Source organism: Phyllostomus discolor, chromosome 8, assembly GCF_004126475.2.
Source record: "Phyllostomus discolor isolate MPI-MPIP mPhyDis1 chromosome 8, mPhyDis1.pri.v3, whole genome shotgun sequence".
NCBI classification, from domain to species: domain Eukaryota; kingdom Metazoa; phylum Chordata; class Mammalia; order Chiroptera; family Phyllostomidae; genus Phyllostomus; species Phyllostomus discolor.
The window spans coordinates 56,710,270-56,781,843 of record NC_040910.2 but is presented as its reverse complement, the minus strand read 5'-3'; the positions used below and the strand labels follow the sequence as shown (position 1 = coordinate 56,781,843).

Genomic DNA, 71,574 nt, shown 5'->3' with positions numbered 1-71,574 from the left:
CCATGCCCGTCACAGCTGCTCCCTTTGCAGGATCACCCGCCTCTCCATCATCTCCTCATTTATCTTTAAGAAGGCCACCAGGGCAAAAGGTTGCTCTTGTTCTCAGTGCCCACACACCATTGGTATAAACTTTTATCCCTGCATGAATCATTCTGACTGTATTTTTCCTCCCACATCAATGGTGAGAGCCTTGAGGGCCAGGGCTACATCACTGTCACCTAAGGATTGCCAAGCAAACCCAGGATACCTAGTAAACTATAGGTGTATCATGCAGACACACACAGTAGCAGAGGGGGTACAGACACTGGGTCTCAAACTCATTCAAGACTCATGTGTCATGGCTGGCTGCTGTGGCTCAGTGGATTGAGCATCAGCCTACAAACCCAAAGGTCATTGGTTCAATTCCTGGTCAGGGCACATGCCTGGGTTGTGGGCTAGGTCCCTAGTTGGTGGCGTGCAAGAGGTAGCTAATTGATGTTTCTCTCTTTCTCCCTTCCTCCCCTCTCTCTAAAAATAAATAAATAAAATCTTAAAAAAAAAAAAAAGAATCATGTGTATTTGGTGCATTCTTTTAAGCTAAACAAGGACAACTGGAAATTGTCCTGACAGTTTATTAATAAACTCAGTATCTTTTTTAGGATCACCAATAAGTACTACCCCACTCCACAGAATCACTTAATTGCAGGGGTAAAAAGGGAAATTTTGAGCGTATCAAAATGACTCCTGCTGATTTAAAAGAGATTCCAGTAAATGGATGCATCATGGAGAAGACCTGTTTGGATGACCTTAGGGTTTTCAGCCCCATCGCACTATTTTAAACAATCCTGGTTGTCTGTAGGACATTGGTAATGTTCACATCAGTAGTGCAGTGCACCTACTGAAAGGTAAGGGAGATGTGTATAAAAATGACATAAAATTATACATAGGTGGTATATACATAAAGCAGCAAGACTGGTTTCCACTGCACACCCCTTAGAATCTGTCTCATTTTATTGTCACAGAGCAGACTTTTTAAACTACTTGAGCAAGAAAACTAGAACAATCAAATTTATCTTCAGGCTCAACCTTGACACTTCACACATATGTGGTGGGCTCAAGTATTCCAGATGTAAAAATCTGAGTTCTTCAGGGTAAAAGTCTTAGGAATGTAAGGTCTCTCAGGAAATACTCTGGTGCCAGAAAAAAGACTGAATATAGCAACTGACCCAATTATGACTGCTATGAGAGGTGAGGGCTCAAGTGGACAAAGTACATGCTTTCCTACTCACCCCTTCCCATAGCCTATGGAAAGGAAAGCCGTCTGCCTGGGGTGGCTCCAGCTAAGTTACAGCAATTCCACATCTGCCAAACTGAGACACCTGGGGAAGAAATGGATCAAGTGCAGCTCCAACCCTCAAGTTCAGACCATTACCAGGCCACCTCAGTACTACAAAAGCCTCTTGAGAGTCCTTCTCTCCTTGTCTCTTCCCTAGAAAAGCAATCTTCTAAGATCATCTCTCCCTTTTAAAAAAGATTTTATTTATTTTATTTTTTAGAGAGGAGACTGGGAGGGAGAAATGGAGGGAAACATCAATGTGTGGTTGCCTCTTGCATACCCCTGACCAGGGGCCTGGCCTTCAACCCAGGCATGTACCCTAGACTGGGAATCAAACTGGTGACCCCTTAATTTGCAGACTGGCACTCAACCACTGAGCCACACTAGCCAGGGCTAAGATCACCTCTTGATTGTGCCTAGAAACCCTTTATCACCAGCCCAGCATGATTTTCTAGATTTATCTCCAAGTTCACCTTCTGGCCCAAAGTGCTCCATGGGCCCAAAAAGATCTGATCAGCTCCACAGCACTGCTAAGAGTTCTAGCTTCTACTTGGCTGGTCAATCCCACTCCAGGGCTCTTAAACAGAACTACAAAGCAACATGGTAAAGCAGGAAAATCCCACAGGCTTTGAAGCCTGGCAGATCTGAACTCTGATACTAACATAATACTAATCAGCTGCACTATTGTGGGCCCATCACTTCCTTTCCCAGAGCTCAGTTTCCATATCTACAAAATGAAGATGTTACTACCTGCTTTGCAGCACCCATCAGTTCTGGGTAAACACCCACTTCACCACCTGCCTCCAGGTCCACAAAAGAATACTTCAACCCTTTTCCTTTGGGACCCTAGAAACAATCCAACCTTTGATGCCATTTCTAATGGGCATGGGTTCCAGGGAAGCCAGTGTGGTTCCACCCGCCAGGACTCACCATCACAGCGTCCCATGAAAGCAAAAGATCTCATTCAGAGTTCCCTGCTCAGTCACACACATAACCTCAGACAAATCAGCTGGCCTCTTAATCTGTTCACCAGATATTCTTTCAGAAATTGCTGAAGTCCCGTCCCCTCACTCCTAATTTAGTAACAAAATCAAGGTGAATGTGTATGTCCCTGACCTACCCCCCTGTCTGCAGCTGCAAGCACCCTTATCTCCTCTCTTCTGGTCCTCGTCCCCTCTTCAAACTTCCTCCTCCCCTGAATTACTTCACTTGGTTGCACACACACGTCCTCTAAGCCACTTCTCTCCATCCCTGTACCTAAGCGAACTTAGCATCTCCAAACCCAACTTGGTCTTTTCCCTCCAAATCATTCCTCTCCCTCAGTCTCCCTGTTTCTGTTCATGGTGACATCAGTTTTGCCATTGGAGTTGTTCTGGACTATTCTCTTTCCTGTGACCCTTTCCTGTGGCATAAATGTCTATGACAGGCAGCTAGATCCACTCACTTCTGAGCTCCCTTCTAAGCCTTCCTTCACCCAGCACAGATGGGAGTGCCAACCACATGCCAGGTACAGAGCAAGGCACATGACACAGAAGATAAAGAAGCAGTCCCCGTTCCAACCCTCAAGTTCAGGCCATTACCAGACCACCTCTGTACTGCAAAAGCCTCTTGACCAGTCTGTCTACCCTTGTGCCTTCCCTAAAAAAGCAATCTTCCAAGGTCACCTCTTGATTGTGCCTAGAAACCTTCTATCACTAGACCCCAGCATGTTTTTCTAGATTTATCTCCAAGTCCACCTTATGGCCCTTGGCCTGCCCAAACTGGTCCACTCAGCCTTCTGGTCCTCCTTATGCCCTCCCTTTATATTCACTCAGGCCACTTTGATGCACCCAGAAACTCCTGCCAACACCTCTTTGATCACAATGACCAGTCTGGACACCAGTGCTGTCATCAAAACCAAACAATGAACAGCCATTTCTTTCCACACTCTCTCAGTGCTGTCACGAGCTCCAGCTTCGACCCTGTGTTGTTGGATTTTCACACACCTGCGTCTTTTCTCCCCAGCTCAGGTTGAAGTGCCTTCAGGAGGCAATTTCTTTCACTTCTCCCCTGTTCCCTGTGACAATGGACAAGTAGTTATGTTTCTTCTTTTCAGGCTATTAAAAGTGCCATCATGAACTCACCCCTATGCACATGGAGGCTCTTAGGTTGAGTGGGGGTGGACAATGATCATATAAGTGGTTGAGTACCCCCAACATGTAGGGACACAGACGCTGCTTTCTGCCACCTTCCCACTCACTGTCTGTATACCTACACACACACACTCTTTTTGAGTGATGCACTTTCCAGTTATACCCACATACCAAACTGCTCCTTTCTCTCAACGTTTCTGTTTTCCCTAGTGACCAACCAATGTTCACCTACCGGCCATGCAGGCAGAGACCCAGAATCATTCATCTCTTGTTCATGTCCCACATCTAAATACCACTGAGTCCTGTGTCTTTTAGCTCCTAACTGCATCTCAAACCCATCACCTTTTGTTCCCATCACTACTAGTCCACCATCATATTCCTGATTTATCTAAAGGAATCACCTCCCTAACTGGTTTACTAACCTTCTCCATTACCCTCCTCCAACTCTTCCTCCTGTGTACAGATCTGACCCCTTCACTTTGTGGGCTAAAATCTACTAATAGCACCCTGGTTTGGCCTATTTGACCATGCCCACACCCTCTGCACACCAGCTACATGAGTTCTTTAGCCACTACTCACTTCATCTTTCTTGCCCCTGAATTACCAGACCCCATGTTGTTCCCACAAACAAATCTAAATGTTTTCACCTCTGTATCTTTGCAGTGCTGTTCCTGCATTCTGCAAAGACCCTCCCCAGGTCTTTAGCTGGATTAACTCCTCCAGCACACATGCTCACCTCCTTCAAGGAGCACTCTGTGATTTGTTAGTGTTATGATTTTCAGTGCTTTCACATCAATACCTACAACATCAATGACTCACCAGAGTGGGTCAAAATGATTTTATGCAGATGATATAATCACCGGTGCTTACCCAGGCCTCACTCAGGACCTAGGACACAGCAGTGAAACAGGAGATTGCTTAAAGGAGGGAAGCAAAACGGAATTCTCTTCCCAGGCTGGTTTCCTCTTCTTTCCCTGACAGAAAGCCTCAGGTCCACTGGCTGTTTCACCACTGCCACCCTAGAGGCGAAGAGAGGCACGGCACTTATCTCACCTTTCAGCATTTAATTTGATTCAACTAATTGAATTATTCTGGTGTGACAGTCAGAGGCTCAACTGGTGAACTCTGGTATGGGCCACAGAGGAGTAGGGGAGAGATCTCCAGGTGGAGGAGAACAGCAATCCAGGTAGTGGGGGACAACAGGCAGAGAGAGGGACTGGAGTTTGTACAGGTGAAATACAAAAGGAAGGGTTAGAACTGTGCAAGGTCCCAGCCAGTGTGGCTCAGTTGGTTGGAGCGTCATCCCGTAAGAGAAAGGTTGTGGGCTGGGTCCCTGGTCTGGGTGCATATAATCCCTGGTCTGGGCAAGTACAAGAGGCAACCAATTGATGGCTTCTCATTTGCATCGATGTTTCTCTCTCCCTTCTTCTATCTCTAAAGGCAATGGAAAAAAAATGTGTAAGACCTGGCCCAAACTTTAGCTTTTAAGCCACCTGAAGAGATTTTTAAAATTAAGTTGTTTTTTGCTACCCAGAGACTTTTAATCAGAAGTGACAGACAGATTTGTGTTTATGACAATTCTTGCTGGAAGAGTGGAGAAAGGATAAAAATGGGAGGTAGGGAATGAGAGAAGCAACCAAGCAAGCATCAGGAAGACGCTATTTTCATTATTCTCCTCTTGCTGCCCTATGACTTCGGATTCAACACATCCAAACTGAAAACTCTGCCCCCTCAAAAACCCAGTGTTTCAATATAAACACTATTTATGTCCACATTTTGAGATGTTCATGTATTTTGGCCTCTTTGTGGATGTTGAAGTTGCAGAGTTTTATAATAGATCCCAGCACAGAGCTCTGTACACCGAGATGCTCAATGACAACTGAATGGAATTCCTGTGTGGGTCTCCTGGACCCTTGTGATTATAAGAGCAGTAAAACTCTGTGATTAAGAGTAATAAGGACTCTGAGCCAGAGGACCTGAGTTCAAATCCTACCTTGGCCACTTTACAGTGTGAGGCTGGTTATATCAAATGATCCATCCATGCCTCAAGTTTGTTTTTGGTTTTTTTGTCCCTAAAACAAACACTGTAACAGCACCTCCCTCAAGGGCTGAGATGAATGTCTGTGAAGTGTCAAACATAAAATAAATTCTCACTAATAAACTGCCAATGCTTTATAATATCATTTATTCAGTGCCTGCTACTCACAGGCCATGCACAATGCTAGGGGCTTCCTTAGCCCCCTTAAATCTTCACACCCTTAAATCTTCACAGCAATGTTCTTGTCAATCCTATTTTACAGATAAGAAAACTAAGGCCCCCACAGATGAGTTTGTTGAAGGTCTTGGGAGCCTTAGATCTTAAGGTGTCAGAGATGGGGCTGGAGGAAACTTTAGTGGAAGATTATTTAGTCCAGTGGTCGTTCTTGCACGTGAGTGAGTGCAAGAGTGTGTGTGTCTGTGACAGAGACAGATTTTTGGCAATGTGAAGACTTTTCTGATCTTCACAAGGAATGGGGGAGGCAGGGACACTGCTGGCATCTAGTGGGTAGAATTCAGGAATGTTATTCAACATTTGACAATGCCCAGGGCAGCTGAAACCAAGAATGATCAGACCCAAAATGTCAGCAGTGCCAAGGTGTGAACCTCTTCTCCAGAGTAATCATCCTCTCCATCTTCCCACTTCTGGAGCACTGGCCATCTGGATTCCACACAGACACTTTGGGTAAGGGGGCTCTATCCCTCCAGCGGCAGCGCAAGCAAAGCTCTTCCCCACCTGCTGGGCACCCAGTAGGTTTTAAACCCTGCACTTTTTAATGAGTCTAGCAGCAGAGGTCTCTAGAAGGGAAGAAAGAGTATCCATCCTCCATTGTTCAACTGCCTGCAGTTTGTCTTTTCAGCACGCGCGCGCGCGCGCACACACACACACACACACACACACACAATTTTATAAATCCAAATGTTCCCCGCCCCCAAAACAGCTTTGTGAGAGATGGCGTTAAAAAATTATATATTCTTCTAGGGCTCGCATACGTACTGAAGGGTTTGCACACTTCTCAAAGGACCTCAGATCAACCGCGGTCTCTGACAACGACCACAAAAGAATCTGCAGGATTTCCAGCGGACGGAGGCCCTGGGCTGTGACCTCTGCGCTTAAGGTGCTCACCCCACTACCTCGTCTCTGGCTTCGCTCTCCTGCCTCCGGATTCTCGGCTTCCTAGGACTACACAGGCTCGGATCGTGGAGCTCGGTCGGCAGGCGCGTGCCCACGCCGTGTCCCCCTCGCCCGCTCCTCGCGGCGGCTGAGGAATCCGGCCCGGGGCCTGTCGCTGGCGCCCTCACCGGCCAGCTCCCGCCCTCCCGCCCTGGCCGAGCGCGTCCCCTCCAGGCCAGGCGCAGCCTGGGCCCCAGCCGGTGCAGGCCTGCGGACGCCCGCGGCCCGGGCAGGCGAGCTCTGGCCTGCCTGCGGCCTACCCAGTCCAGCACCACCAAAGGCCTGTGCCTCACCTGGACGCGGGCGGGCGGGCCCGGGGCTGCTCCGAGGCGGGCGAGCGGCGGCGGCGCGGTGCTAACGGCTCCGCTCGGCCTCGGTAGCCGTGGCGGCGGCAGCAGCTACTGCGACGGAGGCGGTGGCGGTGGCGGTGGCGGCGGCGGCAGCTCCTCCTCGGCGCGCACGACCCGCTCCGGCCCCCGGCCCGGTCACGCCCACCTGGGCACGTGCACCCATTGGCCAGCAATTGTCAAGATGCGCTTCTCATTGGCTGATGTGGCTGTCGCGGCGCCTTGCGCGCGGTGGAGGCGGGACTTCCGTTCGGCGCTGCCTAGGAAGGGCTCGAAGGCCGGCGAGATCCGAGCGGCCGGCGATGGCTGCGGAGGGGTCCGGGACGGGTTCGGCTGACGGGGGCCGACTGAACTCGGTGATGTAAGAGCCACGCACGTTGTCGAGAGCGCGCTATGTGCCCGCCCAAGCCTGTCCTGCTGCCGCGGTCACCGCCGTGCAAGGTAGGAGCCGTCGGCGCACCTGGACTATGGGAGCGGAACCTAGGTTCGAATCCCGGCCCCAACTTTTCTGCACTACAGGGGGTTTGACAGGGGCTGACCACCTCGTTCGGCCTCGGTATCCTTATCTGATGTGGCGAGGAGGCAAGATATAGGACGTGCTCAGCGTTCCAGCAGTGCTGACTCTTAGAGCTCTTGGGTTCCCAGAAGCTCAACCTAACATTCATTCATTAAAATGTTATTAAGCATCTGCCTGGTTGGCGTGGCTCAGTGAATTGCGTGCTGACCTGCGAACCAAAAGGTCACAGGTTCGATTCCCAGTTAGGGCACATGCGTGGGTTGTGGCCCAAGTCCCCAATAAGGGGACAAGTGAAAGGCAACCACAGAGTGATATTTCTTTTCCCTCTCTTTCTTTGCCCCATCCCCTCTCTCTAAAAATAAATAAAACTTTTCAAAAATGTTATTAAGCATCTACTTTGTGCCAGACACTGCATGTTCAGTGAACAGACAAAAATAGCTGCCCTTATTACCGAACTCACGTTCTAGACCATTGCTGTCCAGTAAAAATAAATGTAAGTGAGCCACACAATGTTGGCCACATGCATAATTTAAAATTTCAAGTAGGCACATTAAGGAAAAAGGAAAAAGAAAGAGAAGGCTTTAATTTTAACAATGGGTCTTATTTAAACAATGCATGTTCAAAACGTTATTTTAACAAGTAATCAATATACAAGGTTATGAGATCCTTCACATTAGTTTTTTTCTTCACCCGTCTTTGAACACTCACAGCCCATCTGAAGTTGGATTGGCTACTGCACTGGATTGTGCAGTGCTAGATAGGGAGGCATAAAAAGCAATCAAAGGGATCCACATCAGGTGATGGAAAGTGGTAAAAAGAAAAGTAAATTGAGGAGAAGGCAGGGGGAATGGTAGGAGTAGCAACTTGAAACACACTGGTCCGCAAGGTTGAAAAGATGGCATCTGCAGAGGGCTGGAAGGAGTTTGAGAAGACTGAACAAGAATTATGCCATTCATTGTTGAGTGCAGTGTTGGTTCAATAGAACTTTCTGTGATGATGGGCATGTGTTTTATCTGCGTTAATTTAGTAGCTACTAGCTCCATGTAGCTTTGGGGCACTTGACCTGTGACTATTGCCACTAAAGAACTGAATTTTCAATATATTTATTTTTTACTTAATTGAAATTTAAATAGTCACAATAGGGCCAGTGGCTTCTATAACAGATGACATAGATTTAGGAGAATGGTAGCAAGTGCTCTGAATTGAGCCTGTACCACGTGCTTAATGCTTGACGCAGGTTCTGCTGTGTAATTTTTGAAATATTTTATGAGAAGGCAGCAATGATCATTGTCACCATGAAGAATGAAGTCCTTCATTCACTGATGTATACTTTATTGTTATCATTAATAGGCTATTTTTAGGACAATTTTAGATTTACAAAAATATTGCAAAGAAGGTGCAGAGTTATCATTTTCCTCATATCAGTTTCCCTTATTATTGCATCTTTATTAGTATGATACATTTTTAAAAGATTTTATTTATTTTTAGAGAGAGGGGAAGGAAGGGAGAAAGAAACAGAAACACCAGTGTGTGGCTGCCTCTCACATGCCCTCTGCTGGGAATCTGGCCTGCAACCCAGGCATGTGCCCCGATGGGAATCAAACCAGCAACCCTTTGGTTCACAGACTGGCACTCAATCCACTGAGCCACACAAGCCAAGGCTAGTATGATACATTTGTTATAATTAATGAACCAATATTGATACGTTATTATTAAGCAAAGTTCATATTTAATTTAATTTCCCTAATATACTTTTTCTCTTCCAGAATCCCATCCAAGATACCATATTACATTTGGTTGTCTGCACCACCTCCCATCTTTGTCTTTTTTTAAAAATATAATTGAAATATAACATTGGATTAGTTTTAGTTGTGCAACATAATAATTTTATATATGTATATATTGCAAGATAATCACCACAAAACGTTTAACTAACATCAATCACCACAACTAGTTACAAAGTTTTTGTTCTTGTAATGAGAACTTTTAAGGTTTATTCCCTGACTTGTCCTATCTCTTTAGGCCATTCTTGGCTGTGGCAAATTCTCAGACTTTCTGTGTTTTTGATGACCTTGGCAGGATTTTTCTTGAAGATTTTATTTATTCATTTTTAGAGAGAGGAAAATGGAGGGAGAAAAAGAGAGAGAGAGACTTCTGGTCAAGATGGAGGCATAGGTAAACATGGCTCACCTCCTTGCACAACCACAGCAAAAATTACAACTAGACCATAAAACAAATATGACCTAGAATCATCAGAAAATTGAACTGTATGGAAGTCTGACAACCAAGGAATTGAAGAACTCACATTCATGTACACAGGTAGGAGGGGCAGAGATGCAGAACAAGAGGTCCCACACCCACATGTGCTGAATAAAAATTGGAAGGGATACATTAGGAGCAAAGGATCCCAACCCCACACCAGCCCACCCAGCCCAGGGTTACAGTGCCAGGAAGATAAGTCCCTGTAACTTGTGGTTGTAAAATTGTGAGGGTTGGGGCAGTGGAAGAAACTACAGGATTCTCAGGAGTCTCCTCTTAAAAGCAGCGGTCCCTAACCTTTTTGGAACCACGGATCGGTTTTGTGGAACACAATTTTTCCATAGACTGGGGTAGGGGTGATATTTCAGGATGATTCAAGCATATTACATTCAAGCTGGCCCCCTTCTGTGAGGCTGGTTCCTAACAGGCACTGACAGGTACCAGGTGGTAGCCTAGGGGCTGGGGACCCCTGTCTTAAAGCAACTACAGTGGACTTAAGACTTATGCAGACTCACTCCCTCTGGGCTCCAGGATTGGAGCAGCAGCTGGAAGGGCACCAGTGGCATATGGGGAGAAATTGAAGTGTCCGGCATCAGGGTGAATGCTGGGAGACAACTTCCCAGAGGCCAGGCAGTGGCATTGTCTCCTTTCTGAGCCCTCCCCCACAGAGCCTAGAAGAGCCACACCATACCAAGACTCCATCAGCCTGGTTCACATGGGTTGCCCTGCTCTGGAATTACCTATGGCTCCACCCCACCCCACTCATCTTACCCGTGCTATTTCTACAATATGCCACACTACTAAGACAGGGAGTCAAAGTAACTCTACCTAATACACAGAAACAAACATAGGATGGGTGCCAAATTGAGGACACAAAGATATATAGCCTAAATGAAAGTACGGAACAAAACTCCACAAAAAAAAAATAAACAAAATTAAGATAAACAACCTATTTGAACTATGCAGAGTTCAAAACACTAGTTATTAGGATGCCTAAGGAACTCAATGGGTACTTCAACAGCATAGAAAAGACCCAGGCAAAAATGAAGTTTACACTAAGTGAAATAAAAAAAATGTACAGGAAACCAACAATGGTGTGGATGAAGCCTCAAATCAAATCAATGATTTGGAACATAAGAAAGAAATATTAAATCTCAACAACAAGAAGAAAAAAGAATTTAAAAAAAAAAACAAGGATAGGCAAAGGAGCCTCTGGGACAACTTCAAATGTACCAATATTTGATAGGAGTGCCAGAAGGAGAAAAGAAAGAACAAATTGAAAACTTATTTGAAAAAATAATGAAGGAAAACTTCCCTAATTTGGAGAAGGAAATAGACATACAAATCCAAGAAGCAGAGTCCCAAACAAGATGGACCAAAGAGGACCACACCAAGATACATAATTAAAGGCCAAACATTAAAGATAAAGAGAATATTAAAAGCAGCAAGAGAAAAGCAGGAGTTCCCATAGGACTGTCAGCTGATTTCTCAAAAGAAACCTTGCAGGCTAGAAGGGACTGAAAGAAGTATTCAAAATGATGAAGAGCAAGGATCTACAACTTAGATTATTCTATCCAGCAAAGCCATCATTGAGAATGGAAGGGCATATAATGTTCTTCCCAGACAAGGTAAAGCTAAAGGAGTTCATCATCACCAAACCATTATTACATGAAATGTTAAAGGAACTTATTTTTTAAAAAAGGGTCAAAACTTTGAACATTAAAATGGCAATAAATTCACAACTATCAACACTTGAATCTAGCCCCGACTGCTGGTCTCTCCTTGTGGCCGTGGTGTGAGAACAGAGAATTGCGGTGGCCGGAGTCATGGCAGGACAGGCATTTAAAGTTTCTGCCCTCTTTGACTGTATACTGGTTGAAAGGTGTGCTGCAGAAACTGTAACCAAAGGAGGCATTATGCTTTCAGAAAAATCTCAAGGAAGAGTATCTCAAGCAACTGTAGTAGCTGTTGGATTGGGCTCCAAAGGAAAGGGTGGAGAGATTCAACCAGTTCACTTGAAAATTGGAGATAAAGTTCTTCTCCCAGAATAAGGAGGAGCCAGAGTAGTTCTAGATGACAAGGATTATTTCTTATTTAGAGATGGTGACATTCTTGGAAAGTATGTAGACTGAAATAAATCACTATTGAAATGGCATCATGTGCTGCAGTGCATTCCTTTGAAGTACTGAAATCTTCCATCATGTAAATAATTTCCATGTCTCTTTTATAATAAACTAATGATATCCAAAGTAATGACATCCAGTGTCTTTTTCTAAATAAAAATATATAAATAAATGGTAAAAAAAAAACCACAATTGAATCTGAAAAACAAACTAAGCAAACAAGCGGAGCAGAAACAGAATTATAGATATGGAGATCATTTGGAGGGCTATCAGCTGGGAGAGGGAAGGAGGGGAATGGGGAAAAAGGTGCAGGGTTGGTAGGTACTGAATAGGCAAGGAGATATTAAGAACAGTATAGGAAATAGAGTAGCCAAAGACCTTATACACATGACCCATGGACATGGACTAAAGTGGGGGAATGTGGGTGGGAGGGGGTTGCAGGGTGGAGGGGAGTGAAGGGGGAAATGGGACAACTGTAATACCATAATCAATAAAATATATATTTTAAAAATATTTATTTACTTTTAGAGAGAGGGGAAGGGAGAGAGAAAGAAAGGGAAGGAGAGAGAAACATCAGTATGTGAGAGTTACATCAATTGATTGCCTCTCACACAACCCAAACTGGGGACCTGGCCCACAACCCAGACATGTGCCCTGACTGGGAATTGAACCAGTTATCATTCAGTTCTCAGGCCGGCACTCAATCCATTGAGCCACACCAGTGAGGGCAATAAAATATATTTTTTTAAAGAAGTAAAGAGAGGAAAAGAGACAATGATGTGGGACAAAAACACTGGTCAGTTGCCTCTCACATGCCCTTAACCAAGGACCTGGCCTGAGATCCAGGCATGTACCCAAACCCGGCATCAAACTGGGACCTTTTGGTCCACGGGATGATTGATGCCCATCCCATGAGCCAGCAAAACCAGTCAGGGCATGACCTTGGTTGTTCTGAGAACTGGTCAGACATTTTCTAGGACATCCCTCTTGGAATTTGTCTGATGTTTTACCCACAGTAAGACTGGGATGGTGTGTTTAGGAAGGAAGATCACAGAGGTGAAGTGGTCGTCAATCACATCCCATCAAGGGTGCTGGCCATCAACATTGTCTATACCTATTGAAGTTGGCCTGGATCTCTTGCCAGCAGAGTATCTGTCAGATGTCCCCCACTGTAGGCTCTCCCCACCCCCCAATTCCTTACTGTATACTTTGGAAGGAAGTTACTTTGTTCAGTCCACACTTGAAGAATGGAGAATCATATTCCCACTTTTTAAGGTTGGATACTTACGTAAATTATTTAGAATTATTCTGCGTGGGAGAAATCTCAGAAAAGTGGTGCTGACTTTTGGCCAAGATGGAGGTGTAGGTAGATATGCCTTGCTTCCTCACACAATGAAGGACAACAACCAATTTAAAAACAAAAAATAGCCCTGCCTGGTGTGGCTCAGTGGGTAAGTGCTGGCCTGTGAATCAAAGGATCACTGGTTCCATTCCCAGTCTAGGGCACATGCCTGTGTTGTGGACCAGGTCTCCAGTAGGGGGTGTGCAAGAGACAACCACACATTAATGCTTCTCTCCCTCTCTCCTTCCCCCTCTCTAAAAAATAAGTAAAATTTTTAAATATATATATTTTATTGATTATGTTATTACAGTTGTCCCATTTCCCCCTTCACTCCCCTCCACCCTGCAACCCCCTCCCACTTTATTCCCCCACTTTAGTTCATGTCCATGTGTCATAAGTTGTCTAGCTACTATATTTCCCATACTATTCTTACCCTCCCCCTGTCTATTTTCTATGTACCATCTATGCTTATTCTCTACCTTTTCCACCTCTCTCCTCCAATTGCCCTGTTTCTAACCCTCCCTGTGATCTTCATTTCTGTGGTCCTGTTCCTGTTCTAGTTGTTTGCTTAGCTTTCTGTTTTTGTTTTAGGTGTGGTTGTTAATGATTGTGAGTTTGCTGTCATTTCACTGTACATGTTTTTTATCTTCTTTTTCTTAGATAAGTCCCTTTAATGTTTCATAGAATAAGGATTTGGTGGTGATGAACTCCTTAACTTGACCTTATCTGAGAAGCACTGTATCTGCCCTTCCATTCTAAATGAAAGTTTTGCTGGATAAAGTAACCTTGGATATAGGTCCTGGCCTTTCAAGGCTTGGAATACTTCATTTCAGCCCCTTCTTGCCTGAAAGATCTCTTTTTGAGAAATCAGCTAACAGTCTTATGGGCACTCTTTGTAGGTAACTGTCTCCTTTTCTCTTGCTGCTTTTAAGATTGTCTCCTTATCTGTGATCTTGGGTAATGTAATTATGATGTGCCTTGGTGTGTTCCTCCTTAAGTCCAACTTCTTTGGGACTCTCTGAGCTTCCTGGACTTCCTGGAAGTCTATTTCCTTTGCCAGAATGGGGAAGTTCTCCTTTATTATTTGTTCAAATAACTTTCCACTTGTTGCTCCTCCTCTTCTCCTTCTGGTACCCCTACAATTTGGATGTTGGAATGTTTACTAAAGATGTCCTGGAGGTTTCTAAGCCTCTTCTCATTTTTTTTTTGAATTTTTGTTTCTTCATTCTTTTCTGATTGGATGTTTTTTTCTTCCTTCTGGTCCACTCCATAGATGTGAGTCCCAGTTTCCTTCCCATCACTATTGGTTCCCTGTACATTTTCCTTTATTTCACTTAGCATAGCCTTCATTTTTTCATCTAATTTGTGACCAAATTCAACCAATTCTGTGAGCACCCTGATCACCAGTGCTTTGAACTGTGCATCTGATAGGTTGGCTATCTGTTCGTCACTTAGTTGTATTTGTTTTGGAGCTTTGATCTGTTCTTTCATTTGGGCCATTTTTTTTTTTTTTTTTTTTGTCTTGAACCGCCTGTTATGTAGTGAGGGGTAGAGCCTTAGGTGTCTACCAGGGCAGGGCAACCCAGTTGTTGGGTTGTGATGCTGTATGTGGGGCCGGGGTCCGAGAGGGAACAATGGCACTTCCTCTACTCTCTGTTGGTTTCAGTCCCTTCTGCCACTTCCCCCAAGCAAACTGGGCCGTTCTGGTGCTGATTCCCATGTGGGTGGGTTTGTGTACATTCTAGGACCCTGTGGGTCTCTCCAATGAACTCTCCTGTGAGACTGGGAGTTTCTCCCAGCACTTCAACCCCACAGGTGTTTTCAATTGGTGTTTTGAGGCTTTAGTTCCCCACACTGGCACCTGAGTTGCACGGTCTGTGTTGCTCCCCAGTTTCACCTGGTTTATCTGTACATAAATGTGGGACCTTCCAGTCCGCCAGCCTCCTTGTGCGCCATGCCCCTCCACAATCTGCCACCTTGCTGGGCCCGCCAGCTGCTGCCTTGCGCACCTGGAGTCACCAGCCACCGCTTTACCTCGATCCTTCTATGTCCGGCTGCCCAACTCCTCCCCTCGTACTGGTCTGGATGAATATGTTTACTTTGACTGCTTGTTTGTCAGACTTCCATACAGTTCAATTTTCTGTCAGTACTGGTTGTTTTTTGTTTCTAAATTGTTGTTGTCCTTATTTTGGTTGTGTGTGGAGGTACAGTGTGTCTACCTATGCCTCCATCTTGGCTGGCAGTCCTAAGTAAAATCTTTAAAAAATGTAAAAACAAAAACAATCAGAACTGCCAGAAAATAGAAGTATACAGAAATCTGACAACCAAGGAATTAAAGAAGAAACATTCATTCAGACAGGTAGGAGGGGTGGAGATGGGTAGCCAGGGCAGAGAGGATGTGCAGCAAGGAAGTGGATCAGGCAGGTGAGGCAGTGGTGGGTGGAATGGGCAGTCACACATTCATGTGAAGATAAGCTGGGAGGAAAAACTGGGGAGCAAGATAGACCATGCCACTCAGGGTTCCAGTGAGGAAAAAACCCCCTCAGAACCTTTGGCTGTAAATACCTGTGGGGGTTGTGGCAGTGGAAGAAACCCCCAGCCTCACAGGAGTGTCTGTTGGAGAGACCTGCAGGGTCCTAGAACATACATTAACCCACCTACCTGAGAATCAGCACCTGAAGGGCCCAATTTGCTTGTGGGTAGGGGGAAGTGACTGAAGGCCTGTGGAGAGCCAAACAAGCAGCATTGTTCCCTCTCTGACCCCTCCCCCACATACAGCACCACAGTGCAGCAATGTGGGTTGCCCTACCCTGGCAAACACCTAAGACTCCATCCCTTACAATGTAACAGGTGCACTGAGACAAAGAAATATCGCCCAAATGAAAGAACAGACCAAAACTCAAAGAAAACTAAGCAATGAAAAGATAGCCAACCTATCAGATGCAGACTTCAAAATACTCGTAATCAGGATGCTCACAGAAATTATTTAATAAGGACACAAAATAGAGGAAGAAGCAAAGGCCATGCAAAGTGAAATAAAGAAAAATATACAGGGAACCAACAGGGAAGGGAAGGAAACCAGGACTCAAGTCAATGATTTGGAACAGAAGGAAGAAATAAACATTCAGCTGGAACAGAATGAAGAAATAAGAATTCAAAAAAATGAGGAGAGGCTTAGGAACCTCTGGGACAACTTTAAACGTTCCAACACTCAAATCATAGGGGTGCCAGAGCAGAAAAGAAGGAACAAGAATTTGAAAGCTTATTTGAAAACATAATGAAGGAAAACTTCCCCAACCTGGCAAAGGAAATAGACGTGCAAGTCCAGGAAGCTCAGAGAGTCCCAAAGAAGCTGGACTCTAGGAGGAGGACTCCAAGACACATTGTAATTAAATTATCTGAGATTAAAGACATGGAGAGAATCTTAAAAGCAGCAAGAGAAAAGGAGACAGTTACCTACAAAGAGTGCCCATCAGATTGTCAGCTGATTTCTCAAAAGAGACCTTACAGGCAAGAAGAGGCTGGAAAGAAGTATTCCAAGTCATGAAAGGCAAGGACCTACATCTAAGAACACTCTATCCAGCAAAGCTATCATTTAGAATAGAAGGGCAGAGACTTCCGGTCAAGATGGAGGCATAGGTGGATGCACCATACTTCTAAGCACAACCAAGATTGGAACAATAACAATTTAGAAACAGAATAACATCCAGGACTGACAGAAAATTGATCTGAATGAAAGTCGGACAACCAAGAAGTTGAAATAGACTCATTCATCCAGACCGGTAGGATGGGCAGAGACGAGCAGCCAGGTGAGGGTCTCAGAACAGAGAGCAAAGAGAGTTGGGCCCATAAGGCATCCGGGGGTGCATAAGGTATCCAAGGTGCACAAGACCGCAGTGGGTGGACCCTGGGTGCACAAGCGGCAGCTGGCAGACCCCAGCTGAGGGGTGGCAACCAGCAAATCCAGTGAGGCGGCAATTGTAAAGCAAGGCAGTGCGTGCAACCCAGTATCCCAGCTCTGGGAAATAGAGGCTTGGGACACTGATTGAGGACACCTGTGGGAGTTGAGGCAAATGGAGAGACACCCAGCCTCACAGGAGAGGTCCTTGGAAGGTCCCACGGCGTGCACAAGCCCACCCACATGGGAATTGGCACCAGAGGGGCCCAGTTTGCTTGGGGGAAGCAGCAGAGGGGACTGAGGTCCCATGGAGAATGGAGCAACCGCCATTGTTCCCTCTTGACCCCACCCCCACATACAACATCACAACCCAGCAACTGGGGAGCCAAGCCCTGGTGAACACCTAAGGCTCCACCCCTCACCATAACAGGCACGACCAGACCCCCCCCCCCCAAAAAAAAGGGAGAGAGATGGCTCAAACAGAACAAATCAAAGCCCCAGAATCCATCCTTTTAAGCGACCGAGAGATAGCCAACCTATCAGATGCACAGTTCAAAACACTGGTGATCAGGAAGCTCACAGAATTGGTTGATTTTGGTTGCAAATTAGATGAACAAATGCAGGCTACAATAAGAGAAATGAAGGAAAATGCACAGGGAACCAGTAGTGATGGGAAGGAAACTGGAACTCAAAACAATAAGAGTGGATCAGAAGGAAGAAAGAAACAACCAAACAAGAAAGAATGGAGAAATAAGAATTCAAAAAAATGAGGAGAGGTTTAGGAACCTCCAGGACATCTTTAAACGTTCCAACATCCGAATTATAGGGGTACCAGAAGGAGAAGAGGAAGAGCAACAGATTGAAAACTTATTTGAACAAATAATAAAGGAGAACTTCTCCATTCTGGCAAAAGAAATAGACTTCCAGGAAGTCCAGGAAGCTCAGAGAGTCCCAAAGAAGTTGGACCCAAAGAGGAATGCACCAAGGCACATCATAATTACATTAGCCAAGGTAAAAATGAAGGAGAGAATCCTAGAAGCAGCAAGAGATAAGGGGTCAGTAACCTACAAAGGAGTTCCCATCAGACTGTCAGCTGATTTCTCAAAAGAGACCTTGCAGGCAAGAAGGGGCTGGAAAGAAGTATTCCAAGTCATGAAAGGCAAGAACCTACATCCCAGATTGCTCTATCCAGTAAAGCTTTCATTTAGGATGGAAAGGCAGATACAGTGCTTCTCAGATAAGGTCAAGTTAAAGGAGTTCATCATCATCCAGCCCTTATTATATGAAATTTTAAAGGGACTTATCTAAGAAAAGAAGATAAAAAAAACATGTATAGTAAAATGACCTCAAACTCACAATTATTAACAACCACACCTAAAACAAAACCAAAAGGAACTAAGCAAACAACTAGAACAGGAACAGAACCACAGAAATGGAGATCACATGGAAGATTATTAGCAGGGAGGGGTAGGGGGAGAATGGGGGGAGAGGTACAGGGGATAAGAAGCAAAACTGGTAGGTACAAAATAGATAGGGAGGTCAAGAATAGTATGGGAAGTGGAGAAGCTAAAGAACTTATAAGTATGACCCATGGACATGAGCTATATCAGTATGGCCTCCTGGTATTTTATACTCTGGGTTTCAACCCAATACTACTTTATTTATTCATTTTTTTATTGCTCAAATCTATCAGACTTAGTCCTTGGGGTCTCTTCCAGGTGGCTCCCGTGGCTCTTTGACCCCCTCCCATCAGTGTTTTTGGCTTTTTTTCATTTTGTTTTCTTTGGAGCACTTCTTTACTCTCTGGTACTATAAGATGTACCAGGGTCATCTCATGTATTTCCTGCCCCAGTCCTAGAATCAGCCATTTTTATGAGCCTGGTTCCTTTTATTATAAAATGGTGTTAGAAACCAAGATGTGAGCACTAGGACTGCTTGTTGCCACAGGAACCAGTTTTCTTTTTAGCTCATCAATCCTTTATAATTGCCCACAATGCACCTAGTATAGGCACTCAGCCCTGGGGATACAGCAATAACCATGCCAGATATGTCATCTGCCCTCACAGAAGTCACAGTCAACTTGTGGGAACTAGCTTAACAGCAGCTTTGACACTGACTGGCCCTTTTCAGCAAGTGTTTGCTGGTGCTGCTGAGGAGGACAGAATAAAGTAGGACCCAAAGATGTCCATGTCCTAATCCAGAACCTGTGACTATGTTACCTTACCTGGCAAAAGGGACTTTGCAGATTGGATTAAGTTAAGTATATGGAGATGGAGAGATGATCCTGGACTACCTGCGTGAGACTCGTGTCATCACAGGAGTTCTTATCAGAGGGGGGCAGGAGAGTTGGAGTCAGAGGAGTCAACAGCAGCAGAGGTCATAACATCATTGTTGGCTTTGACGGTGGAGGAAAGGGTCACCAGCCACAGGTTGCAGGCAGTATCTAGAAGCTGGAAAAGGCAAGGAAGCATTCTCTCCTAGAGCCTCCAGAAGGACCACAGTCCTGCCAACACCTTTTTAAAAAAATTGTTGTTCAAGTACAATTGCCTCCATTTCCCCCCCGCTCAACTCTCCTCCATCCCACCCACTCCCAAAAGGTTTTATTTATTTTTAGAGAGGGAGGGAGAAAGAGAAAGAGAGATCAATGTGTGGTTGCCTCTCACGCACCTCCTGCTGGTGACCTGGCCTACAACCCAGTCACGTGCCCTGGCTGGGAATCAAACTGGCAACCATTTGGTTTGCAGGCTGGCACTCAATCCACTGAACCACACTGGCCAGGGCCCTGACACTTTGATTTTAGCCAGGTAGGTTACTTTCTGCCTTCTGACTTCCACAGTGATATGGTGGAAAGCCATGACATCTGAATCACTTACAGGGTTCCATATGTGTGGGGGGTTATTTTGTGGACATACGAAATGGTTTTAAATCCCTAACAGCTGAGACATCAAAGCAGAATGCTCATTCCAGGACAGAAGCTGGGCAGGTCAAAACAAACTCAAAGAACTTTTTGACACTTGAGCTCTTTGGGGGCTCGACTTCAGTTTAATAACACCTCAAGTACCAAATAGGCTAGTTGTGTAGAAAAACCAAAAAGTTTTACTTCCTTTTCCTTAGGCAGCTGAGTTTATTTTCAGGTTAGCAACAGTTTGGAATTCACCTTCCTGATTAGTTCAGAACTGGAGGAAGAACAATAGTGTCTCCTTTGGGGCATTGGTCACCTGTGGTTCCTGTTTCTGACCCAGAAAGCCTGGCCCTGGAGGAGCACAGTGATGCAGGGCTCCCCTTCAGGAACTTCTGTGCTAATAACTTCCCAAGGGTCAGGGAAGTGTTGCTTATTTGCAAAAGGCAGGTGGCACTGCATCCTCAGGAACATGAGTAATGCAGGCACCAAGCAGAACATCTAACACACAAGGACTACTATCATATCAACAAGCCCATAAAGTTCTGTGGTTAATGCCCCAAAGAGTAGAAAGGGCTCCACTTCCTGTCTTAGAATCATGGCTGCTTGAACCCCGCCTTGTGAGATAACGTGGGTCACAGAGCTCAGTGAGCTTGGCAAGTTTTATTTTTCAGAATTACCTTTCTGGATCTGACTCATTACCCTTGGATTCCAGTATCTTTCTGGCAGGAATGACAGTGGACACTTCATCTCCTGTAGAGTCCAAGGTTAGAACATGCTTCACTGGTCTGGTTCTCAGGGTCACAGAGTGGCCTGATTCCTCCTGTTGTCCCAGGAGAGCAGTGTGAATGGGGACCACTTTCACTTCCAGGTGCTACCACCCTCCTCATTCCTGCCAGTGACTCATAGTGGCCAGTATGCCTTTGGTTTGCATTTTTAAGATTTCCTTTTTAATCCATCTGTTCTTTTTCACGTTATATGAGTTCTCTTTCTTGCTTTGTCTCTAAATATTTTATGTGTATTTGTTGGATTTTGGGGGGTGCTTGTTAAAAAAATTTAAGCAGAAATTCAGTGGTTTCTGGTACAATATATTCACAAAGTTTTGCAAACATCACCACTATCTCATTCCACAACATTTTTATCACCCTAAAAGAAACTCCATGCTCCTAGGCAATCACCCACTAGCCCCTGGAAACTGCTAATCTGACTCCATGAATATGCTTCTTGTGACCACTTTATCTAAATGGGATCATACAATAGGTGGTCCTTTGTGTCTGGCTCCTTTCACTAAGCATAACTGAGCACTGTTTTCCCCAATTTTTCCTTCATAAATGAGATGGAGGCTTCATGCTTATCAGTCACTGGCAGGTGGTCAATTTGCTGTGACAATTCTCCAGCCTTGTTCCTGGTCCAGCATCCCCTGGGAAACAGGCCAGGAGCTCACAGATTTGCCAGCTTTCCCTGCAAGGCGCTTCCCACCTGCCCCCAATGTGCTGGGGCAGGACCACCAAGGATGGGTGTTCCTATTCCTAGTTTCTGACTGATGCTGGCAACCTCCACACTCCATGTATCACAAAACCCTCAAATCTTGCTTCCTGGACCAAAAATCCACAAGCACACCCAGCAGCATTACTCAGAGCCTCCAGGCACACTAAGCTCTGATCATGTGCAGCACGTTTCCCAAGATGAACAAACCAGGTGTTATCAGTCTATTAAAAGCTCAGTCAAGTTAATCAGAACCAAAGGAGCAAAGACAGAAGAGACACTTCACAGGAGGGTGAATAAAGTCAACAAACGTCAGTGCCTACACTGAGTTGTCAAGGTGGGGCCACAGGCAGGGCCTAGTCAAGGTGAAGATTGTTGCAGTGCTGCCAAGGCCCCAACACCAGCTTTCCTCAGTAGGTTGGTGGTCATATTCATCCAAAAGACTGTGGAAGATACTTACCAGCATATGAAAGGGCTCATTGTCTGCCCTTGTGGTTATACTGCTGAAAATTATCCTGTACTGCCCAGGGAAGGGCTGTCCAAAGGAGGATGTTTCTTACCATCTTTAATGAGGTACCCTTGGGTTGGCAACTATACAAATGCCCAGCAATGAAGCTGGCTTGGTGAATTGTCCATTCACTAGAAATGGCATTATAAGGTCCACAACCATACTGAGTAAGAGTAGCTCCTTGGATGGAGCTTTGTGGACACAGTTTAATCTTCATATTGAGCCTGTGAGTTGGGTACTATTAGCCCCATTTTACAGAAGAATCAAGTGGGCCTGAGGTTACACACTCTTAGAAGAGCTGCAGAAGGGGGCCAAGGGTCAGGACCAGTGAAGCCCAGAACTCATGCATAGAGCCTTGATACCAAAGTGCTCCTGATTTAGGGCAGAGCAAAGAATTAAACCTTACTTCTTCAGGGTCTTCCACCTATGTCTGGAAGGGTGGGTGGGGGAGCAGAGAAAGGGAAGGGGATGGGCCAGCACTGAGGAAGGGCCAGCCCTAAGGTCGATGTACAGGAGAAAGGACTAAGCAGGATGCAGATAAGAGGTGATGGGGGCCTGGGAGCGTGGACAGGCCGGGAGAAAGGTTTGCATGAACCACTCAGAAGGAGAGTACATCCTGGTGGGAGTCATTTGTCCGTGGTGGCATCTGTGGGGTGTTATTTCCACTCCCCCACCTAACCATGACCCAGTGGCTTAAGATGCATGAGTAGGAGGGGAGGAGACAGCCTCAGTAGTGCAGTTAAAGATGGCTTCAGAGCAGGGAGGTAGGGAAGGCATTGAGGCTATAGAGAAAAGGTTTGTTTTCATTTTTATTCCTTCCTTCATCCCTAAGATGTGCTGCCATCTTTCTCAGCTGCATCTGGGTGTGAGTTCACTAGTGATGCCATAACAAAACACTGGGTGGCCTATGAACAACAGAAATTTAATCTCTCCCAGTTCTGGAGGTGAGAGGTCCAAGTTCAAGGTGTCAGCAGGGTTGGTTCCTTCTGATGCCTCCTTCCTTGGCCCATGGACGGCTGTCTTCTCCCTGTGTCCTCACATGGTTGTCCCTCTGTGTCCTAATTTCCCCTTTTTATATGGACACTAGTCCTGCTGGATCAGGGGCCTCCCTAATGACCTAATTTTAACTTGATCACCTCTTAAATGCCCGATTTCTAAATACAGTCACAGTCTGAGGTCCTGGGGTTAGGACTTTGACATATGCATTTACCCATGACACTGGGGAAACGTCATTCTGCTACAGCCCACTGGGTATTGGCAGGCTTGGGCAGGGGAACTCAGGTGACCCTTGTCACCCAAAGGCACCGCCTGGTATTCCACAGGTCAAAGGGCCAGGATTCTAAGCTTTGGACACCCCATTCTCTGACAAGTGAGACTGCCACTGGGTCCCAGCAGGAGGACAGTGCCGCACATTAGGGGCTTGGGCTCGGTGAGGGGCTACATGGAAACACACAGAGTCTGCCCAGAGCAGCTACAAACTAACACACGGGCAGTGGAGGAGAAATTCAGGAGCCAGTGGTAGGTAGATAGGCAATCTCTCCAGAACAGCCCTCCTACCCCCAAGAGTAGGGTTTTTCCTGGAATCACCCCCAGGGAAGTCCCACTGGATACATGCTTGCCTTCCTCCTCCTCTCTGAACAGTGCACCAGGGCTTCCTCTGCCTAGATCCCTGCTGCCCTCCTTCCCCAGCCAATGCCCCTGCCCCTTTCTCTAGAAATGCAGTTGTTCTGCTCCCACTGAGAGATGAGGCACACCCAGTATAGAGGCTGGTTCTCAGTTAAGCAGTCAGCCAGCAGGAGCACTGCTCTCCCCAGTTGCAGTGAGTTCCTTATGGGGAGACATGAGTCCTATCCTCTTTTGTATCCCCAGCACCAAACACAGGGCCTGTAGGGGTCAAAAGTTTGCTGACCAAATGAACAAGCAGCAGAACCTTCTTACAAGGGCCAATGGCAATAAGATACTAGTTGGGGTTTATCATGTCCAGACAGAGCCCCCCTGCTCCCTCCACCCTCATACACTGGGTCAGACCACCCACACTGGGGTCCCTTCCATGGTGGGTCAGATAGGCACCCCACTCCCATCCTGGCCCAAGGAGGATGCACCCAACTCCAGGGGCATCACTAACAGGAACACTGTGGGGTGGCAGCAACAGGGAGCTGGAAGGGAATGCCTAGCCTCAGTCACCCCTTTTTGCTGCCAGGGCCCCTTTTACCTGCTGCCCCATGAATGAAGTAGCTTGTTCCCCACCTGGTGACTCTGGTGACTGACACAGTCTCAACAGGTGTTGGCACACCATCTGCCGTACTCACCTTCCCAGTGCAGGGACCCAGAGGCCAGAGAAGGCCAGGCTCAGGGTAGGCATGGAGGTGCAGAAACACTACTCTTAGATCCATCTTCCTGGGGCTCCAGGAACTTCTCTAGATAATTCCTAGAGAACTCCAGAGGTAGGAGCTGAGGGGTAGGGGCGACTTTTAGGTATCAACCTAAAAGTGCAGGAGTTCAGGGGTGGGAGGTTGTAGGCAGGGGTGGGAGTAAGGCAAGAAGGGATCAGAGATGTTGGGTTTCTTGGAGTTGGGGAGACTTGAGAGCTCTTCTTGGCGTTTATCCATTGCCAAAGGAGGTGGCTGTGGAAACAGGCAAAAGAGGAAAATAGGTAGTAAGAGAAGAGTGGTGATGAACATATTAACCATGTTTTTGTTTGTTTGTTTTTGCTTGAGAAAGAGCACACTTTATTGGGATTGGAGCACTGTACCACAGGCACCCCACACATCATGCTGAGAAAGGCCCACAATGCACAGGATGTGTTGCTAATGGGGATCAACTAGAATGAGGCTCCTCTGGGCAACTTCCCCCAACCTGCTCCCTCCAAGGGGTCAGTCAGTCACTCCCAGCCATTTCATTGAAGGCAACTGTGGTTTACTAGAGACAGAGCCCCTCACAGGTGCCTTCTTTTTTTTATAGAGAACATTTTCTTTAAATTCTTCGAAGTCTTCATTTGTTACTTTCATTCTCTATTTCTCAAAGCCATCAGACTGGCCTCTGTATGGATTGCCGTGATGTCAGTACCAGAGTAGTCATCGTTAGCCATGATCAAGTTGTCCAGTATCATGTCATCAGCCAAAATCATTCTGCTTATGTGGATCTGGAAGAGGCACTTCATGTCTTTTCATAGGGGAAGGGAGAGCTCAATCTTCCTGACGGTGAGGCCAGGTTTGATAAGTGCCAGATCCAAAGTTTCCATTCAGTTTGTGGCCATGATAACTTTTATATCTCTCCTTGAATCAAATCCATCCAACTATCCAACAGTTCTAACATTGTTCACTGAATTTTTCTCTCGCTACCAGAATTTGAGTCATACCTTTTTGTCCCAATGACATCAATTTCATCAATAAACACAGTGGGCCCTGGCTGACATGGCTCAAAGGATTGAGTGCCAGCCTGTGAACCAAAATGTTGTTGGTTCAGTTCCTGGACAGTGCACATTGCCTGGGTTGGTGGTCAGGTTCCCAGTTGGGGTCGTGCGAAAGGCAACTGATCGATGTATCTCTCACACGTCGGATGTTTCTCTCCCTCTCTTTCTCCTTCCTTTGCCCTCTCTCTAAAAATAAATAAAGAAAATCTTCCAAAAAAAATAATAAACACAGTGGATGGTGCATGTTCCTCAGCAACTCAAAACAATTCCAGAATGCATTCAGGCGCATTGCCTCGGTACTTCTGAATAAGGTCAGAGCCAACCACTCTCAAGAAAGTGGCTGAGGTTTGGTTTGCTACTGCTTTGGTTAGTAAGATTTTGTCTGTGCCAGGTGGACCATAGAGAAAGCCCATGTAGGGGGCTTTATATCCATCTCTCTATAATATTCAGTATGTATGAGAGGAAGTTACAGATTCCTTAATTTCCTGGGTTTTGTTGTCCAACACCCCAATGTCAGCATAGGTCTCCTGGGGGCCTTTTCCACCTTCATCATGGTGACCAAGGGATCCATTCACCTGTCAGCAGTCTTATGCCGGCATGAACCTTATGGTTAAGCAGGGCAGAGCACCCCAGTTTCAGTAGATCCTTGTCTACAAATGAAAGAAGCTGATGTATTGTTCTGAGCCCATCGATGTAGACACTATGGCATGTTGTCATCAATGATCTCTTCCAAGGCTTCTACCAACATCAGGGTCCCCCTCAGATTTTCCTCCTCTTGCTTTTCTTCCAAATGCTTCATTTGTTCCTGAGTTCTAATGAATTCTTCTTCCATGAGAAGATAGTATTTAATTCTAACTTCAGTAACTCCAACAGCACTGAGTGTGAGGTGTCACCAGTGGCAATTTGCTGGAAGCATCTGCTATAACAAAGCACTGATTATAAACAACAGAAATTTAGTCTCTCCTAGTTCTGGTGGTGAGAAGTCCAAGATCAAAGTGTCAGCAGGGTTGGTTCCTTCTGAGGCCTGGTCCCTTTGTTTTCTTCTTCTTTTTCCTTACTCTAGTTGGTATAGGAGGTTTATATTTCTTTTTCTTGTCCTTGTCATCTTTCTTGCTATGTTCAGGACCACTGCCACCACTCTGACTTTGACCCATCTTGACTCAGCTGCTCAATCACATTTTTTACTTTCAGTATTTTATGTTGCTTTAAAATCTTGGGGTTTTGCTGATCTGGGACAGACTGCCCCTCACAAGGCTAGCTAATTCCTAGAGAGAGCAAATGACTCTCCTGAGGGTGGGCTTTTCAAACAACCAATCCAGAGCTCACACTCCAGAGCTCACACTCCAACCACCACCTTCAATCCCTGGCTTCTTTACCAGGCTTTCACACTCCAGGAGGCAATATGCTCCTGCCCTAATCACCCCAGGGCCAGGTACCAGGCAACTAGGAACAGCACCTTTGCCCCAGAGCCTGCAGAATTATTCACACTAGCCAATTCCAACTATGCTTACTCTGCCATAAAGTCAATTAAAAGTATCTAATTTGAGAAACCAAAAGAAAAAACAATGAAGAAAAATGACAGACCCTGATACTCCTTTGGGATACTATCAAGTGTAAAGCATACATATAATGGAAGTCCCAGAGGATAAAAAGACAAAGAAAGAAACTATTTGAAAAAAAAGATGGCTGAAAACTTCCCAAATAATATCACTCATGTATCTATACATCCAAGAAGCTCAAACTCCAAGCAGGATAACTCAAAGATATCTACATCAAGAAATATAGGCCTTGGTCACATAGCTCAGTTGTTTAGAATGTCATCCTGAAGCCAAGGTTTTGGGTTCAATCCCCAGTCAGGGCACATTCAAGAATCAACTAATGAAATAAGTGAAACAACAAATCAATGTTTATTTCTCTCTCTCCCCTCCCTCTTTCCCTTCCTTTCTCTAAAATCAATTAAAAAAGAAATATAATCAAATTGGAAGATAAAAATAAATCGAATCTTGAAAGCAGCAAGAGAGAAGTGACTCATCACATACAAGCAATCTCCAATAAGATTAACAGCTGATTTCTCATCAGATAGCATGGAGGCCAGAAAATAGTGAATGATATTTAACCTGCTAAAAGAAAAAAAAACACCTGTCAACCAAGAATTCTGTACCTGGTAAAACAGACTTTCAAAAATGAAGAAGTTTAGGTATTCCCACATAAACAAAACTTAAGAGAGTTTGTGGCTAGTAGACCTGCCTTACAAGAAATACTAAAAGGAGTCTTTATCCTTTTAGGAGAAATGAAAGGATATGAGATAGCAACTCAAAGCCTTATGAAGAAATAAAGAACACTGGTAAAAATAATTACATAAGTATTAAAGTCAGTATTATTGTATTGTTGGTTTGGAACTCCCCTTTTTTTCTATATGATTTAAAAGACAAGGAATGAAACTCATTATAAAGCTATTTTCATGGGAATATAACATAAAGATATAATTTGTGATGATAACAATACAAAGGAGGAAGAATGAGAAGAGTTTTGTATATCATTGAAGCTAAGTAGGTATTAATTCAAACTAGATTTTTACAAGTTGAAGATATTAACTGTAATTCCCTAGGTAACCAGTAAAAAAAATAAGTAAAAATATACAGAAAAGGAAACAAGAAGGTAATCAAATGGTACACTAAAAAAATCAATTACATACAAAAGAAGGTAGTAATGGAAAGTTGAGTAACAAGAAAGGTATAAGAGATACCTTTAAAACAAATAGTAAGATGGAAGAATTTCTTCCTTATAGTGATTACTTTAAATATAAAAGGATTAAAGTTGTCGAGTAAGTTTAAAGCAGAGACTGACAGAATGGATAAAAACTGTGACTCAACTCTATGCTATCTACAAGGGACTCACTTTAGGTCCAAAAAGGTTGAAAACAAGAGTGGGAAAGGGTGTACTGTGCAAATAGTAACCAAAAGAGAGCTGAATAACTATACTAATATCAGACAAAAAAAGATTTAAAGTCAAAAATTGTTACAAGAAACAATGGAGAACATTACCTGTTGATAAAAGGGTCAATCTATCCAAAGGATATATCATTTATAAACATATGTGTACTAAACTACAGAGCCCCCAGATACATGGCTCAAACACTGGCAGAATTAAAGGGTGAAATAGACAATTCTATAATAGTAGTTGGAGACTTCAATACTCCAATTTCAATAACAGTGCAACTTGACTGATATATATAAAACACATCACCCAATAGCAGAATACATATTTTACTCAAATGCATATGACAAAGACCCAAGAAAACAGAATTTATTTATAAAAAATTGTGTATTCTTACATGTTTGAACTTCAGTCACCTCCAAAGTACTCTCCATTTGATGAAATACACCTATTGAGACTCTTTTCCACTGCTCAAAACCATTTTTGAACTCATTGATTTTGATGCCTTTTAGTGCTTCTGCCATTTTTTGTTTCACCTCTTTCATATCAGGGAAATGTTTCCTTTTGGGGACTTTTCAGGGGAAACAAAAAAAAGTCACTCAGGGGGGAGATCAGGTGAATAGGGAGGGCGAGGCCCAGGTGTCATGCTCTTTTTGGTCAAAAACTGCTAAATACTCAATGCAGTGTGGGCAGGAGCACTCGTAAATCATCCATCATGAAATGGGAAAATGCATCGAAAGAATCTTCAAAAAAGATTCACTGAAACTGAACACAGCCTCTCACAGCAACACCTTCTGACCAAGATGCTTAACCTCCTCGTACAACCAAAATACGGACAACAACCAATTAAAAACAAAACAAAACAAAACACCAGAACTGCCAGAAATTTGAACTGTATGGAAGTCCAACAACCAAGGAGTTAAAGAAGAAATATTCATCCAGACCAGTAGGAGGGGCAGAGACTGGTAGCCAAGGTGGAGAGGATGCGTGGCAAGGCAGGTCTGGTTCCAGTGTGGGGAAATAAAGCCTCAAAGCCTATGGCTGTAAAAACCTGTGGTGATTGTGGTAGTGGAGAAACTCCCAGCCTCACAGGAGAATCTGTTGGAGGGATGCACAGTGTCCTAGAATGTACACAAACCCACCCACCCAGGAAAGAGCACCAGAAGGACCCAATTTGCCTGTGTGTGGCAGGGGAAGAGACTGAAAGCCTTCGGACAGCCAAGCAAGCAGCATTGTTCCCCCTCTGACCTCTCTCCCACATACAGTTACAATGCAGTGAAGTGGGCTGCCCCACCCTGGCAAATACCTAAGGGTCTGCCCTTTACAATGTATCAGATGCACTGAGACTAAGAAATGTGGCCCAAATGAAAGAGCATATGAAAACCCCAGAAAAAGAACTAAGTGATGAGGAGATAACTAACTTATCAGATGCCGGGTTCAAAATGCTGGCAATCGGATTCTCACAAAAATGATTGAGTATGGACACAAAATAAAGGAAGAAGCAAAGGCCATGCAAAGTGAAATAAAGAAAAATATACAGGGAACCAACAGGGAAGGGAAGGAAACCAGGACTCAAGTCAATGATTTGGAACAGAAGGAAGAAATAAATATTCAACTGGAACAAAATGAAGAAATAAAACTCAAAAAAATGAGGAGAGGCTTAGGAACCTCCTGGACAACTTTAAACATTCCAACATCTGAATCATAGGGGTGCCAGAAGGAGAAGAGAGAGTAAGAAGTTAAAAACTTATTGGAAAACATAATGAAGGAAAACTTCCCCAACCTGGCAAAGGAAATAGGCATACAAGTCCAGGAAGCTCAGAGAGTTCCAAAGAAGCTGGACCGTAGGAGGAAGACACCAAGACACATAATAATTAAATTACCCAAGATTAAAGACATGGAGAGAATCTTAAAAGCTACAAGAGAAAAGGAAAGAGTTACCTACAAAGAAGTCCCATAAGACTATCAGCTGATTTCTCAAAAGAAACCTTACAGGCAAGAAGGGGCTGAAAAGAAGTATTTGGAAAGTCATGAAAGGCAAAGGCCTACATCCATGATTACTTTATCCAGCAAAGCTATCATTTAGAACGGAAGGGCAGATAAAGTGTTTCCCAGATAAGATCAAATCAGAGTTCGTCATCACCAAGCTCTTATTATATGAAATGTTAAAGGGACTTATCTAAGAAAAAGAAGATAAAAAATATGAACAATAAATGACAACAAACTCACAACTATCAACAAATGAACCTAAAAAACAAACAAACAAAAAAAAACAAACTAAGCAAAAAACTAGGACAGGAACAAAATCACAGAAATGGAGATCACATGGAGGGTTATCAGCAGGAAGGGGGAGAGGAAGAATGGAGGGAAAGATACAGGGAAGAAGCAGCATAAATGGTAGGTACAAAATAGGTGGGGGCAGGTTAAGAGTAGTATGGGAAATAGAGAAGCTAAAGAACTTATGTGTATGACCCTTGGACATGAACTAAGGGGAGTATGCAAAAGGGAGGCAGAGCAGGGGGCATAAAGGGGAGAAAAATGAATGGGACAACTGTAATTGCATAATCAATAAAATATACTTAAAAATTCGCTGAAGCTGAACACAGCATCTCACAATAATGCCAGCTGACACACTGACACAGATGGGTTCCTAGAACACTCACCTAGTGGTAGAACCTTGGACTACATACAAGAGGCTCACCCCTTAGAAGATAATTCCAGATTTTTTTGAGTCCCCCCATCGTATAATACATTCCTCACTATAAACCATATATGTTAGGCCACAAAACATGTATCAATAATTTCCAAAAGATTGAAATCATACAAAGTATCTTCTCTGAACAAAATGGAATGAAACTAGAAATCAGTGACAGAGGGAATACTGGAAAACAGCACACTTTTAAACAACTAATGGATGGGTTAAAGAAGAAACCAAAAAGAGAAATTTAAAATAGAGTACTTTGAGATGAATGAAAATAAAATACAACATACCAATGTCTACAGGATACAGCCAAATTAGTGCTCAGAAATATATAGCCATAAGTGCCTACAGTAAAAAAGATCTCGAATAGATAACATAATGTATACCTTAAAGAACTAGACAAATAAGAGTAGGCTAAGCCTAAAGCTAGCAGAAAGAAGGAAATAACAAAGATTATAGTGGAAATAAGTGGAATAGAGAATTGAAAAGTGGGAGCATCAACAAAACCAACAGTGGTTCTTTGCAAAGATCAATAAAATTGACAAACCCTTACCTAGAAAAAAAAAAAAGAAAGAAAAAAACCAAGTAACTAAAATCAGAAATGAAAGTGAGAACTACTGACCTTACAGAAATGCAAAGGTGTATTAGAGTAACTATGAATAATTGTATACCAACAAATTAGATAACCTAGATCAGGGGTCCCCAACCCCTGGGCCACAAACCGGGACCTGTATGTGGCCTGTTGGGACCTGCGCTACACAGCAGAGGGTGAGCAGCGGGTGAGCGAGCAAGCAAATGAACGGGTCCCTGGTGCCAAAAAGGTTATGGACTGCTGAAGAGGAAATCCACAAATTCATAGTAACAAACAAACTACCAAAACTGATTCAAGAAGAAAATAGAAAATCCCAGTTCTATGGGACTTACTTTTCCCTCCAAGCAGGTGATTTTCAAAATCTTCTCAGGGGCCCAAGCATTTCCACATATCTGGGGTGGATGGGGATAAGGTGGCAGTCCTCTGAAGCCCCCAGCTCCTGGTTGAACCACACAGCTCTATTTGCAGTTTACCCTTGAACAAAAAGGGTTTGAACCATGTAGGTCCACTTAATGTGTGGATTTTTTTTCAATAAATATACAGTTGGTCCTCCATATTCCTAGGTTTCACATCTGCCGATTCAACCAACTGCACATCAAAAACAGTATTTTTGATCCACAGTTGGGAATCCATGGATGCAGATGGCTGACTGGATGCATTGTTCTATGTCATTTTATATAAGGGACTTGAGCACTCGAGGATTTTGTTATCTGCAGGGGTGCCCTGGAACCAATCCTCTGTGGATACCAAGTGACCACTGCAGTTAATTTTGGGGGAGTCAAAAGTTACATGCAGATTTTTGACTGCATGGTAGAGGGCTGATGCCCCTAATCCCTGTATTATTCAAAAGTCAACTGTGTTTTCATTTGTTTTCTCTTGGTGGCGGGGGCGGGGGGCGGTGAAAGATTCTGCACAGAATTTTTTAAGGAGTTGAACTCACCTGGATTTGACCTTGATAACCCTGTGAAGAAGACTCTTGTGAGATGGAGGCATCAGGACCCAGGGGCCGAGTGAGGGGCAGTGCCTTGCTGGGCCTTCTCTGAGGGAGGACATGTCCAGCTGTGGCAACAAGAGGTAGCTGCTGGTGCCTGGTGGGCAGGCCAGTGCTGCGGCCTTATGGGAGGAAAAGGACTGGCTGGGAAACTCCCAGCTGGGGTGGCCCTGTGCTCCTGCTTAAGTGGTTATTGAGGGTTCCCTGTAAGCCCTATGAATTTTAGGATCTGCTTTTTCATTTCTGCAAATAAGGTCATTGGTATTCTGATGGGGATTTAATTGAGTCAATCTACAAATCACTTTGGGGAGTGTTGCTCTTTTAACAGTGTTAAGTCTTCCAGTCTCTGAAGTGGGATGTCTTTCTTTTTACTTAGCTTTTCTTGAATTTCTTTCAGCAATGTTCTGTAGTTTTCAGTCTATACATTTTGCATTTCCTTAGTTAAATTTATTTCTATGTATTTTGTTATTTTGATGCTATTCTAACTGAAGTGGTTTTAAATTTCCTTTTCAGCCCTGGCTCATGTGACTCAGTGGATTGAGTGCCTACCTGTGAATGAAAGAGTCAATTCCCAGTCAGGGTACATGCCTGGGTTGTGGGCCAGGTCCCTGCTATGAGGTGCAGGAGAGGCAACCACACAGTGATGTTTCACTCTCTCTTCCTCTCCTCCCCTTTCTCTAAAAATAAATAAATAAAATCTTAAAAGAATAAATTTCCTTTTCAGATTGCTCATTGCTATTGTATGGAAATGCAACTGTTGTGTGTTTTTCTTATATAGTAAAACTGCTGGCTATTAGCTCTAATAGTTGAGTGTGTTTGCATGTGTGTGGTGTGTATGTGTGTGTGTGTGTGTGTGTGTGAGAGAGAGAGAGAGAGAGAGAATATGTGGCTTTGGTATCAGGGTTATGCTGATCTCACAGAAAAAAATGTTCCTCTTCTATCTTTTTTTTTAATTGAAAGAGTTTGAGAAGAATTGGCATTAATTCTTCTTTAAATGTTGGATAAAATTTATTAGTGAAACCGTCTGGTCAGGGACTTATCTTTGTTGGGAGGTTTTTGATTACTGCTTCAGAGTCCTTGTGTGTCATAGGTCTTTCAGATTTTCTGTTTCTTCTCCAGGCAATTTTAGTAGTTTGTTTCTAGCAATTTACCCATTTCATCTCTTATCTAATTTGTTGGCATAAAATTGATCATAGTATTCTCTTATAACCCTTTTTATTTATTTCTATAAGGATGGTAGTTATGTCCCCACTTTCATTTCTGATTTTAGTTGTTTGTTTTTTCTGTCTCCTGGGCCCCTGTTTTGCATCACCTCACCATTTATCAGTTGCTATTTTAACCCCTTTGTTAGGAAAATAAAAATGAAAAATCTCCATGACACTAGGGACTATATATCTCTCTTGTTACTATTGTAACTACCCAACCTGGCACATAGTAGACCTCAGTAAATGTGTCCTGAATTATTTCTTGCTGATGTGGGGCCTGAAAAGAACTGGGAAAGGGGCTTCCCCGCAGCCCTTAGGGGAAGAGAGGCTGTTGACTGCTGAGTGTTCCTTTGTATGGGCTGCTGGCCCTCCAGTGCATCTTCCACATGACCTTCCAGAGCTACAGCCCAGACCTGACAAAACCCCTCAGCAGCTCCCCAGTACCCTCTTAATAAAGCTCACCCATCTTGGCTCCATATGTAAGGCCCTGAGTAGCCTGTCTGCTTCTACCTTACCTTCCAGTATCTGCTGCCTCCACCCTCAGTTTCCTGCCTCAGCCATCCTGCAGTTCCCTCAAACATCCTGATCTGGCCTCTGACACACCCACTTGTCTTTTAGATCTCCACTCAGCAGCTGTTCCCTCTGGAGACCTGACAGGGTGCCCTCTTTGCCCCACAGCCTGTGTGTAGATGTTCCGCCAGAACAGGATCAGGCAACCAGGCAACATCTCGTGACTATCCCCCCACTGGTTTCCAGCCCCTCGGACGGGGGGGGGGGGGGGGGGGGGGGGGGGGGATTGGAGCCTCTGGTGTCTGCCCTTTGTCTTGGGTTCTCCATATATCACTTGGCACCTGTTTTGAAATGCAGATTTTTATTATGATGATGGCATGGTGAGGCCAACAGATGAGGAGATGGTTGCCCTTAAAAAGATATTTTGTTACAGATCCCAAGAGGTAGAGGCATGCTATGCCACCCAGAACCACATGGCAAGCACCAGGGCAGGCAGGAGGCAGAGGGAGAGGGGTGCATAGGTAAGAGACTTTACTGTGGTTTTCACAGGAAGGAGTGGGTAAGGCAGTGTGAGCAGATTCAGGATTGGCCAGTTTGAATAATGTCGGCATGCTCTGGGGCATAGGGACTGGCCCTGGTCGTCAGGCACCGGGTCCTCTGGGGCCTCTGCAGTGTGACAGTCAGATAACAGGGGTGGTTGGGGGTGTGGGTCTGGATTGGCTGGTTTGCATATGAAGGGTGCACAGCAAGGAACTGGCTAGTCCTGGGAGGGGAATTCCCTCCAGCTGTCAAAATATCAGGCTAAATAAGACATACTTGGAGCACAGAGGGTTTTTAGGGCAGTGAAATACTCTGATGGATCCACAAGGACAGATCCATGTCACCGTACACTTGTCCAAGCCCACAGAATGTACAACACCAGGAGTGATCTCTAATGTAAACAATGGACTCTGGGTGATGATGATGTGCTGGTGTAGGTTCATCACTGGTCACAAATGTCCCCTCGGATGGGGTGTTGATAACGGGAGAGACTGTGCGTGTGTAGGGCATAGGGTACATGTGAACTCTCTGTACCTTCCCCTCAGTTCTGCTGGGAAAATTAAAGTGCTCTAAAAGAAGAAACAACAAAAAATCACAAGCTGACCATTATCTGTGATTAGCACTACACTGTCCAGTAAGGTGGACACCAGAGACATGTGGCTATTTGGCACTTGAAACGAGCTGCAGTTATACAAGAAATCATGTTTTGAAGCTTTACTATACAAAAAGGAAAATATCTCATTAGTCATTTTTATTTGGTTACATGTTTAAATTATAATACAGGGGTATCTGTTCGATATTTCTCTCACTCTCCTTCCCTTCCTCCTCTCTCAGAAATAAGTAAAATCTTTAAAATAATAATAATAAAAATGTAATATAAGTAATGCAGTGATTAATAAATAATAATAATACAAAGATACACTGTTTGGTGTACTCACAACTGTAAACCTACTTTTGCCCACTCCTGTTTTGATAGATAGGGTTAAATAAAATACATAATTAAATTTAAAAAATGTTTAATACAGCACACAGTAGTATGTACCATGTATGTGGAATGAAGGAGTCAGACCTAAGCTTGGAATCTAGATTTTGCTTACTTGGTCAGGCAACTTCTCTGGGCTTCAGTTGATTGTTTTTTCCATATAAAACAGGAATAAATATTAACCCGCTAGGGTTATTGTTACTTCAAGCCACTCTCTTTAAAGGAATGCAGCTTGTCCCCAGCGTCTCCCTATCACTCAGGATAGAGGCAGTGACCCTAAGCTCACAACATCTTGCTTCATTTTTTGCTGCTTGTCTGCTCTGCACTGGGACCATCTTTCTTTAATTTTTTTCTCTTTTATGGATTCCAGAGAGAGGGGAAGGGAGGGAGAGAGAGAGAGGGAGAGGATCCTTGATGTGAGAGAGAAACATCAATCAATTGCCTCTCAGAAGAGCCCCAACTGGAGATCAAACCAGCAACCCAGGCTCGTGCCCTGACTGACCAGGAATCGAACCTGTGACCTTTCATTTTTAAGGATGATGCCCCACTAACTGAGCCAGGGCTAGGACCATCTGTCTTTTTCATTGCTTGACCCAGCACCCAGCCCAGTGCCTAGCATATGGAAAGTTCTTGATAGGTACTGAATAAATGAGATAACAAGTGCCCCAACACAGGCATCCAGTGAGAACCAGTGACATCCTTGTCATCTTTCATGTCTGGGACATGTCTGCTTCCTTACTGCCATCACCCCAGGGCTGGTATATAGGAGGCACCCAGGAAACCTATGTATAAGGGGTGAATGGAGCTTAGCAGCTTTGAAGAGGCTCTGAGAACTGGATGGGACCCTCTCCCCAGGTCCTACCAACCTCCCTCTCAAGCCACTCGTGCCCTAGCCCCCTCCTGGCCTGGCCCCTACAAATCCTGTAAGAGCAGGAAAAGTGCAAGAACTGAGGCCAAGGCCACAGCCAGTGCCAATAGCCTCAAGTCCTCTCACCCTGGCCATCAGTGTGGCTGCTCCCTGGAACACAGAAGTGGCTGAGTAGCCTGGGAAGGGAAGCTCCTCAAAGCTGGCCTTGCAGGAGGGACCAGGACCAAGTACATTGGGAATACAACAAAAGGAGTCACACAGGGACAATGTATAAACCAAGTCCCTGAAAGTCAGCACAGAGGCTGGCAAGGCATCCTTTTCTCCCCCTTCCTCCAGTTGCTTGGCAACCACTGTGCATCTGGACCAGAGCAAGAAGCAGCTGGGCATAAAGGGAGTCCAGGCCCAGCAGACAGGGCACCAGGCTCCCCAAGAGATGCATGCTGATGGAGAGGAGGGGATAGAAGGGCCCCTAGCTGCTTCTCTCAGAGGCCACCTGAGCTTATGGGACCTTGAGGCAACAGTGGTTCCGGAGAGCTGTAGGCAGCACCTAGGGTTGGGGGGATTGGACATACAAATGCAGCTGCATAGGGACCCTTACTTCAGCTGGTGGTACTTCCCTCATACTCTTTTTTTAAAAAAGGTTTTATTTATTTTATTATTAGAGAAAGGGGGAGGGAGCAAGAAAGAGAGGGAGAGAAGTATTGTTGCCTCTTGCAAGAACCCTGACCAGGTGCCCAATCTGCAACCCAGGTATGTGCCCTGATGAGGCATGGAACCCCAACCAGCTGAGCCATACCTGTCAGGACAGTCCCCCTGCATCTTTCCTGAGGACTCCTAGGCTTCTGCTCAATGGCCCTCCCCACTTAGGGAGAGGACTGTCCTCCCTTACAGTATTTAAGAAAAGTTGATTTTCCTGGCCAAAAATAGGAAAATGACTGAGTCTCCCTGACCATCCATCCATCTTCTCCTTTGTAAAGTGGGCCAACATTGAGCCCCTGCGAGCGTCCTCAAGAAGAGAAATCGAGTGAGCCATCACTCAGCCTGCAGAGGAACTCCCTGCAGAGGGAGAGAGTGTTGGTGTTCCCCTCAGAGCCCACCACCCACCCTGCTCGACAGCAGGGCCACCTGTGTGCGCTCAGTGGCTGCGCTTTCAACTGGGGACCTCCCAGGGAAGGGCGCGGCCCTGCTCACCCCAGCGCGCTGCAGCTGCCCTGCAGGCCCTGGGGTGCAGTCAGCCCCTGAGCGCGCTCAGCTCCAGGCTGGAGGCCTCCCCTAGCAGCCCCATTGTTAGGCCTGGTGACCAAGGGGCAGGAGGTGGCTTTTGTCCGCACAGCGGCGCTCATTTCACATGTGTGGAGAAGAGGGTCCCCTGCTGGAAACAGTTTATCCTGAAGGCCTCCAGCAGGATATCCTGGGCCGGGTTGCAGGCAGGGCCCCGCCGCCCTGAGCAACCACTCTCCTGCCCAGACACCTGGGTCTTCAGCCCAGCCCAGGAACGCGCCAGACCCTGTCTGTTCTGCGTTGGCAACTCAGCCACTGAGCCCTTTTGTTAAGGCTGCGGCAGGAACAAACCATGCGGGCCGCGGGGCGGGAAGGGGTACTCACTCGCAGGAGACCTGGGCTGAGTCTGGGCAGCTCCACGTCTTGGCCGCTACCCACCAGCGGGACTGGCGGGGACAGCGGGCCAGAGACTGATCCAGGTCGCCACGCCGCGTCCCCACGCTTGCAGCCACGCGAAGCCGCATCCCAGCCCGGCCTTGCCCACACAGGGGACAGACACAGCCACAGCCACAACCACAGCCACAGCCACAGCGGAAGCCCAGGGCCAAGCCCCAACCAGCCTCGACTCAGCCTAGGGCAGTGGTCTAGGAGCTCCGCACCACTGGCTCCTAGTGGAGCAGGAGAGATGAAGAAGGGGTACAGGCTGTTACAAATACCTGGATTGGTCTACAGCCAAGTGTGAGGGGAAACGAAGAGTTAAAAGCTGTCAGCTGTGAATTCTCTGCAGCGCTCCCTTGTCCTACCTCTGGCCTCCCTTCTGTTAGGGTTCTAGCTGGGCCATAGGACTAAGGAAAGAAGAAATGCCTACTAGGGGATTTCATTCCTGCTGATGTGGGTACGTCGGGCTCCCAACTGACTTTTCTTCCAAAACCAGAGCATTTCTTTGTTGTGTATAATAGTTTTATTGAGATTATTCTCAAGATAATATTAGGGAAAATTCACATGCATACATCGCACCATTGCAGGCAGACCATTCTGCAGTGTTTACTGCATTCTCAGAGTCAGTGGACCGTCACCACTATCTAATTTCAGAACAAAAACAAAATTGAAAGCAGCCACTCCTCATTCTCCCTCCTCTCAGCCCATCACAACTACTCTTTTCACTTTCTGTTTCTATAGACTTGACTGCTCTCAACACCAGGGCATTTCTGCGACATAAGTCACCTCATTGGTTGGAAAGAGAGAAAATCAGGGTGAAGCCAGGGTTCCAGGAGCACAGGTGGCTTGGGAGCAGGGAGCCCCAGTGAAGTCCCTCCCCTGGGCTCTAGGCAGCCTGAGGCCTGTACACAGGAGGCAGCCCAGGTGTCTGTCAGAAGAAGGAACAGGAGAAAGAGGAGAAAGGGCCCTTAGGGGAGAAAGCAGGATGCTGGCTGAGAGGCCTGGGATGGGGGAGGAAGGCGAGGGGAGTCGCAGGGTAGGTAGCCAGACTTCAAGTGACCTGGTCAAGGTCAAGGCTGGGCTGTCCTTCTGCATCCATCTTTTAGCCTTTTATTGCCAAGGGGGAGCCAGTCCACTGTCTATTCCACATCCAAGTAGTCAGTTGAGGGAGTCATTGTTTCTGGATTTGTGTCCTCTTGTCCCTAGTTTCCCCCAATTCCCTGCAGGTGTATCCTGACCTTAGTTAGAGGAGCTAGAAAGAGAAACAAGGAGAAGAGAGGAGGGTGGGGCAGGAGGGAGAAGCCTGGAGGTGGAGTGGGAGAGCAGGTAGGGAAAAGTAGGAGGGCGGGTTGTGGCAGGGCGGGGCTCCATCTATAAAGTGGGGAAGCCTGTGGGCTAGTGGGCATATGCTCCAGAGTCACCAGGGAGCCCACAGGCTTTGGTAAGTACTCTCCCCCGCTCCCAGCGCAACTGAGGCCAGCAGCTGGTCTCTCAGGAAAGAATTGTCCTCATCCTGTGCTGCCTGCCTCCCTTGCAGGGGCCCCTGGCTTGAGATGGGGGGTGTTCCCAGTGCCTGCTACTGTCTATGTGGGGTCCTCCTCTCCCTCCTACCTTCCCTGTTATCCCTCAAGGTTCAGGAGGGAGACCAGCTTGCACCATGAACCTGTGGCTCTTGGCCTGCCTGGTGACCTGCTTCGTGGGTACCTGGGCCCCTGCTGTCCAAGCACAAGGTACTGTCTTGGACCATACCTCCTCTCCCCGGGTTTCCCCTCTCTCATCCATGCTTCTGTGCACCCCCATTTGCTCATCCCCTCCACCAGAAGCCTGAGTTCCTCTCCACCTTTGAATTCTCTGACAGCTGCCCTGCCCCTAGGCATGCAGAAACTCCTGGTGTCTGTGCAGCTCAGTGGGGCTGCAGTATTCTTCTGGTGCCTCCACCACAGTCCACGGCCCAAGTCTTCCTTGCAGGGACTCCAGGCAGCCCAGGGAATGTGGGGAGGAGAGGGTGGCTCCCAGTGGTGGCCTAGCCCCTTACCACTAGGGATACACTGCAGCAACCTGAGCCTGCAAAGCCCCGGAGACTAGGAGGAATGGGTCCCATCCTGGCTTCCCCCAACCTGGGCTAACTATGTAGTCAGGCTGAGAGTCACTACTCAGCCTTTACGGGCCTCAGCTTCCTCATCTGCAAAGTGGGGCTCTGAATTCCCACTGCAGAGAGGGGCCATGAGGATCTGAGAGGCTGATACCTGCAAAACTCTTGGCCTAGTGCCTGCCTGAAACAACAATAATTACTATGATTATTATTAACAGCAAATCCCTTCCCTCCCCTCCCTAGATTAGGTACTTGAGGATTTTGATGACTACAAGCCAGTTCTGGGCATGCAGTGCCCCCAGGACAGGAGCCCTACTCCCAGTGAAGCAGCTGGCAAGGCAGTCAAGGTCCCACGGCCCCACCCCCTGCCCCACCCGCCCCTCACTAGGTCTGAGGACCTCTCCCTGTGACCCCTAGCAGACCTTAGTCTTTGCCCCACAAGGAGCTGGGCTCCGTTCCAATTGTCCTGCTATCATAGACCTATTCCAGCAGCCAGGCCAAGCCCTGGCCCTTTGACCGTGGGGGCAGAGTGGCCCCCAGCCTCAGGGACTTCCTGCCTGAAACTGGAGCCCAGCATCCATCTGACTGCACTGCCCCTTGCCCTCTGGGGCCCCTGGAGTCCTTCTCTTTCCTCCTCCCTTCCCCTGTGCACTCTGCCAGGACTCAGTCATGGTTCTTCCAGGGGTCAGCAAAGGAACTGAACCCAGAGGACCCTGAAGGCCTCTGCATGTCTCTTGCATCAGTTCATCCTCTGCTTCCAGACCCTTTGGCACCAGGACCTCCTCTGAGCACCTCTCCTGCAGGTCCCTGAGCCACCACCCCCGGCCCCCACCCCCCAACCAGCATAGATCAACTTCCCAGCCTCCCACTAGGCCAGGACTTTCCCAGTTGAAATCAGAAAGGTCAGCATTGCGCTACCTGTCACCACCAGGACCAATAATCAGAGACAGGGATTGAATCTTTATGGGCACTTTATTTAGATGGCTGGCAGTCTGAGAAGACAGTGGGTTACGTACCTTAACAGAATGTCTTCCATTTTATTTCAAGCCAGCCTTTTCTTTTTATAAGGAGGAAAAAGTGTAGGTAAGGGGTTTGGAATTCACAGGAAAAAATGTAGCTAAGGGATTTGGAACCCAGGAAAAACATTAATCAGATAAAAGCTGCAGTTGCCATTTCCCTAGTATCCTTTCATCCCTTGACGGGTGATTCTTTCCTCTTTTTTAAGATTTTACTTATTTATTTTTAGAGAGGGGAAGGGAGGGAGAAAGAGAGGGAGAGAAACATCGATATGTGGCCCTCTCTTGTGCACCCCCAACCAGGAACCTAGACCGCAACCCTGGCATGTGCCCCAGACTGGGAATTGAACCATCAACCCTTTGATTCGCAGGCTGACACTCAATCCACTGAGCCACACCAGCCAGTGCTTGATCAGTGATTCTTAATCTGTGCCCTGGGTCCTATGTCCTGAGCTGTGGGCTGGGCGTCTCTCCTGGAACACAATGGCTTAGATGCCATCTTGATTGCTTACAGTCCCCCCGGGGCACAAAGGTCAAATTGCTTGTGGTCTGCTGAAGTCAGCTTTGTACATGCTGACTCCATAAAATATTACTTCAAAACTAAAAGTGTCCAACTCTTGAGTCCCCTGTCACAGTGACTACACTGATCCAAGTCCTCTGTTTGGAACCCTTTGTCTAGATATCTAGCTCTGATATCTAGCTCTGAATAGGAACTCTACATGCTTTTGTTCAACCAAAGGGTAAATAAATGAACAGAGACCTGGTCTCTGGTCAGGTTACTCAGAGTGGTTACTCAGAATGGTCACTATGGTGGGGACAGAGAGGAGGAGGTAACTGAGATGGACGTGGGTGGGAGAAGGCCAGCCTGGAACAGGAGCCAGGACGTCAGGAGCAGTAGGCCAACCAGCCCGCTCACTTTAGGGGGAAGGACCCAGAGAAGAGTAGGGGCCTCTAGCCCTTTCTCAGGATACTGCACCTGTCCTCCTTGCAGGAGTGGAAATGGCTTTGGTTCCCCATTCATTTTGAGGTCCTGGGCCCTTTTCCCAGCCATGTCCTTCAGGCCCTCTCCAATTCCTGCCAGATGCCCCCATATCAAGGGCCAAAGGTGAGCCGCATGGCTTCCTTATCACCTGGGCTGTCCCTCGGCCTCCACAGGGCCTGGGACTGTCATGGTGTATTTGTGGGTGCCCACATTGGTGGCTGTGCCTGCACACCCAGTGCACAAGCAGCCACACGGGCACACATAGAAGAGTAAGCCTGGGGTGGCTGTGTGATTGCAGGTGACTTCGAGGATTGCTGCCTGGCTTACAACACCCCCGTTAGCCTGAGGGTGCTCAGGCGTGCCCAGAGTTACTGGTGCCTGGATGTGAGCAGGAGCTGTAACCTGCCTGCTGTTATGTGAGTGGAACAGTGGGGGCTGGGGTGGGCGGGAGCTCACATAACTTTGCTTCCTGCTTACACACTAAACTGGCACCCTCTTCCACCTGCAGATTCTACTTCCCTCACAGACAGCTCAATGTGTGTGGGAACCCACAGGCCAAGTGGGTACAAGATGGGATAAGGCTTCTGAATACTCGGAAGAAGGGCCCTCTAGAGCATCACCAAAGTACCCAGAAAGCCTCCCAACGTGAGTGAGATCCCAGCCCAGCATCTAGGGGCCTCTCCTCCCTGCTTCAGACTCCTGAGCCTCTCAACCCCCAAAGAGGAGATTGCAGTCCAGCATGCTGACAGCTACCCCTACCCCCACAGAAAGCCCATTGCTGGGACGTGGGAGACTGAATGAAAGAGCAGTTCTTTTAGTCAAAACACTTTCCATTGCTGGAGATGAAAAGCCAAATAAATGAAACACTCATGGGCTCAAACGACCAGCCAATGGCTCAGGCTTGGCTAGATCCAGGTGCTCAAAGGGATTGGGGACTCCCCTAACTACTTCTCTTCAATCTTTCTGACAGGCTGTCCCACTGTGGAAAAGTTGAGCCCTAAAACCTCCAGGCTTCCACTCTCTGCACGTAGAGGTCGCACCAGAAGCAGCAAGAAGAATGCCTTGCTCCCAGCACAGGCTAATCCAGGTAGGGACTCAGATCATGTGACCACCTCTGGGCTCACCACGATGAGGGCCCAAACTAGGTCAGGGGACTCATCTCTAGGATGAAGGAGGGCTGGTTTTCTGGACAGCTCCACAGGCTCACATGAGAGGGTCCTAGGTGTTCACAACTGACCCAGCCCAGGGGCCTCAGCTCCACCCCACTGCCCATCACCTGCTGTCCTCTCCAATACCTCCTGCAGGATCCTGAGCCCGAATATCTCCAGGATTAACCCACACGAGATGGGCTGGAGCTCTCTCCACTGTGACCATTGCCCTGCTGGCCCCCAGCTGCACTCCCCTCCAGGCCAGCTCTCAGCCCGTGCAGAGCCTGTACCGGTTCCCTCAGCCCTGCTGCCTCCTGCTCCTCGAGTGACTAGAAGGAGGGAGCTGACTTCATTTCAAACTCTTTGTGTTCTTCAGCAACCAGAAGCAGCTCTGGCCAATGATTCTGAGAGAGCATCATTGAAACACATCACCCTGATGTGTCTCCTATCCCAGGCTACATATGCCTGTGTCCCTCTGGGTCTTTGCAAAGCTCTTGTCGATCCATGGACAACACTCCTGAGCTGCTTTTGTTTTTTTAAATAAACATTTGGTGGGACATCATTTTTGTCTGTTGTGTGTTATTATGGGGTGCCAGTCCCAGCCTGTGCCGAATCCCATATGATCCCCTCTCGCTCCAGGAGACCAGAGCTCTGAAGGCCGAGCTCTGGACGTGCCAGATGCAGGCTTGTGTGCGGGTTCAGCTGGGGACCTTGAGCAAACCATTCACTCTCTTGCTGCCTCCTTCCTTGTTTATAAAGTGGGGGTCACAGGCTTGCTCTGCCCAGTTCCTGGGCTGCAGTGACTGCTAATGGATGAAGCCTCTGTGAGCTCTGATGGGGGCTCAGAAGCTCCTGATAAGGTGGGTGACCCAGACCCTGGCAAGGACAGAGCCCAGTGACTGTTCTGCTGGAGGAAGAAGGGCCACACTTTGGGGTCCAGATCACCACACAAACTTGATCCACCCAACTATGCCATTCTCAGGCAGCCTGGTTCTAGCATGACAGAGAGTGCTCTGAGCAAAAAGGAAATGCACCCTGTCAGAGGATTTGGGGTGGTTTGGAGACAGGGGCCAGACTTGGAGGAACCTGGGTCACATCCCAGCCCCACTGCACTATTGTGGGTGACACAGGTAGATTCTACAAACTCTCTAAGCCTCAGCTCCACCCCCACAAAGTGGGGCAATTACACTGCCTGCCTCATACTAGTGTGTGGGGACGAAACATGTACCTGAATGCAGTGTTCACACATGCACACTGACTATATGTTTACAGGATGAGAATCCCAGGTGTCATACTTGGTAGATCTGGCCCAACCTGGAGCCAGGCAGGATGGTGTAGTAGGTGATGGCAGAGAAGCCTGACTTTGAGCCCAGCTCTGCTACCTGAAACCTGGAGTCACCTTAATCAAGTTGCTGACCTCCCAGAGCCTCAGTTTTCCAGTCTGCAAAATGGGGGTGAGGATAACTGCCTCTTCCACAAAGAGGTAATAGTTCAAATAATTGGACACTACTTAGAATGGTGCCCAGCATGGGGGACGTGGCCTGGATAAGGGAGTCATTTTCATCAGTATTGGTGAGCCCATGAGAGCTCAGTTGGTGCCAAATGCACAGGCCTGAAGTTGGCAGAGCCTATCTGTGCACCATGTCCCCACTCCCAGCTGGAGGTGGTCTCCACCCACCTCACCTACAAGCTTTCTCCTTGGAGCCCTGTGCTGTAGCTCACCCTTCCCACAGCTTCTGCTATCCTGGGATCTCCAGTTCTCCATGTGGCTCTGCAGCAACTCCTTACTTTAAGAACATGTTAAGGGGGCAGATGTAACCCAAAATAACTTTATTGTTTCTCTACTTCTGATATAAAGTGTCCTTAGAACCTAGGGGGCAGGAACATGGCTGCATGTCACCAACACTGGCTGGGGCCCTCTGGGCCCTTCTGCTTGGAGGGATGAGCTCCATGCCCACCTCAGCCACTATTCCTCTGTCCCACTGACCTCTGGGGCTTGAGTCCTGGTACAATGCAGAAGTTTAGCCTGAGGGGACTAGACACAGTGAATCACAGAGCCCTGCTTGACCCCAGTGTTGGAGATGAAGGTGCAGGCTACAGCTTCCAGTTGTCTCTAGGAGAGAGGCTCGTCTTGTGAGGTCATAACATAGCATGTCACTCTTCCTGAGTTTCGGGGTTTCACTTGGTCAGCATTGCCACCAGGGATGGAACCCTAACAGTTCCAGAATCTCCCACCTCTGGAGAGGAGGACAGCATGGGGGGCAATGAGGCCTATCAAGACCCTGGTTTGTTACCAGCAGCTCCCTGTGGTATAGGGGACAGAGTTTCATCAGTTTCCCCCAAACCCCGTGGAATGAGGCAGGGGAGAGATACCTGTGGAAGGGGCCTGGAGCCAGGCTACAGTAGCTGCAGTCAAACCTTCAGCTGCAAGGCCTGGAGCCCTAGCCCCAACTGCCCCTCTAGATGGGTGCCACAGGGCCCTGCCACACTCACCATCTCCAGCTGGTAGGTTCCAGGCCCTGGCCTTCAGTGCCCCAGCTGCAGGGAGCTGAGGTCAAGGAAGTGATACATGTGGAAGAAACTTTGCTTATTGCCACAGGCAATGATGTAGCAGACCCAGCCTCCCAGACTCTGCAGTGCTGGCTGCAGCTCCAGGGTGTGCTCAGCCAGGCCTAGGCATGACAGGTTCAAGCCCAAGGTCAGCAGGGCCTCCAAATCAAGGCTCACCTAAGGAGAAAGACCAGGTAGATGATGGTTAGAGGCTAGTGGAACTGGAATTTGGTGGGGAGGGGGCCATGGAGTCACAGCCAAGAGAAGGTTTTAGCCAACCTCTAAAGAGGAAGAAAACACAGAGCACCCTCTGCTCTTGATTTCTGTCTAGCCCTCGATCCACAAAGCCAATAGTCAGCTTGGGCTATAGATGGATGGAATTGGAGCGTGGTTCTCAGGCGGAAAGTAAAGAAGGGGGGTAGGAGGCCAGTTTTACATGCTGACTCCAGACCCTTTGTCTCGGTGGAGAGATTTAGTGAGATCCCTGCCAGTCTGGGCAGAGAAAATTGAGGCTATGACCCCCCAGAGTCCTGGACAGGGAGTCAGTTAGACAGCATCAGGCCCCAGAGTCCTACAGCCACTCAAAGGTGTCCAGGCATGGATGGAATTATAACCAAGGGCCTTGCAGCAGAAGCCAGCCTCAAGTAGATGCCAGATCTGACACAGTGAGAGAGACACAAGATCCGGCTGGGCCAGAGAGAAGAGTTGCCAGATAGCTTTCCAGTTCCCAGAGGCCTGCTACACTTCCTGCATCTGGGCTCTTTGAGAGCCCTCTGTGTGCAGATGACAAACCTCCCTTTATCTGAGCTTCTGTGAGTGCGTTCCTGTTCCTGGCAGCCAGACAGGGCCCTAAATCAGCCAGCCACAATGGCAGGCTAACCAGGGCTGGGTGCCACATTCAATTCCACAGGAGGTTATCTGTATTTTCTTCTCCTTTGCTCTGAGCAGTGCTGTGTTTGTTTTGCCTAATTGATATGCTTCTGGGGTGTTTCACTGTTGCATTACAAATAAAAGCTATTCCTGTTTCCCAACCCCTCAGTTCTGGAGATTTTTCTGCCCTTCTCTCTATGTTGCACAGATATGTGCTCCTACTGACACCTACTGACGGTCTATGGGTATTGCAGGCAGAGCCACAACTATCCTAGTAGTCCAACCACACTCCACTCTGAGGACCAAGGGCTGGTGACAAGTGGCAAACCCAACACAGACAGTGTCCTACCCTTGAAAAGCAGAAAATTATGGTAATAATAGGATAGTATACACAGCCACTGCTTTTCCCAACAAGAGTTAAAGAAAACTAATGGGAAAAAAAGAAAGAAAAGTAATCCACTCATATTAAATATTTAATATTAAAAGCCTCTCAGACCCAACAACCCTATTCTGCTTCCACCTTCATTTCCCCCACAGCATTTGTCTTGTATCATATTCTATCATGTGTTATAAAATACATTTTACTTGTTTCTTATCTGTCTCTCTACTAGAGTATCAGCCACAGAGGGGCAAGGACTTCTGGGTTTTTTGTTCACTGTTGCTCCATTACTGTGCATATGTTCAGAAAAATCTTTGGAGTGAAGGAATTTGGTCCCAGATGTGGGCAGTGGCTTCTGTGGCTTTTGGGAAAGAACTTATAAAGGGATGGCCTCAGAGGGTAGTGACTGCAGAGGGGCCTGGGACACCTGGCCATGAAGATCAGGCTGCTGTGAAGAAAAAGCCATGTGGTCTAGCTGTGGAACCCCTGCTCTACCACCTTCAAGTTCTGCAACTTGAGCATGTGACCTAACCTCTCTGTGCCTCAGTTTCCTCTTTATACAATGGGGATAGTGGCATTGACTGTGCTTAATAAATGTGAAGCTTTCAGACCCTTTGAGGGATGATGGCAAGGTGGGCTAGCTGTGGCCTTGGGGACAAAATTGCTATCCTGCACAATGTAGAGTCAGGGACAGGGTTGAAGTGATCCCAGGGGACAGGGGAGGCAGAGCTACATATAGGTGCTCTTCTATACCTGAGAGTGAGGGGAGGACCCCTACAATTTCAACAGATGAGGTGGCTTCAGAGGGCCCAAGCATCAAAGGTGCAGGAAGGAGGTGCAGAGGTGGAGGGTCTTAGAGGGTGATGAACAAAAGGGCTAAGCTGGCTGCCATGGGCCCTACTGGTGCTAAATTCAGAAGAACTGAGGGAGGGTTTTGCTGGCCAAGAGGTGAGGAGTACAGATAGGATTAGGGGGCAAGCCATTTCTCCTGCATCCAAGTACCATGGAAGGGATCCTGGGGAGCATCAGAGCCTCGACAGAGTCTGTGTGGGAGGTACCTGATTCATTACCAGGAAGGAGGTGGGGAACCTGGAGAGTCTATTTCCCCCAGAGAGCATTGAGGAAACCCCAGGAGCTGAGGAAGTGTAGAAAGGCCCAGGCAGGCACCACAATTTGGGACAAGCTGGAACACAGAGCCCAGTGTTCCCACCTTCAGTGCATCCTCTGGCTGTCCCCACCACTGACTATGCCACCACACCCAGTGCATCCCCTGTGGTACCTGCTGGTCCCCATGCATATTGTGCTGTGTGGCTGGTCATGAGTGGGGAGACCCTTGATCTTGCATTAATAGCAGGCTTCAGCTGAGGGTGGCTCCTCCTCATCTGGAGTGTTCTGGGATCCGGGGCTGAAGCTCAGGCTGGAGACACAGTGCCTAAGCCAGTATGGAGGCAGGGGGAATGAGGCAGGCCTTTAGGGACAGGCTGGGGACCTCCAGCCACTCCCATAACCCATTTGTAGCCACGCTGCCCATGGGCACAAGTGCTGTCATGCAAATGTGCTAGTGTGTCTGTGCATGCACTATCCCAGGAGTGCTCATGCATTCTTGGCATCCCTGTGTGGAAGTGTGGACCTGCATATACACAGGATATATGAACATAACAAGCCTTCATGCACACTGGGGTGCTAATGTGTGCTTGCCACATGTATGTTGGATATATGAATACACAAAGGTGTCCAGGCATGTTGGCATGGGTGTGAGCCATCTGCATGCTCAAGTGTCATTAAGTAAGCGTGCATCTTTCCCAATGGACATGCAGCCATGCAGGAGTACCATGAGGACAATTCCACCACAATGGGTATGAGCTTGTATACATCAATAGGTGTCACTGGGGCTCTGGGCCCATTCTCTGCAATAGGCCCATATATGTGCAGACACTCCCAGGGTTTGAGGGTCTGTGTGCACCCCAGTCAAGCCCTTCACCCTTGCCCAGCCTGGAAGTAGCCTTGGGGGCAGCCACATAGGAAGCCGCCAAGGGTGTTGGAGCAGCTGTAGCTACAGGGTCCCCCCTGCGCTGCACAGTCATCCATGTCCTGGCAACTCCCCAGGGTCTGGTCAAAGTCAAAGCCAGAGGGACAAACACAGTGAAAGCTGCCCAGTGTGTTGTGGCAGGAGGCACTGCCGCAGGCTTCAGGCAACAGGACACATCCATTCTTGTCTGAAGGGGGGAGGGACAGAAGGGGCCAGCCTTTGAACCCCACAGAGCCCTCCACCAACAAGGCTCCCCCTCCACACACAGCAATTCTTTCAGAGGCCAAGGCCAATGTCAAAACTTCCTTCAGCCTCCCCATGAGCCCCAGTGCTGTAACTTTCTCTCAAAACATTTCTCAAAACTTCCCAGAAACCTTAAGTGGTCTAAAATAAGGCCTTTCCCCCTCAGCAGTCGTTGACGTGTGTGACCAGTCCATTCTTGGGTGGAAGAGGGTTGGGCACTGTAAGGTGTTGAGCAGCATCCCTGGCCCCCACCCACTCAATGTCAGAAGCACTCACTGCCTGGTTGTGACAACTACAAATGTCTCTAAGATACTTCAAAATGCACCCCAGGGGGCAAAACGGTCCCCAGTACCGTTTTGAGTACCACTGGCCTAATCAATCCCTGTTTCCTGTGAGACCAGCTGGAGGGCAGGGATGGAGTCTGTTTCTCCGTTCACGTCAGGTGCCAGGCAGGTCCTGGGCAAACCATGACTGAAGAAATAAGTAAGCATGAAGAGGAGCATACAGGCTAAGAACAAGGAATTGGCAGCGGTGGCGATGGTCGGACTGGTCCCCAGGGTCAGGCACCACAGGTCAGATGGAGGCCTACCATAAGGGGCAGGAGGGGGCACTGGAGAAAAAGCAGTGCTGGTAAGGTGGCAGGTGACAGGAGACCACTGTTTCACAGAGGCCACGAGCAGAGCATGTCCTGAAGAGACAGGCAGCAGGGCCCAGGGCACAGGAGGTGAAGAAGTTGCAGGAGGGCAGCTCTGTCAAGGGCCAAGAGTAAAATCTGGGAGGAAGGGACAGAGTTGGCAGGGACAGGCTGTCACTGGGAGGGCCTAGAGCAGCAAGGAAAACCTGCGATGGGGAAGACTGAGGGGAAGGCTAGCCCCTCAGGCCAAGAGCCTCTGCGACAGCTCTGGCAAAGATGGACCACTGGGCCATCCCTCCTATTGCCCAGCCTGTAGCACAGCCCTAATCAGTCACAGTGCTCTTCCCCAGGGATCACACACTTTCCCAGCAGAGCCCTCCAGGTCAGCACTCCCTAAGAAATGAACTTGAACTATGTCATGCTGGCTCTGCAGCCTGGATTTCCTGGCAGTAGGAAATGTGCTACCTTCCAGGCCAGCCCATCTGACCTGTAGGTAGCTGTGCTTGTCACAATATCCTCCAGGGAGGTGGTTCTCAGTCACCCACTCTAGACAGGGTCTGGTGAGGGCCCCGGCTGCTTGCCAGCCTCTGCCACTCACCAACACACTGGCTCCACTGGGATTGCGGGGTGAAACCCTGGGGGCAGCTGAAGTGGTAGCCCCCTGGCTCATCTGACAGCCATGCTGGCAGCAATGGGGCCCAGCACATTCGTTCATGTCTTTAAGACAGACAGGGACAGAGGGCTCACCCAAGGTCCTTCAGAACTACTCCCCAGGCCTGGATGCCACCTAAAGCCCAGCTCTGCCTTCACAGCTGCAGCCTGAGCTGCCCAGAGTGAAGCCCTGATAGCAGTCACAGCTGAAGCTGCTGGGAGTGTTGTGGCATTATCTGCAGAGGACAAAGAAGTGGCAGGGCCATCTGGTCATTAGGGGGAACATATCGGGCACCATGACACTGGGCCTACCACCTGATCAACCGTGTGGCTTCAGGCAAGTCACTTACCCTCTCTGTGCCTCCATTTCCCCCCTCTGTGAAATGAAATAAGATCCGCAACACTACCCACCTCACAGAATTGGCACACACATTTGAGATCACACACACACAGGACTTTGTAGGAACCTCATCTGTACCACTTGCAAAGCTGTGTGAGCTGGGGTAGCTGGAGTACTCTGCCTCAGTTTCCTTAGCTATAGCATGCAGATAATAATACCTGCCTCAAGAGGGCGGCATAAGCAGACATGGCTCACCTCTTCACACAACCAGATCAAAATTACAACTAAAATGTAAAACAACCATCACCCAGAACCGTCAAAAACCAAGCTGAATGAAGTCTGACAAATACAGAATTAAAGAAACCACATCCATTGAGACTGATAGGAGGTGCAGAGATGTGGAATAGGCTGGTCCCTCACCCATGTGTGGTGGATAAAAATTTGGGAGGGTTATCTCAGGAGTAAGCAGTCCTAGCCCCACACTAGGCCCCCCAGCCCAGGGTCCCAGTGCCAGGAAGATTAGTCCCCACAACTTCTGGTTGCAAAACCCAGCAGGGATTGAGTCAGTGTAAGAAACTTCTGGTGGCCCAAGCTGTTCCCCTTAAAGAACCTGCACATGGACTTACCTACTCAGACTTGCAGCCACCAGTGCCACGGTGGCAGCTTGAAGGGCACCAGTGGCATACAGGAAGGAACCAAAGTGTCTGACGTCAGGGTGGACAGAGGCCATTGTCCCTTTACTGAGCCCTCCTCCCGCAGACCCAGCAGGCTGGTGCTATATCTGAGACACTATCAACCTGGCCAACACTGTTTGACTCATCTTGGAGATCTCCAGAGACTCTGCCCCACCCAAATTATGGGACCACACAAACTGCTTTTCCATATGAATGAATGGCTGGTCTTGGCTCATGCTTCATAAACAAACAACAGCTGGCCTCAGTGAGCTCCAGGCCTAGCACTGGCAGCAGCCAGTTTAGTTTCATAGCTTGGCTTCATCTGGGAATCTCCCAGCCCGGGACAAGTAGCAACCATCTCAGATTGCTTTATATCTCAGGCAGGGTGGCCACAGGCAGAACACAGGTGGGGGGCTGACCTTGGTCTGCACCACCTAGGAAACCCCAGGGCCAGTGCACCCAGTGGATAGCTACAGACCATGCTGGAGCATCACCACCTTGCCCTGCACAGCTGGTCCTCCACAGAGGGTGGAGGTTGGTGGTGAGTGGTCACAGCCAATCCTTGCAGCTGGCTGGCCTGGGTAAATCCTTCCCATAGATCTGCCGACAACAACCAAGGCTCAGCTATGAGAGGGGGATGTACTCAGCATAAATGAAGGGCATACCTTGAACACCCAGCTTGGATGAGGGGGAGACTGTGCTGCTGGATCCTGTAGGACACCTGCTACATTAGGGCTATGCTACCAAGATGGAGTCATGGCAGCTCTACCTAATACATAGAAACAAACACAGGGAGGCTGCCAGAACGAGAAGATAAAGAAACATGGCCAACATGAAAGAACAGAGCAAAACTCCAGACAAAGAACTAAATAACATGGAAATAAACAATTTATCAGATGCAGAAGCCAAAACACTGTACAAGGATGCTCAAGGAACTTAGTGAGGACTTCAGCAGCATAAAAAAGATCCAGTCAGAAATGAAGGATTCACTAACTGAAATAAAGAACAGTTTACAGGGAAAAAACAGTAGAGTAGATGAAGCTGAGAATCAAGTCAATGATTTGGAGCATAAAGAAGCAAAAAACAACCAATCAGAACACCAAGAAAAAAAAAGAATCCAAAAAAATTAAGGTAGTATAAATAGCCTCTGAGACAACTTCAAACATAGCAACATTCGAGTCATAAGGGTGGCAGGAAGAGCAGAGAAAGAGCAAGAAATTGGAAATCTTTTGAAAAATAATGAAAGAAAACTTCCCGAATTTGGTGAAGGAAATAGAAATGCAAGTCCAGGAAGCACAGAGAGTCCCAATCAAGTTGGACCCAAAGAGGCACACACCAAGATACATCATAATTAAAATTCCAGAGGTTAAAGATAAAGAGAGAATGTTATAAGCAGCAAGAGAAAAGGAGACAGTTATCTACTAAGGAGTGCCCATAAAGCTATCGGCTGATTTCTCAAAAGAAACCTTACAGGCAAGAAGGGACTGGAAAGAAGTATTCCAAGTCATAAAAGGCAAGGACCTACATCCAAGATTGCTCTATCCAGCAAAGCTTTCATTTAGAATGGAAGGGCAGATAAAGTGCTTCTCAGATAAGGTGAAGTTAAAGGAGTTCATCATCACCAAGCCCTTATTATATGAAATGTTAAAAGGATTTATCTAAGAAAAAGAAGATAAAAAACATGTACAGTAAAATGACAGCAAACTCACAATTATTAACAACTACACTTAAAACAAAAACAAACTAAGCAAACAACTAGAACAGGAACAGAACCACAGAAATGAAGGTCACAGGGAGGGTTATCAACAGGGGAGTGGGAGCGGGAGAGAGGGAGAAAAAGTACAGAGAATAAGTAGCATAGATGGTAGGTAGAAAATAGACAGGGGGAGGGTAAGAATAGTATGGGAAATGCAGAAGCTAAAGAACTTATAAGTATGACACATGGACATGAACTAAAGGGGGGAATGTGGGTGGGAGGGGGTTGCAGGGTGGAGGAGAGTGAAGGGGGAAAATGGGACAACTGTAGTAACATAATCGATAAAATATATATATATTTAAAGATTTTATTTATTTTTTTTAGAGTTGGAAGGAAGGGACAGAGAGAGAGAGAGAGAGAGAGAGAGAGAGAGAGAGAGAGAGAGAGAGAGAGAGAGAGAGACATCAATGTGTGGTTGCTGGGCTTATGGCCTGCAACTCAGGTATGTATTCTGGCTGGGAATCGAACCTGCGACACTTTGGATCGCAGCTCGCGCTCAATCCACTGAGCTATGCCAGCCAGGGCAAAATATATTTTTTAAAAACAGAAAAAAATGTCTTGTTTAAGTCACTTGGGTTATGGTATTATGCAGCCCACGTTACCAGGCAACGTTGGTATGGTGGCAATGTGCATAGCCAGTAAACTGCATTTGAACTGGGGTTATAGGGAATGAACAATACATTTCAGGGTGGGAAATCCCAGTTTTGGCTTCTCTGAGTACGGAGATTGTTGATACCAGGTGCATGTCTTTGGGGACTTGGGATCTTTTGCGGGTGCAAGAGGCACTGGGGACATGGGGCTTCTAAGCCACAGTGGCTCTTGCAGCTGTGCGTGGGCTCATCCCTCACATCTGAGCTGTCACTTGAGAGGCCAGAGAGACTAGCCCTGGGTTCCCACCAGGATCTTGCCAGAGAGATGAATCCAGTGCCACCTGCAGTTTCTCCCCTTGCATTAAGCCAACTGAACCAAGAGTCAGGGTGGCCTATTGTGGTCATGAGAGTGTGATCTTTTAATTCAGTCATCAGTAAACTGGGGCTCCACAGGACAAATCTGGCCCACCGCCTCTTCGTGTAAATAAAGTTTTATTGGCATACAGTCATGCCCATTAACTTATGACATATTATCTATGGCTGCTTTTGAGCTACAATGTCTGAGTTGAATAATTACAACAGGGACTGTATGGACCATAGAATTGACAATATCCACTAACAAGTCCTTTATAGATAATGTTTGCCAACCCCTGACCTAGTTAGTCTAAGACCACCCACCATGAGTGTGGGCTCTGCAGGTGTTCGTCATGAATGATCTGGAGCCTTCGGTCCGTGGTAAGCATGCAGTGGAGAGCCTGGCTGAGAATTGAAACTCTATTGTAGAGAGAGAAGTCCTGTGTGAGCTTGTTGTACTTCAGGCACACATGGGACGTGTGTATGCTGGTGCACAGGCTTGTGTGTATACGCACATATGAATGCCACGTAAAGGGCGTTCATCTTAGGAGGCAGGGAAAATAACTTTACTGTGCAGAAAAAGAAAAATGCATGTCATCTCAAGGCCTGGAACACTGTTGCCCCAATGTGCACACAGCCTACTCCTTTGCCTCCTTTCTTTGCTTAAATGTCCCCTTTCGATGATGCTTCTCCTGATCCTTCTTTGAAAAATTGCAGCCTTGAACATGCTATAGTATAAGTTACTATTATGTTCCTCTCCAGTCTAATTCCCTGCCAGCTGGGACCACCCATGATGACAGCCAGCTTGAGCCTGTGTCCATTTCTGTACCCTCAGGGATCAGAACAGGACTAAGCACTGCTTCTGCAAAGGGCCAGATAGAAAATATGTTTTCAGCTCTGCCATTGGAGCACAGAGACAGCCACAGACAATATGTAATGAACAGGCATGTGTGCCAATAGAACTTCATTAACAGAAGCAAGCAGGAGCCAGGCTTGACCTAGGGGCTAGAGTCTGCTACCTCTGGTCTCAGGCACTTCCTGGTACACAGTAGATGCTCAGCAGGTGTTGGCTGAGTGGATCAGTAGGAGCCTGAATGGAGCCACCCTTGGCTGGGCATGGCCTTCCTGGGCAGTCTGGCTCTCCTAGGCCACAGATGCCAAGATACGATGGGAGTGACAGGTGCCCTTGTAGCTTTGCAGTCTGAACCAATTTCCCCTATGGACCCTGGGAACCCCTGGACTTTCAGGAGCACCCTGGGGAGGGCCTAGGAGAGACACCTAGCAGGGGTTGGCCAGGTGCCAAGGGCCAAGGTCCCTGAGGGTGGGCCTCCTGAGTCCTAGGAGGTTCTAGACACCACCAAGTTGTGAACACTGACAAAGCAAGGACTCCCTTCTGATGACTTCTGCGCCCCTGATGTCCAGTACACACTCGGCACTTGTTTTTCATTCAGTGAACAAATAAGTGAAGGCCAGAGTCATGCGCCAGCTGCTGCCTGAGGGGTGAAAGGACTCACCAAAGCAGGCCTGGTGGTGCTGGGTGAAGCCTGAGGGACAGCAGCAAATGAAGGTACCAATGGTGTTGATACAGAAGAACTTGCAGTTGTGCTGCCTGGAAGTGCACTCATCCAGATCTGTGGCACAGATGGTCCCAGCAGACTCAGGGCAGGGCCTGGCTAAGGTGGGTGGGCAGTGGGGGGCTTTCCAGGGGAAAGACCCTAGAGATGGTGCCTGATGCCATGCAGCAGGGAGGACGAGATGGCAGAGGATGTGCCCAGGGGGGCAGGAACGAGCCCCACAGGGCAAGAGGGGAAGGGAAGGAGGGACGTCACCTCTACAGGTCCTGCTGTCCTCCTCCAGCAGGTACCCGAGGGGGAAGGCACACAGGAAGCTGCCCTTCATGTTTCTGTAGACGAAGGCACATGGTGTGGGGGCCTGGCTACACTCATCCACATCTAGAGGGGACAGCAGCACTCAGGGGATCAAACAAATATTCCTGAGGGCTGCAGGGCTGGGCCCACCTTCCCAGACCTGAGCCATCTGGGACTGGACACACTTGGCTTTGTGGGCTACGCAGTCTCCATCCCAGTTGCTCAAGTCCACCTTTGTGGCAGAAGAGCAGCAGCGGAAGGAAGGAAACAAACAGGCCTGGCCGAGTGCCACTAAAACCGTTTGAACAAAAACACTCAAAGGGCTGGATTCACTCTTGGGCTGGCATTTGCTGGCCCCTGACTTAGATGAACACTTGCTCTACAAGGTAACTGAAAATCAGAGGATGTACAAAGTGACAGGAGGAACATGACCCAAATAAGGTCAGGATAAAGAGCAGGATTTGTGGATTTTTTTTCCATTTTTTTAAAAATATATTTTATTGATTATGCTATTACAGTTTTCCCATTTCCCCCCTTCATTCCCCTCCACCCTGTACACCCTCTCCCACCCATATCCCCCCTTTAGTCATGTCCATGTGTCATACTTGTAAGTTCTTTAGCTTCTACATTTCCCATACTATTCTTACCCTTCCCCTATCTATTTTCAACCTACAATCTATGCTACTTATTCTCTGTACCTTTTCCCCTTCTCTCCTCCTCCCACTCCCCTGTTGCTAACCCTCCATGTGATCTCCATTTCTGTGGTTCTGTTCCTGTTCTAGTTGTTTGCTTAGTTTCTTTTGGTTTTGCTTTAGGTGTGGTTGTTAATAATTGTGAGTTTGCTGTCCTTTTACTATACATGTTTTTTTTTATCTTCTTTTCTTAGATAAGTCTCTTTAACATTTCATAAAATAAGGGCTTGGTGATGATGAACTCCTTTAACTTGACCTTATCTGAGAAGCACTTTATCTGCCCTTCCATTCTAAATGAAAGCTTTGCTGGATAGAGTAATCTGGGATATAGGTCCTTGTCTTTCATGACTTGGAATGTTTCTTTCCAGCCCCTTCTTGCCTGTAAGGTCTCTTTTGAGAAATCAGCTGACAGTCTAATGGGAACTCCTTTGTAGGTTACTGTCCCCTTATCTCTTTCTGCTTCTAGGATTCTCTCCTTCATTTTTACCTTGGCTAATGTAATTATGATGTGCCTTGGTGTGTTTCTTCTTGGGTTCAACTTCTTTGGGGCTCTCTGAGCTTCCTGGATTTCCTGGATGCCTATTTCCTTTGCCAGAGTGGGGAAGTTCTCCTTTATTATTTGTTCAAATACATGTTCAATCTGTTGCTTTTCCTCTTCCCCTTCTGGTACCCCTATAATTCGGATGTTGGAATGTTTAAAGATGTCCTGGAGGTTCCTAAGCTTCTCCTCATTTTTTTGAATTTTTATTTCTCTATTCTTTCCTGTTTGGTTATTTTTTTCTTCCTTCTGGTCCACTCTATTGTTTTGAGTCCCAGTTTCCTTCCCATCACTATTGGTTCTCTGTGCATCTTCCTTCATCTCTTTTATGGTAACCTGCACTTTTTCATCTAATTTGCGCCCAAAATCAAACAATTCTGTGAGCTTCCTTATCACCAGTGTTTTGAACTGGGCATCTGATAGATTGGCTATCTCTTGGTTGCTCAAAAGGATGAGCCCTGGGGCATTGACCTGTTCTTCTGTTTGAGACATGTCTCTCTCTCTTTTTTTTGGGGGGGGGGGTCTAGTCGTTCCTGTTATGGTGAGGGACGGAGCCTTAAGTGTTCACGGGCCTGGGCCCCCCAGTCGCTAGATTGTGACATTGTATGTGGGGGCAGGAGGGAACAATGGTGGTAGCTCTGTTCTCCTGGGACCTCAGTTCCTTCCCTGGGATCCTGGGTTGCACGCTCTGCCCTGGTCCACAATCGCCGCCTCACTGGGTCTGCCAGCTGCCGCTTGCGTACTCGGGGTCCACCCACTGTGACCGACCTTGTGTGCCCTGGATGCCTTACACACTCCCGGTTGCCTTATGTGCCCAGTTCTCCCTGTTCTCTGCACGCCGCGCCCCGCGCCCTGCGCCCTGTGCCCAGCTGCTCCTCTCTGACCCTCCTACCAGTCTGGATGAACAGGTCTACTTCAACTTCTTGGCTATCCGACTTCCATTCAGATAAATTCTCTGTCAGTTCTGGGTGTTATTCTGTCTCTAAATTGTTGTTGTTCTAATCTTGGTTGTGCGTGGAGGCACAGTGTGTCCACTTATGCCTCCATCTTGCTGGAAGTCTCTATTTGTGGATATTTTTGACTTTGTGATCCATATGGTCTCTGCCGCTTCTGGTCTTGGTTTTCTCACAGAAGTGTGGGCCAGGTGTTGTGTGGAGGGCATGGCTGGGTCAGCAGGTGTGGGTCAGGGCTCACGGAGGCAGGCTGTGGCAGTAGCATCTGGCGTGTACCCAGATTTACAGTGGCAATGGGAGGAGCCAAGGCTGTTGATGCACTCATGGTGGAGACACAGGTGAGAGAGCATGCAGCACTTGTCCACATCTGGGGATAAGCAGGGCTAGGCTGGGCTCGAGATTCATGCCTCTTCCCTCTGCCCACCAGCCCTCTCCCTGGAGGCCAGGCCAGCCTCCATCTCCTCTCCCTGCACCCATGCACCACAGCTCAGGCTGAGGGTCACACCTCCATCAGAACTGGACACCAAGAACACCCTGGGGGTGACACCTGCCCCATGTATGTAGCAGCACAGACTATGACACATCACTGCTGCATACCAGTCACACATGCAGATACTTGTGCAGTCACAAGTACACACACTCAAGGGGCTCCTCTGCTTCCCAGACACACCCTTGCAAAGGCACTTCTTTCTCTGTCCCCAATGTCCCTGCTGCTCACCTGTCACCCTCACAAACATGCACACCTACCCTCATAGACACTCACATGAATCTAAGTCACATGACTGGCTCACTGCTTCTCCTTCACCTTCTGGGGTGCGCTACTCACCCAGCTCACACATACAGAACACACCAGCTCCTGCCTTCATTAGTGCACATGCACACTCGCTAACCAGCTTATGCACAAGAAGAACATATCCCAACTCACACTTTCATATGCTCAGTAGCACATAGACACACTCTCATCATCCAGCTTGCACGCACAGGGAATGCACCCCAGCTCCCATGCTCACTAGCACACAGATGAGAGCTCACTGAAACACTTGCACACACTGGGAACACGCACCAGTCTATATGCTTTCACATGCTCATTTACAAACCTACACACAAAAGAACACACATTGCCTCACATACTTGCTTAGCCATCACCCAAGTTCATGCACACACATACACGGAGCCAGGAATGGGTTCTGGTTCACACACACCTGCCAGCACAGGCACACACGCACAGACTCACTCACTCCAGCACCCACTGGAGCATGGATGCACAACCATGAATGAACTCTCACCCACCTTGACCCTCGGTTGTATAGCCTGAGCCATAGGGACACAGCTTCCTGTGAGCAGGGGTGCCGGGCAGGGGGCAGAGCTCACAGAGGGGCCCCCAGGTGAGGCTGCTCCCACAGCAGCACTTGACCCTGGTGACCACCTCACTGCCACCTGATGGGGCCTGGCACAGGGTTTGTAGCACCTTGGAAAAGCAGGGCTGGCCCTCGCTGGATGTCTGCAGGGAATGAGTGGGGATGGTGGATGGGAGAAATGTGCCATCAGGGCCCACCTCCACGTGGCACCCAGGGGCACTGAGAGTCTACACATGGCGCCCCAGATGCCTCCAAGACTGTGCATGTGCATGGGGTACATTCTTCCAAGCCGTCATTCCCAGCACTGTTAGCACCCCCTCCAGGCTGATGCTGGGTCTGGAGCTGTGGCAGAAGCTATAGACCCACCCAAAAATTAGACAGCTACCCCTGGGCTGCAGACACTATGCCGCTCTCTGAAGGTCAAAGGCAGCATCCTTCCCGCTAAGGAGAGGTCTAAGAGTCGAGGGGCAGCAGAGAGTCCAGGGAACACTGGGAAGGAGGCAAGAGGTGGCTTGACAGACAAGGGGATGCAGCAAAAGGGTGATACCAGAGACACTTGGGAAATGCAGAGGATAGGCCGGAGAGTGGACATCAGGGAAGGGAAAGAAGGACACAGATTCCTCTAGAGGGTTGGCTTGGGGTCTGGGTGGGTGCTGGGGCATTGCCAAGATGGGCTTGGGGGCACAGAGGCTGGGCCTGTTTTGGGGTGTGTCTGGGGTGGGTGTTGGAGACGGGGTTCCTGAAGACAGCTGAACACACACGTCTGGTCTGAAGCTCTGGGGTGGAGGCTGTGCTGAGGGGGAGAAGAGGGTGTAGATGGCAAGGCTGTGTGGGAGCAGGGATAGCCAAGTTGCAAGGACAGGTGGTACAAGTGTGTTATCTGCTAGGTCACCACCAGGAAGTGATGAACTGGGGTCGGGGGTGGTTCCTGAATGCGACAGGTGGGGCCGGGGGATAAGCTGCTATTCCAGGGTATTTGGTTGAAGGGACAAAGGGAACATGTGCAGATATGTGTGTTCAGATAAACTCAGCACACCCCTGTGTGACCCGCTGGGAAGCTCCCAAGGTGGAAGGGACAGGCGCTGGTGGTCTGTGGCGGATACCGGCCAGCAGTATCCATCTCTGCTGTGGATGCTCGTCGAAACATGAGAACAACATACACAGAGACAACCAGGTCCTGTGGAGAAATAGGGACAGAACGGAGAGTGCCCTTTTTAGTGGAGAGTGCCCCATAGCCATTCCCAAGCAGATTTTTATTAAGAATACAGACTTAGTTTGTGGATTCAGTCTGGCAAAAAAGATCAAAAGAAGTAGGTGACTTACAAAGGTGCAGACAGAACCCCCGCTGGAATTCTAGACAGAACTTGGAGTTTTAACATATGGCTCAAAGGGCTAGTTTTGGTTTCCTGTCTGTGCCTTCAAATTCTAATCTGATAACATCCTCCAGCAAACAGATCTCACAGGATCTTGCATATTCTATGTCCCAGGCCTGATTACCCTGGGGTCCACCGTTTCTGGTCTGGACTGCACCACCCCTGCTATTTCCGTAGGCCTGAGTTGGGCAGAGGAGCCAAAGGCAGCTGGGAGACTTGGGTTTCTCACTTCTAAGAACAAGGACTCAGGCTTTGACAAAGCCAAGGGGGCAGGGGTTGATGTCCATCACCCCTTCATTTTCACAGGCCCAAGTCTCTTCCCAGAGGCTTCCTTATGATCATGCCTGTCTTAGATAATTCCCTCCATGGGAAATCTTACCTGTCATTGGCTAACTGATCAAGCTTAGGAGGTCAGGCATAGAACAGGCAGCGCTCATGCCAGGGAAATAAGTTTTGTCTCCTTAGTGGCTCCTGGTCCGGAAGTCTCTCACTCAGCCTAAGTCACAGGGGGTTACAGCTTCCTGAGACCAGGCAGGGCGGTCCCCAACTGTGGTTGCATCCCTGGCTTGAGCCTGGCCATACTCACCGTGGCACTGGGTGAGGGCAGTGCTGGGCTGGACGCCCTCATTACAGTCACATCAAAAACTGCCGGCAGTGTTGACACAGAGGCCATTGGTGCAGAGGCTGTGCTAGGCCCAGCATTCTTCTTCATCTGAGATGGGAGGGATGAGGCTGACTGGCAGGAGGCCCCAAGCCAGCCTCCCCCGACATGCAGTGTCTGCCCGCCCACCCTCCTCCTCTTGCTCCTCCTTTCCCCTCCATGGTGCTCCCTGCACCCCCAAGCACCTCCATACCTATGCAGACTTCCCTGGAGCCAGGCTGGGGTCGAGTGCCTGGGGGGCAGACACAGGTGAAGGTGCCAATGAGGTTCTCGCACAGCATGCCCCGGGCATGGCAGTCGTGCCAGCTGTCCGCACACTCATCCACATCAGCAGGTGACCAGGAATGAATGGCAACCAAAGTCAGGTGCCCCATGGTCTGGTCCCAGTTGTGGGGCCTGAATGCCAGCCCCTAGGTGGCCGTGGGGGGCGGGGCAGAGCGAGGACCCTGCAGCACTGCCAGACTGCTGTCGCTCCTCCGCTTGGCCTAGGCCACAGGGAAGCTGAGGGGTCAGGCCTGTCCCGAACACCCACATACCTGCCCTCACCAGGGTCTGTGAATCTGTCTGGTCCCTGGAACTCTGACCCCGAAGTCTTCCTGGAGGGGCCAGGTCGCAAACCAGAGTTTTTCACCCTCAAAACTATGGACATTTGGGACCGGGAAATTCTTTGTGGTAGGAGGCCGTTATGTGCACTGTAGGAGATTTAGCAGCATCCCAGGACACTTGATGCCAATAACACCCCCCCCCCCAAACACACACGCACACAATAGAGACAACAAAAAATGTTGCCAGATATTACCCCATGTCCCCTGGGGCCACAATCATAAGCCCTCTGCCTTCTCTACCTCAGTCAGAGCATGTCCTACTTCTGCTACAGAAGCCTCCAGAGCCAGACCCTCTATTCTCTTAAACCTGGGGCCCAAGATGCCAGCACCCCATTTTCCTAACAATGGCAGGACCACCACTCACAAGAGTGCTTCCTGCACTTGCCTTGCTCCCTGCTCACTTTATCACTTCTTGTTCATTCCTACCCTTGGAGACACAGGCTATTATTTCTCTCTTTTTTTCTCAACACCAAGGCTTGTTGTCCTCTGGGGACCCTGCCCATTGTCCGCTGGCCTGTGCAGGTCCTACCTTGGCACATGGCCCTGTCCTCTCGAGGGGCATAGCCAGCTGGGCAGGCATATACATAAGAGCCTTCAGTGTTGTGACAGTGGAAGGCACAAAGTAGGGGGTTCAAGGAGCACTTGTCAATGTCTGGGGAGGCCAGTGGATGTACCAGCTGGTCTTCCTGTGGGACCCCAATCCCTCCCCTAGGCAAGCCCCCCCACTCCTGTCACACCACAGTCCAGGTCCTAAGCAGGCGGGGTCGTACCCTCACAGGTCATCATAGGGCCAGGCTCAAAGCCATCAGCATAGGCACATTCAAAGCTTCCAATGATGTTGGTGTAGGTGCCTTCCCCACATGGGTGCCCAGTGAAGCACTTGTCTGTGTCTAGGGTGGGGTAAGGGGTGATCAGCGCATGTGGAGGGCCCCCTGTCCTCAGTATTATCCTGTCTGCCTCCTCACTGACCACCACAGACTGGATAGAGCCAGATCTGGTGCGGCTCTAGGATGGATACAGGGCAGCATGCAGTACATGTTCAATAAATGAATGAATGAGTGACTGAGTGAGCAGAGGAGTGAGTGAGTGAATGAGTAGGCAAGTGAATGGATGAGTAAATGGATAAGTGAATGAATGAGTAATGAGAAAATAAGTGAATGACTGAGCAAGTGAATAAGTGAGTGAAAGAGTAAAGGAGAGAGTAAACAGATAAGTAAATGAGCAAGTGAATGAGTAAGTGAATAATGGAGAGGAGGGAGAGTGGGTGGGAGGACTGACAGTGGCTGAGGGGCAGGGTCCTACCATGGGTGGTGTCTGCCTAGCTCTACTCTGCTCCTTCCTTTCCTGGGGTGCAGGCTGATCACTTACCCACACAGCTGATGCTTATGAGGTCCAGGCTACAGCCAAGGGGACACTCACAGTGGAAGGAGCAATCCGTGTTGACATAAAGGCCACTGGCACAGATGTTGGGGTTCTCTGCACACTCGTTCATGTCTGCAGGCAATAGGGGTCAAGCCCAATCTACACTCAGGGTCTTTTCTTTCCCTCCATGCCAGTGGTATCCAAGGCCACCCATGGGTCAAGGAGAGAGCTTGAGACTCAGGAACCCAGGCAGAGCCCAGATGGGACTGGGTGGAGAGGAGAAGGATAAAGCAGCCAGAGGGGCTCTTAGCCTGTACATGAGGCTCACCTTCCCACATCTCATCTGGGCCTGGGGCTGCTCCGTGGCCAAAGGGGCAGGGCTCCTGGAAGGCAGCTGGACAGTGAGAGGGGAGGCGGGTGGGTCAGAGCCAAGTGCAGACCCCAGGACCCCCCAGGGGGTGAGGGAAAGCTGAAGGAAGAATGGAAAGAAGAGCAGATGGGGGCAGGTGGGCAGAACCTGGAGGGAGACTGACAGAAGTGGGCACTCACCACTGCCCTCCTGAGGACACAGCTCACAGGGGTCCTTCCGGCCCTCACCAGGCCTCTGGCTGCAACAGTACCAGACCTTGGTGGTATTGAAATCTTTAAGCACCAAGCACCTTCCGGCCTCGAAACAGGTGAAGCAGAAACTCTGCTGTGTGTCTGTGGGGTGATTCCCCAGAGAAATGCTGCAAGGGCCATCAGCAGCACCCACCTGCCTTGCATGCCTCTTCTACCCCAGTCCCTGCAAATGTGTGGCCCCACCTCTACCAGTAGCCAATCAGAACACTCCTGGTCCCTAAGCATGGTGATTTGGGGATGAATAAATGACCCACACTAGGCCAATGATGGTCAGCCATTGAACTTTTGCTGGATTCCTGGGAATTCCTTCCAGCAACTCCCCACTTTCACTGTTGTGGGGTGCCCCTGGGACAGAGAGAACTGCCAAACTCAGCCACATTATTCTTGGATCAAGAAGCCTCTTCTTGGAGAAGCAAAGTGGCTGATTCTAGGAACAGAGGAGCTCAGACTTCAGACCCCAAATGCTCAGCACTGACCCTTAGTCCTTAGCACCAGACTCCCACCAGCCTGAGACATCCACATGGGCATTTGAGGGTTTGAGCCAAACCTGGCTCCAGAAAAACAAGTATTGATTGATTTGTCCTGCCATCCCCCTTGTTTCCCAGAGCATAGGAGAAGAGAGGCTGGCTCATATTGAATGAGGCTAGCCTACCCTGGACAAGGCTAGCCAAGCTGAGATGCAGCTGGCACTGGTAGGGCAACTGCAGCCCATAGAAGACAGCTGGAGCCTAAGGGACAGGCTAGCCCAGACTGGGCCAGGTTAGCACTCTACAGAAGTAACCTGTCTAGCCAAGTGGTTGGTTGGACTAATGCAGAGAAGCCCCTCTGTGGGTCAGGAGATCTGTACAAGAAATTGCAGCCTCCCACTCTGGTTGACCTGACTCTTCCCTGCCATACCTCCCACCTCTTGCTGAAGCCCTATGTACTCCCTGGCCCCAGACTCACCAAAGCAACAGTGTCCATTGTCAGAGAGGGCAAAGCCTGGCAGGCAGAGGTACTGGAAACTCCCAGGGCTATTGGTACAGGCGCCAGAGAGGCAGAGGGTAGGCTCCTTCAAGTACTCACTGACGTCTGGAGGAGCAGGGACACAAGCTCGGTGGGGTACAAGCAGGACTTCCGACATGGTGGGGCAGCCTCAGTTGTCAGAAGGGGCAGATGGAGTGGGGTCCCAGGGGGACAGGGGGATCTGGGGCAGGGGACCCCAAGGTTCAGTGTAAGCCAGAGTACCAGGTAGGCAATGTGAGGGGGTCCTTCCTGGAAAGTGCCTTTAGGGTACAGGTCATGGTCAGGAAAGTTCATCTTTAGAGACTAAATTTGTGTAAAGCTAACTGAGACTAGATAAATTTGACCTACACTGGATGGAGTTAGTTCACATTCTATTAGGCTAACCTAGATAGAATAGACCAGAGGTGGGCAGGCCAGACTGGTCCAGGTTAACCCACACTGTACAAGGCTAACCCATCTGCTCAAACCAGACTGGTCTAGGTTAGCCCAAGTTGTACAAGGCTAGCCCAGGTGGATTAGATTGGAGGCAACCAGGTTAGACTGGTCCAGATTAGCTAGCCCAGACAGAAGACTGGAGCACAAGTGGTCAGGCCAGACTGGTCCAGGTCAGCTCACACTGTATGAGGCTAGCCCATCTGCTCAGGCCAGACTGGTCTAAGTCAGCCCACACTATTCAGTCACCCAGATGGGCAAATTACAACAATGGAACTCAGGGCAGACTGGACCTTGCCCACCACTCACCCAGTGAAGAGTTATGGGTAATCATAGCAGCAATGAGACCCTATACCTGTGCCCATTTTATAGAATTCATGAGGAAGCCTGTGGGCTCCAAAGAGAGAGAGAGAGGGAGCCCTGAGACCTAAGTCTAAAAAGAATCCAGGTAACTCAGAGTTTATGAAACCCTCATGATAGTGTATGGCACGGTACTGGGTGTGGTGCTAAGTGCATCTATCACCACTATCACCATGACCCCAGATGGTGTCTGGGGGACAGAAGCCCAGATATGCCTCCTTGGCCAGAGTTGGGAGGTGGGACCAAACATTCACTGACATAACAGTCATTCTGCACCTGGAAGCTGGGGGGACAGATGCAGTGGAAGAAGCCCTGTAGGTTCTGGCAAGTGCCTGACAGGCAAATTCCAGCAAGGCTGAGACACTCATTGATGTCTGTGGAGAGAAAGGGTCCCAGCACAAGACAGTGGCAGGGCACTGGCCTGGGACCAGGACCAGCACCTACGATCACTATGTGATTGCTGAGGGTCCCAAGACAAGCCTTCTGTGTGACAGTCCTGGAACCAGGGGGAGGGCTGAGAATCAGGAAAAGCAGCTGAAAAAGGGCATTCTGGGTCCTGCTGGGGGTTATAGGTGGAGCCAAGTGGTGTCCAGGGGAAGAGGGAACAATGTTCCTAATCTCAAGCCACCTGGAGACCCCTTTCAGTTTCCATAGCATCCATGGAATTATTCTGTACTTTTAGTAAACAGGTTTTTCAAGAAATCTCACCCTAAACCACAAATTCTGTGAAAACATGGGTGTGATGTGCTGGTTTTATTTCTTTCAATATCTTAACCTAAATCCACGACTATGAAATGGAACCATGATCATGCAGAAGTGTCGATTGTATGTCAACTTGAAGCAGGGACTGGCTGACATGGCTACCAGCCTGTGCAAGACTCACCTATACAGTTCTTCTCATTGGGTGTGAGCTCAAATCTATCCTGACAGAGGTAGTGAAAGGAGCCAGCTGTGTTGAGGCACTGACCAAATATGCACACCAGCCATGCCCAGGTGACACACTCATCCATGTCTGCAGAGGGAGATGGGCAGGTGGGGTCACCCATAGCACTGGGGCTCTGAACGTCCATTGCACTTCCATTTGAGGCAAAATTAAGTTGATGTCAGTGACTTCCATTTATGGAGTGCTCACGTGTCAAGCTCTGTATATTAATCTTTCTACTATCCTATGAGGCATAAACCAATATTTTCTATTATGAACATTTTAATGTTATGAATTTGCCTCTTGACATGCTCTTACCTGCATCCCACACATTTTGTTGTTTCACCTTCATTTAATCTGAAATATCTTCTAATTTCCCTTAATATTTCCTCTTTGGTCTATGGATTCTTTAGGAGTATATTATTTAATTTCCAAATATCTGGGGATTTTCTGGATATCCTTTTGTGACTGATTTCTGGTTTAATTCCCTTATATTCTGAGGATTTAATACTTTGTGTGACTTCATTCTTTTTTTTTTTAAGATTTTATTTATTTCTCTTTAGAGAGAGCAGAAGGGAGGGAGAAAGAGAGGGAGAGAAACATCAATGTGTGGTTGTCTCTCACACACCCCCTACTGGGGACTGGCCTGCAACCCAGGCATGTGCCCTGACTGGAAGTATAACTGGTGACCCTTTGGTTCATAGGCTGTCACTCAATCCACTGAGCCACACAAGCCAGGGTGTGACTGCGTTCTTTTAAATTTCTTAAGGTTTATTTTATGGCTCAGATTATGACCTTTCTTTGTGAATGTCCATGTGCATTTAAGGAGAATGAGTATTCTGGAAAGTTCTAGAAATATTAGTCAGGTCTAGGTGGTAGACAACATTGTTCAGGTTTTCTATATCCATCTGGTTTTCTGTTTGTTTCCTTTACCACTGAAGGAGAAATGTTGAAGTCTCCAACTATTACATAATGTGAATTTGTCTATTTCTCTTTCAGTTCTGGTAATTATTACTTCTTTGAAAACTCTATTGTTAGATGCGTATGCATTTATAATTGTGATGTCTTCTCAGAGAAGTGATCCCTTAACCAATATACAGTGTGTCTTCATCTTTGATAATATTCCTCCTCTGAAAGTCTATTTGGGTCCTGGCTGGTATAGCTCAGTGGATTAAGCACAGGCCTATAAGCTAAGGGGTCTCTGGTTTAATTCCCAGTCAGGGCACATGACTGGGTTGTGGGCCAGATTCCCCGGGTGGGGGATGGTGAGAGGCAACCACACATTGATGTTTTTCTTCCTCTCTTTCTCCTTCCCTTCTCCTCTCTCTACAAATAAATAAATAAAATCTTTTTAAAAAGATTTTTTAAAAAGACCATGTTTAAAAAAAAGAAAGTCTATTTGGTCTGACATTAATGTAGGTAGGTACCACTATTCATCTGTTTTACAGAGGAGGAAACTAAGCACAGAGACATAAATGACTTGTCTACAGTCATGCAGCTGGCAGGTGGCAAAGCTGGGATTTGAATTTACACTGCCTAACCTTGGAATCCACGCTTTTAACCACTGCACTACACTGCCAGAATCACAGCTCCCAGGTCTTGCCTTCACTCGTCTTCCTCACTGACTGTCTCTGTGTCTCTCATCAACCTCAGTGCAAGCTCTAGGGAGAGACTCCCTGGCGCTGGATACCTGGAAGGGTGTGGGAAACTTTGTAGTTCCCTTGTTTTCAATCCCTTGTGGTTGTTTTTCTGGAGGGATTCATGGGGTGAGGCCCACTTTTCGGTGGGATACACTGAGGCCTGCACCAGCCCACACAGCTCACCCATGCAGTGTCCTTTATGTGTCATCGTAAAGCTGGGGAAGCAAAAGCAGGCATAGGAGCCAATGATATTCTTGCAGGTTCCGTTTCAACATGGCTGCTGGTCACACTCATCAATGTCTGTCACAGCAAAGCCCTGGTTCCCACCCAGCTCACCTCGCCCAACTCACCAGGGCAATGAGTGGTATGGGGAGTGAGGGGCTGGGAAATACCCCTGGTACTATTCATTGCTCCATATTTCTGATGGGAAAACTGAGGCACTGGGAAGTAAGTTGCTTTCCCAAGGTCCTAAGTGCCAGGATGCATGGAAGCACTCTGTGTGCCCCAGAGGAGGTGCAGATCTGTGGACTCCAGCTCTTGGCTGCTTGATCTGCAAAGAGGGGTGGGAGGGGGCTCTCACCCACGCACAAGGTCTGATCTGCTGAGGCCCAGGAGCCACAGCGACACAGGCATATGTAGCCGCCCTCTGTGTCCACACATTTGCCATGGCTACAGACATTCAGGGTCTCCTGACACTCATGTCCTGGGAAAAGATGGGCAGTATAGTGTCCCTGGGCCCCCACCCCATAGTGCTTCCTAAGCTTCCACATGCTGTGATGGGAACCTGCCTGCAAAGGCCCCATTCAAGCTGTTGACAGCACCAAGTTCAGTCTTCACTTCTCATTTCACCCTCATTCCTCCCCCATGATTGGACGCTCTTGGCACCCCCGCCAGCCCATACTTCAGCCAAGGAGAAAGGGTTGGACAGAGCCATGCCCTACCCATCACAGTGGAGAGAGGCTGGTTTTGTCCAGTCTCCCACTTTCTTACCTCCCTACCCTGCTCCTACTGGAGTCCCTGCTTACCCACACAAGCCCCACCTGGCAAAAGCTTATACCCTTGGGCACACTTGCAGTGGTAGCTGCCAGGGATATTGATGCATTTGGCATTCTGCTGGCAGGAGCTCTCCCCGCTGGCACATTCGTCCACATCTGGGAATATGGCCAATGAGGCAGAGGTGAAGGAGAGGTTTCCTTGTCAGAATTGTACCCCAATCCCAGCCCCAGCTTCTGAGTGGGTGGTGTCTCCAGAAGCACATCAAGGGTGGTCACGTGAGATGGAGGCCCTCAAAAAGGAGTCCCATCAAGCAGACAAAGAAACTGAGGATCACAGAGATTAAAGGACTTGCCCAGAGAGATGGGGGTGGGGGAATCAGCACTCCACTCAGGGTGGGGGAGGCAGGGGGGCACCTTGGCAGAGCAGCAACTTACTGTTGTAGCTGAAACCTGTGGGGTACTCACAGAGGAAGCTCCCGACCTGGTTGACGCAGACACCCCTGGCACAGATGGTGGGGATCTCCCGGCACTCATCGATGTCTGAGAAGTGCATCAGCATCAAGGGCAGCCCAGCCGGGGGGAACATCTGAGGACCCTGAGCTGAGGAACCTGCAAATCTGGGAGAAGATGCCACTACAAAATGGCCAACATTCAAAAAATCCTGCTGTGTCCAAAATATGTCCACTCCTATCAGAAAGCAATCAGGATATAGGAAGAAAGACCACAGCAAGAGAGTGTTTCTTGACTAAATTTCAGCGTTTGCTGTGGCTCAGCTAGCCTGCTGGGTGGCATCTACTGGAATAAAGCAGACCTTGCAGGGACATCCTGGGATGTTTATCAAGAAACCAGAAACATCAACAGGTGAATGGACAACAAACCGTGGTCCCTCCAGAGAAGGGAATATCATTCTCCCTTGAAAAGGAAGGAAGCACTGACACACACTACAATGCTGGGTGAACCTTGAAGACATGATGCTCAGTGAGAGAAGCAGGACACAAAAAGCCACATGTTTCATGACTATTTATGTGAAATGTCCAGAAGAGGCAAATCCAGGAATGAAAGCTAGAACAGCAGTTACTGGGGGCTGAGAGAGGACAGAATGAGAGTGACGGCTCACAAGGACACAGTCTATTTCTGCGTGATAAAAATGTTCTAAACTTAGATTGAGAGTATAGTTGGCCCTGAACAACACAGGTCTGAATAATACGAGTCTACTTTATACATGAGTTTTTTCACAAATAAATAGTGTGAATGTATTTTCTGTTCCTTATGATTTTCTTTTCTTTTTTTTTTTAGATTTTATTTATTTATTTTTAAAGAGGGAAGGGAGGGAGAAAGAGAGAGAGAGAAACATCAATGTGTGGTTGCTGGGGGCCATGGCCTGCAACCCAGGCATGTGCCCTGACTGGGAATCAAACCTGCGACACTTTGGTTCGCAGCCCGCGCTC

At 47.9% G+C, this 71,574-nt stretch overlaps 1 protein-coding gene and 2 pseudogenes across 1 annotated transcript; 2 read left to right on the top strand and 1 right to left on the bottom strand.

The window, feature by feature from the left end:
• Nucleotides 1–11,423: 11,423 nt before the first annotated feature.
• On the top strand, nucleotides 11,424–12,034 carry LOC114504262 (annotated as a pseudogene).
• Nucleotides 12,035–24,729: 12,695 nt separating this feature from the next.
• LOC114503967 lies at nucleotides 24,730–26,648 on the bottom strand (annotated as a pseudogene).
• Nucleotides 26,649–38,603: 11,955 nt separating this feature from the next.
• Nucleotides 38,604–44,233, top strand: CCL25 (C-C motif chemokine ligand 25). The gene is made up of 5 exons (XM_036032737.1): nucleotides 38,604–40,163; nucleotides 42,822–42,939; nucleotides 43,032–43,168; nucleotides 43,494–43,610; nucleotides 43,828–44,233. Exons 1-5 carry the CDS (start codon nucleotides 40,019–40,021, stop codon nucleotides 43,833–43,835), a joined length of 525 nt encoding a protein of 174 aa, XP_035888630.1. The 5' UTR covers nucleotides 38,604–40,018; the 3' UTR covers nucleotides 43,836–44,233.
• The last annotated feature ends 27,341 nt before the right edge of the window (nucleotides 44,234–71,574 follow it).

What these genes read in the sequence shown, in the direction of transcription:
- CCL25 (XM_036032737.1), top strand. Translation starts at nt 40,019, where the DNA reads ATGTGGGGTCCTCCTCTCCCTCCTACCTTCCCTGTTATCCCTCAAGGT. An exon ending in CCCTGCTGTCCAAGCACAAG is followed by an intron (nt 40,164 to 42,821) that starts GTACTGTCTTGG and finishes GTGTGATTGCAG; the next exon opens with GTGACTTCGAGGATTGCTGC. An exon ending in TGTAACCTGCCTGCTGTTAT is followed by an intron (nt 42,940 to 43,031) that starts GTGAGTGGAACA and finishes TTCCACCTGCAG; the next exon opens with ATTCTACTTCCCTCACAGAC.